Raw genomic sequence first — 72,089 nt, forward strand, 5'->3', positions numbered from 1 at the left:
ATTTATGATCAAGTTTTGTATTTCTGGGTTTTTGTAACTGATTGATGTTCATTTATTTTTGGGTTGGCAATATTTACCCTTTCTTTCCGCCAGTTTTGAATCTAGTCAATCCAAAATTTCTCTAATTAATTTTCAACCTATCACAAGCTTTTTTTTCAATTCTGAGTGTTACTTTTGTAATCTAACAATAAAATTGAGAGGGTGTGGCTAGTTTAGTCTTGAATGATCTCGAACCTTCCCTGAGGGTTTATAAACTGCGGCTTTTCACGTTTCTTGGCCAATTGATCTTCTATCTGAGTGTGTGTGTTACGGAGGAGGCGAGAGGCCTCTTTCGTCGGCAACTAGAACATCTACAAGGTAATGGCCACGTAACCTTATTCTGTCTTGCTAACACCGCAGTTTAACCCGAGGGAAAGGTCCGACTCTTTAGTATGTAACAACTTTTCTAAAATGTAACTTTTTCCAGGCTAATGTAAAATCTTCATTAAATCTTTAACTGTAAATCGGGGATAGAGAGTGAATTACCCTCTCGAGCTCCCCTTCATCTTGGTTTGAGGTGACTACTTTTTATAACTGTTTTTCATTCTGTAATGTGGTAAAGTAATTTCTGTACGAGTCACCTCAGTAGTTTGGGAATTGCCCCTGTTCCATCGGCCTAGAGCCCTTTAGAATTTTTCGTGTTCATATCTAGGAGTGCAAGTATACTCCTCCATTCATTTTGTGTTCGGGCCATTAATTTTACCTGTTATTCTTATTCCACGAAGGCCCATAGGGGTTGGGTATTTAATACCCCTGTAAAAATAAATTCCTTTTGTAAATGGTAGTTTGAGAGACCCGAGAGTGATGTAATGTTGCCTTGAGTAGGCAGTATGGAACATTGAGCCTGTTAGCTTTTTATAAAAAATTTTATTGTAAAGAGTGCCTCTAGAAGGCTAGAAATTGTATTTCTGGAGCAAGTGCTCCGTGAATTAGGGGATTTCTGCCCTTAAATAAATTTGTGCTTTTGGTAAATTCGAGCTGGGAGCTCAGAAATTGTGAAGCGAGAGGCTTGATGCCCGGGATTTGTAAAAATCACTAATATTTGGATCTTTCTTGTCTTGTTTATAGTTTATCATGTTACCTGATATATTCTTGTGTTCACTCAGTGAAAAATTGTTAAGTTCGAAGTTCTAAAAGAAAAATATAACCTTTTACAATTTTAATTCAATTCTTGATACTGTAGATAGACCCATTCACCCCAACAGCTTCTTTAAGCTCTTTCTGCTCCACGGGTATCCCCGGAACAATTATTATTATTATTATTATTATTATTATTATTATTATTATTATTATTATTATTATTATTATTATCATTATTATCAGCCTCGGGAGTTTGATTAATTACAGGGGGTTCGATTCCCACCTTAGCCATCCACGAAGTGTGGTTTCTCACTTATCCTCCAGGCAAATGCTGGGATGGTACCTAACTTAAGGCCACGCCGCTTCCTTCCCTCTTCAATGTCTATCCCTTCCAATCCTTCCATCCCCAAACAAGGCCCCTGTTCAGCATTGCAGGTGAGTCAGTCTGGGCGAGGTACTGGTCCTCCTTTCCAGTTGTATCTCCTACCCCAAATCTCACGCTCCAGGACACTGCCCTTGAGGTGGTATAGGTGGGATCTCTCGCTGAGTCCGAGGAGAAAAACCAAGACTGGAGTGTAAACGGATTAAGGAACAAATATTAACATCTTTATTTCTGTTATTAATATTACGACTATATTTAAAGTATTGCTATGCTAATGTAAGTATAGATATTTTAATAGTGTTGCAAATAACAAAGACTGCAAACGTATATAAATATGTAACAACTTCAGCGGCAGAAGGGCTTTGCGCGTGCAAATAATTGCGAAGGTAATGTATAACATCTTACTAAACATTTGCAAATGTAGTAGTAGTAGTAGTAGTAGTAGTAGTAGTAGTAGTAGTAGTAGTAGCAGTCTATTTTTAGCAGCAATGGTGGTGTTGGTGATGTGATAGTGTTACGTCATTTGGGTACGAGATGTCATTGAACATTGTTGCCGATAATGCCCCTGAAACATTTCTTTCGAAAGCAGCTGAGAGACTGCCTTTTGCTTTATCAGGATGGGCATTCTGGACCCTACTCTATGAAGGCGAGCACCTCTCGTCTGATGTCCACTGGTGCCTTCCAGAGTCTTCCCGATGTGGGTGCGTGTTCCATTCCGTTCCCAGTGACACCAGCACAACCGCACAAGTGGCGGTCAGAGCGTTCTCATTATCAACCTTTCATCATTAATACAACAATGCGGCCTTTTACAATCTCTCCTATTTTTTGGAAATGTTGAAGAATGCATTTTTGTTGTATGGTGAGTGGTTACACACTTTTATCTGTGTGGTTTCAATCAATCAATCAATCAATCAATCAATCAATCAATCAATCAATCAATCAATCAATCAATCAATCAATCAATCAATCAATCAATCAATCAATCAATCAATCAATCAATCAATCAATCAATCAATCAATCAATCAATCAATCAATCAATCAATCAATCAATCAATCAATCAATCAATCAATCAATCAATCAATCAATCAATCCTGATTTGCATTTAGGAGAGTCGCCGAGGTGGCAGATACCCTATCTGTTGTTTTCCTAGCATTTTCTTAAATGATTTCAAAGAAATTGGTAATTTTTTGAACATCTCCCTTGGTAAGTTATTCCAATCCCTAACTCCCCTTCCTATAAACGAATATTTGCCCCAATTTGCCCTCTTGAATTCCCTATTTATCTTCATGATTTGATCTTTCCTACTTTTAAAGACACCACTCAAACTTATTCGTCTACTAATGTCATTCCACGCCATCTCTCCGTTGACAGCTCGGAACATACGACTTAGTCGAGCAGCTCGTCTTCTTTCTCCCAAGTCTTCCCAGCCCAAACTTTGCAAGATTTTTGTTACGCTACTCTTTTGTGGGAAATCACCCAGAACAAATCGAGCTGACTGATGGGCTTGAAGTTTCTCATGTTCCTCACGGTCATTTACGTGAATCATGCTGGCCGAACACGAACGCCTCTGGCGGTACATCCAAATAACCAGTCGTCATCAAAATAGAATTTACGACACAACAACCTATCATGATACTGTATGATCACTTTTGATGTCCTTACATTTTTCATTCTGGATGCTTCAATTTTCTTTGCAATTGAATGTTTACATCTGTTTATTTATATGCATGTATGCACGTGTGTATGTATGTATGCGTGTATGTATTACACCCTTCTGCACGAGGACTCTGTTTCTTCGGGATTCGTATCGCCTTATCCCTACAAGGACCAAGGTTTGGTTGTTATGAAACACCACTTCATGAATAATTTTAAGAAACCAAACCAAACCAAACCCCATGGCACTACAGCCCTTGAAGGGCCTTGGCCTACCAAGCGACCGCTGCTCAGCCCGAAGGCCTGCAGATTACGAGGTGTCGTGTGGTCAGCACGACGAATCCTCTCGGCCGTTATTCTTGGCTGTCTAGACCGGGGCCGCTATCTCACCGTCAGATAGCTCCTCAATTCTAATCACGTAGGCTGAGTGGACCTCGAACCAGCCCTCAGGTCCAGGTAAAAATCCCTGTCCTGGCCGGGAATCGAACCCGGGGCCTCCGGGTAAGAGGCAGGCACGCTACCCCTACACCACGGGGCCGGCAAAATTTTATGAAACACTTCAGTATAAAAAATTAAATTGAATTTAATTTCACCCAAATATTGATTACAAACACAAGTCAAACACAAAAGTCTTTCTAGTCAGTGTCATTTCCAGGCTCACATTGTAAACTGATTACAATTTTCTTGCTATGTTTGGCATAAACATGTTTCAAACACTTTACACAACCAGCCTTGGACTTCTCTAATTTATCACTTTTCACTTTCTTTGCCACAACATGGACACAGCGGCATCTTCCTCGCTTGATATCACTTGCCGGAGCTGCCGTAACGTTTGGTGAACTTTCCAGCTTCCTGCACAATACATCCTCCATAGCACTAATAACTGTTTCATTGATAACTGTAAGGTTCTTTGCTCTTTCTTCAATCTGAGGTTTCATTTTATCGAGTGACAGCTGTCGCAAAAACTGAAGCCGGCTATTAGGATGTTTCTTTGTCCATTGTGGGAAGTTCAAAATGAACAGTGTGAAGATACTTATGCAAACAATGTCAATGATTGTGAAGAAAATAGACAGCGGCCATCTTCTTCTTCTTCTTTTCACGGAATAGTTCCTGATCTACTGTGTCAACCCCTCCCTTGGCGCTGTTGTAAAATAAGACCATATCAGGCTTGTGTTTGTCATTGTCACTTATATCTTCTCCTGTGTATTGGGTTGAAAGCATAATGAGATTACGTTTAGGTTTTTCCATCACAATGTAGGATACAATTGTCACTGGCGGACTGTTAGAATCACTCTCAGTGAAAGCAAACATAGATGAATGAAGCGGTCCATTTTCCGCATTCTTTCCTCGGGTATATGCTTCCGACTTGCCTGCCAAGTGCCTAGGGGTACTAAAGTAAGGTGAAATTCATTCAGTAATGTCTCAGCAAGTTCAACAGATGTGTAGTACCCGTCTGTTGTCACATTTCTACCAGACTTTGTTATAGACTCTACAAGCCTAGTGACCAGTGCCATAGGACCCCTTGCAGTTCTAGCTACGTTCTTCCCTCGTTGATTCATCATCAGATCTAAGTAATTTGGTGATTTCTTCGAATCTACTACGGCTCATGGTACTAGAGTAAACAGGGCGGCCGTAGAGTGTAGACCACATATAATGGCAATAAATATTTTTGTCTTTGATAGCCCCCATCATAATTAGAAGCCCTACATAAGTTAACAATTCCTTCTGGTAATAAATTTCTGATGACAGCCTCTTCATTGGTATACTGTAAAATAATGCGTAGTATTTCTGGAGGTAAATGTTTATCAAGGGAGGGCCTCACAGGACCATTGCGGTTTTGATTACCTTTCTAAGGTAAGAGAATTCTTTAAAATAATTTAGTTTTTTATGATAGTTAACTTACGACTCAAATAAAATAATTATTTACTATCAACAATTTAAAACAATATATCCCATTACAAAAATAGTTTTTTCCTGACTGTGGGCCTCCGAGCCCCCCCCCCCCCATTCGTCCTTGTAGGGTTATATTAAAGATTGTTGAGCTAGTGGGGGCATTTTTGTTGGATCAGTACAGAAATAACGAAAAAAGTGGCAGGCCCATTCTTACGTAGAATATGACTATGATCTACTATTCATTTCCAAATACTGAGTACTTAAAAATTATAAGCAGAAATTTCCTACTTAATTTAGGATGAAAAATGAAACACTCGTTTTTACGTTACATGAAAAGTGAAAATATTCAATCCATCCCAAAATCGGAAGCTAATAGTGTGTCACTAGAAACGTTATATAATGTTCCCTTTCTTTTATGTTCCTAATTTACATCATATCGTTTCTTCAAAATATCGTTAATCAACATTTAGGTTTTAAACAACATAGATGTGGTTTGTATTCATTCTATGGGAAAATAAATCTTAAAAATATGAATTAAATTGGCCCATGGTAAAAACCATCTAAGCAAATTTATGAAATTATTTCGTTAAACCGTGTTTCTCCTTTATTTTATTTGATCCTTTCCCAAAAAGTATATCTTGTTGGAGTTTGTTTACATTATTCTCATACCCTGTCTACCTTGAAATTAAACGTAACATGACTGGCTAACAACCAGTCGCCAAAATCACAACATAAAACGCACTGTGTCATCAAATAAAGATAAGAAATAAAATACAGACTATATCTGGAAGGGACGTGGTCACAAAAAATATCAATTACCGGCTACAAATACTACCTCTAAAAAATCAACCAATATCGGGATATTCTCCAAGCAACATTACGGCATTTACCCCTTATCAGTCTCCAGAAAAATTCCTTTATACGATTAAACATTTACATAATCATTAAATCGTGAATTTCCGACTTAATGTGGTACAAATTGAAGCCGTCAATCCATACAGGATGACATTATACACATCATATCCAGGATGAGCTATAGCGATGCTCGTTCTTCCATTAGACATCAACACATAATTTTCACTATCGGTTTCCTCTTACCACTTCCTTATAAAACAATTTGCATGAAACTTACAAACATAATCTACCGATTCCCACTTCGCCTAACCTTTCAATTGAATGAAATTAACTAGTAATCATAATATAGTTTCCGAACTCAATGTTGATATGCCAACGTAAAACTTCACCTCTTTGCTTACACCAAAACCAATAATTTATCATCAAATCAAGTACACGCATTTTTAAAAACAATTTTGGTCATGAAGGAGCTCATGTAACTAATTCATTAGTTATTCCGAAAAACAATGTCATTCTTCTTCGATATTCATTAGATATTTCGAACTGTCAGTATCACATAATGCGATATTAATAAAATTTAGGACTCGATTAATATTCTATTTTGTAATTATTTTAGGTTATCGATCCATTCGTCACTACGAGCTACGTCATAGTATTCGATGCTGTCTTCGTGTCGTTGGTGATCCACGTATGTGGTCAGTATCGAATCTTACAGAACTCCTTAGTCCAGTTAAGAGAAATCGCTGAAAGGCGATTATCGGATGGTCGAACTGAACAGAGTGCTTACAATAATGATGAACTTGTTCCAAATCCGAACGTGATGAGAGAGATGGAACGCTGTCTGGTGGAGTGTATCATTCATCACCAGAGGATATTGCGGTAAGAACTTCGTCTACTTCTTATCTACTCCCCAGGTCTAGAATTACTGTGTATCCTTTTCTTCTGTAACTTGATGGCCTTTGTAGTCTATAATGTCTGTTATTCATTCCTGCAGACCTTAGTTGATAAAGAACTTGTATGCAACATTCAAGAGATAAATCACAAGGTAGTTACTTCTTACCATTTTATTCCCTTTCTTATGTACGCAGCGTATTATGGCAAAATTCCAGTCCTATAGCATAGACTCACTGGCTTTTATTTTACTCTTGATATGAAGTGGTCTGCTTCAAAGTATGCACATCTTTAGCTCCTTACATCGATGCTATCTGAAGCATGTCTTTCTCTAATTATTACATGATGTATTTGATTTTTCTGTCACCACCTAGAGATGTTCGTGTTGGGGGAAGTATATCCTTAAGTGGAAACTTGGTGCTACTTACAAGTTCCCTGGAAAAAGCAAAGTTGCAGTTTATCGCCATTATACTGTAATATTATTAGATATCTCCTGCAGGCCTGGTTGGGACTGATTTGTATTTACTACTTCTGTATTAATGATCTCCATTACAGTTACAATGTTATGATTTGGAGGTGCATGCTATACCATGTTTTAAATTATCATAGAAAGAGTCCTTAATTTCTTACATACGGCTGCGGATATTCTTGCGAACCATAAAGCCTGCTCCAAATGTATTCATGTCAATGCTAACATTGCAACAAATTGGGTAACATCCACTGTCAAGCATTTCAAAACCCCGCCTTCTTATATCTTGTATTGCTTATGCAAAGGGTCATCATTGAACACTGAGATAGAATCCCCTTTTGTCAATGAATACTATTTTGCAGCAATCTTCCTTCTAGGTGCTACTTTTCCGACGTCGCTGGGGGAAGAATGCACGACTGGAAGTCTTGCCGACAATTTGATCGCAGTCCACATTCAAGCAAATATATGTGGATAGCTCAAATTAATATTCCCGTGTGTTGTTAACACAATTTCCTTCTGCGATTCTCTGTGGCCATTAAAGGAAGTGTAGTGGTCTTGGTATGTATCTGTATGTCAGAACTGTCCGAAGCCAGATGAAAAATCAGCACGACCAAGCTCTGACTTCTCTAGTCCAAAACATTGTGCAATTCTCGGCTTGTCATTCTGGCCCCGAAGAAACCTTTTAAACGGCATCTTTCGAACTTAAGCAACTGCACGAATGACGTGCTTCTATGCGATTCTGGTATGGCAGTAACATTCAACGCAACTTTGGAGTAGAAGACGGTGTTGCAGTCAAAAGACTACTTCTTTGGCATACGCCTAAATCATTTGAAGTACAAATCTGAAGTTATGATTCCTTACACAGCACTGAGTTCTACATGATTCTGCGTGTTTTCGTTTAGTGGTGGCAAGTCCCAACTTGTATTTTCATTCACTTTCTTGAAGGCGTTCATCTATTCGTCTACATCAAATGGGACAGATATAGTTGAGTTACATATCAATTTTTTTCGCTACTTACCCTAAATCTTTATCTGTTTCTGTATTATACAAATGTGAAAGGTATTCCACGAAAAACTTACTGTCTTTTACTTCAAAAGTGTAGCATTACAATACCAATAAGAGTGTTTACAGAACACTAAGAATGTTATTATGGGTATCTCTGAGGTACAGTAAATTTCGCAGGCGAAGTCCTCATCCAGGATTTCTTCTTCTATTCAGTGTACCGTGCTGTTATTGGACGTAAACTGCGCATCTTCAGCCAGTGTTCATCTCCGTCTTAAATGAAGTGACAGTAACTATCAGATGCCAGTGCCCTGCCCTACCCTATGTATACTTTACTGTGCTGATCTGAAGTGAATGCAATAACTCTATTTAACTTTCAGATTCGCCATGGAGCTTGAAAATGTTTTCAACCCGTCAATGCTGGCTCAGCTGTTGATCAGCGTAATGCTCTTCTGTTTGTCTTTCGTGCAAGTCATTGTGGTAAGTTTCACTATTTTTTCCCTTCCTTTATTTTCTGAACATGCAAACGATATATATATATATATAGTCAAAGTTTTCAATAGGCTGGATTATCAAATTTGGTCGTCCGTTAGTAGGGAAGTAGTTGCCTCTTGGAGAATTAGTTTAGGGATATCATGGTCATGCGAATTTCTACATGAGAAAAATTATTTAATAATATGTGAGGTTGTATTTACCCGTAGTACTGTATTAATGTCCGGCTCCATGGCTAAATGGTTAGCATGCTGGCCTTTGGTCACAGGGGTCCCGGGTTCGATTCCCGGCAGGGTCGGGAATTTTAACCTTAATTGGTTAATTTCGCTGGCACGGGGGCTGGGTGTATGTGTCGTCTTCATCATTATTTCATCCTCATCACGACGCGCAGGTCGCCAACGGGAGTCAAATCAAAAGACCTGTATCTGGCGAGCCGAACTTGTCCTCGGACACTCCCAGCACTAAAAGCCATACGCCATTTCATTTCATTACTGTATTAATTAGCCTAGGTTTGGGAAGGGGATGGACATGGCCTATATGTTAGATATACAGAGGGCGAAGTGGGAAATCACTGAGATTTATCATACATTCATTATCATTTATGTTTCCGAATCTGTATTTACTATTTTTCAGACATTTTATCTTCTCAGAATCGTAGCAGAGATAATAATTGAACCAATGTAAAACAAATGGGATATTTATGCAAAGTGATGGTAGAGTATACCAACAAGACGCGCCCTCATGATAGATCAGTGGTCAGAACATTTCCGGGCAAGAAAGAGAACCCCAGTTCAGTATCTAGGTCTGTCATGTCATCTTACACCTCAACTAAATATTTGTGCAGAAATGTCTCTTTTATTAACACAGAAACCCTGAATACGATTTCTGTTCCATCCCAACATTTCACTCTTAGTTTGACTGTTGGAAAGGAGTTTACTCAACCTCCTATGATCAACTGCAGCATTGTCTGAAGATCACTAGGAATGTGGGCATGGAAGGGTATAGCCATGAGTCTGGCTGGTCCATCTGTCGGTGCAGTAATAAGTACTCCGAGAGACCCTCCATGAGGAATGATGGTAGCAATGTGGTACCATCATTGACTTCTCAGGAAGGTGGCCACGGTTTGAATCCCGGTCAATACATGTAGGACTTCGGAAATTAAAAGTCATGTCCCTAAGGTTCGGATTTCACGTAAAACTGGATAATCTATGGCTATGGATATAATATCAACAGTCACGTAAAAGTAAAGTTTTCTTTCAAAAATGCACTATTGCGGAGGGTTCCAATGTATAATTCCCAAATATTTGAGTTCATATATGTTATCTCATTTTCATCGTTTAAATAGTGGTGGTGGCTTGCAATTTGAATGCTACGGCTGTAAGAAAAGTGTTAAATGTACCATGCAGGAGTCGAATTAATTGGAAAATATTTCATCGTCTAATGCTTTTGGGTATCTACAATCTGTGTTGAAAGGAAAACTGTTCCCGTTGCTGTTGTTTTTATGAGGTACAAATGTTTTGGTCTGGCACTAGTGATATTTAAGGAAATCAATTTCTTATCGGAATGCAACGCATGGAGTTGGTGGAAAAACGTGATGAAATAGCAACTTGTTCTGACAAATATAAGCTACTACTCGAGGCCAAAATAACGACCTCGATTTTAGGCTAGTGTTATGCACATTTTCACCACAGCAACCGCAATTCCACTTGGTACGTTTGTTATTGTTTCGAATGGAAAATGATATTATCTAGAACATAACTATGATTACTGCCTGGTGAACAGCTGATCTGCGGACATGTGTCGTTAGAGCCACGTTTCACTTATGAGTATTTATTGTTACAGAGAAAATTTAAAATCATCTGAGGCGGTGCAGTTCTTTTCAGACACACCCCCAATGGAGGTGTGCTGCATGTGGGGCCTTCCATATTTGACAGATACCAGACCTTCTGTCATTCTAAAATCCCTGGCTATACCAGGAATAGAACCCGGGCCACCGAATACGGTAGCTATTGGTGCTAACCGTTACGCTACGAAGGCAAATTCAGATACAAATGAAAGGAATTTAAACATTACATCACCATACTTTGGAGAACACATACTCAACACTTTTTGCGTCACCTAGGTCCTGAACAGTCCCAGATATTTAACATGATGGACGAGAGGCATCTAGTTGCAACGTATAAAAAAAACCAAAAAATTATATAATATTTTTATGTTCAAGAACAGAGTATTTTTTTTCATTTTACGTAATGCATGACTATCACAGTACTTAAAATACCTAGTAAGACATCTCATCACAGTGACAAACCGTTCGCCAATTTTATGTCCATTGGTGCACAAAGCTGCGCAACTTTTAAGTGAAAAATCTGTGTAGGTGTTGCGGATTTCATGGTGTGACAGGACTTTTAAAAGTAACTTTCTCCCATATTGAACGCAAACATATTCAATAGTGTTGAAGTCTGGTAGGCAAGTAGGTCTCTCAAGTAGGGCAATATCGACATTGGGAAGTAAAATATTAACGATGCCTGAACTCTGGACTGCGAGATTTCGTCCAAGGAGACGAATTCTTCTCCGAATTTCTGGTAACTGGTCTCTAGAATGGGTTCGAGGATTCCCGTTTGAGGAGCATTTAGGCCGTCTTTAGGTCATCTTTTTATCAACAGAAATGTGTGATGGCTAAATTTAATGCAACCTCGAAACATCATGAAACCGCCACCTTACTGCACTTGCTGAACGCTGCGTCGGTGATGTGCAGCATTTCCGAATTATTTCCGAACATGTAACTGATGATCGTCAGGAACCATACATATGTGGAATTCAGCGGTATAATGTAACCAGCGTCATGATGTCGAGGTGTACCTTCCGACTTTTCTTCTTTTTTCAACTGCGAGAACACAGCAGGGAATAATAATAATAATAATAATAATAATAATAATAATAATAATAATAATAATAATAATAATAATTAATAACAATAATAATAATAATACTGTAATAGTAATCCAACGGGAAGACAGTTTGGTATCATATAACCTATTCTACTGGGTAGACACGTGGCCTCCGGGGACTTTCAGTAAATCACTACACAGTATAATCACTTAATTGCCCACGTTTTACTTTCCAAGCTGGGGCCGATGACCCTCGATGTTAGGCCCCTTTAAACAACAATCATCATCATCATCATCATCACTTGCCAAGCAGTCTCTTGCAACCAAGTCAATGCATTAAATAATGCATTTCAGTCTTAAGTCCCAGATGTTCATCCATAATACTATGGGTGCAGTTCTTGCTATTGTTACATACTCAACTACTGTCTTTTTTACCATTTGTTTTACGTCGCACCGACACAGATAGGTCTTACGGCGACGATGGGATATGAAAGGGCTAGGAGTGGGAAGGAATCGGACGTGGCCTTAATTAAGGTACAGACCCAGCATTTGCTTGGTGTGAAAGTGGGATACACGGAAAACCATCTTCAGGGCCACCGACAGTGGGATTCGAACCCACGATCTGCCGGATGCAAGCGCACAGCTGCGCACCACAAACAGCATGGCCAACTCGCCCGGTAACTACGGTCTTAAAGCTTCCATCACTCTGAAGATGCTCAAACGTTTTTCCGGTATCTAAGGAACCTGATCCTGAAGTAGTTTCTGATTATCGCCTCAAATCTATTCTCCTGGCGCTTTGTAAAGCTTTGGAGTGATTTAATAATAATTTTTTCTTTATTTAAACAACCCTCTTCCCCTCGAAACCTTAAAGTCATGCTTTAAGAAGGGGTACAATACTGCAACTGCTCTCTTTAAAGTGACGGAAGACATCAGACCTGCTATTGAACAATGATAAGTGACATGCCTAATGCTGTTGGATTTCGGTGGTGCTTTTGACACAACAGACTTTCAACAATTAGTTACGAAAATGGAATCGTACTTGCGCGGGTTTTTAAGGCTCAATTTTTTTACGTCTTATTTGAATGATCGTTTCAGCGGGTAACAACTAATGGAAACGGTTCAGAATGTTGACCTAAGAAAGTAAACACCCCACAGGGAAATGGAAACGGTTCAGAATGTTGACCTAAGAAAGTAAGCACCCCACAGGGAAATGGAAACTGTTCAGAATGTTGACCTAAGAAAGTAAGCACCCCACAGGGAAATGGAAACGGTTCAGAAAGTTGACCTAAAAAAGTAAGCACCCCACAGGGAAATGGAAACGGTTCAGAATGTTGACCTAAGAAAGTAAGCACCCCACAGGGAAATGGAAACGGTTCAGAATGTTGACCTAAAAAAGTAAGCACCCCACAGGGAAATGGAAACGGTTCAGAATGTTGACCTAAGAAAGTAAGCACCCAACAGGGAAATGGAAACGGTTCAGAATGTTGACCTAAGAAAGTAAGCACCCCACAGGGAAATGGAAACGGTTCAGAATGTTGACCCAAGAAAGTAAGCACCCCACAGGGAATGGAAACGGTTCAGAATGTTGGACCTAAGAAAGTAAGCACCCCACAGTGAAATGGAGACGGTTCAGAATGTTGACCTAAGAAAGTAAGCACCCCACAGGGAAATATTTTGGAGCCACTACGTTTTCGCTGTACGTCAGTGACATCTTCAAAACCAAACCCTATGCCATGAAAGACCTGAAAGGCCATAACCTACCATGCGACCCGTGCTCAGCCCGAAGGCCTGAAGATGACGATGTGTCGTGTTGTCGGCACGGCAAATCCTCTCGGCTGTTATTCTTGGCTTCTTAGACCTGTTCAAAGTCTTCGATCTACACTAAAATCATGTAGGCCTAGTTACTACTCTGATGACCTTCAAATATACCTTCTTCTTCTTCTTCCTTATCTGTTTACCCTCCAGGGTCGGTTTTTCCCTCGGACTCAGCGAGGGATCCCACCTCTACCGCCTCAAGGGCACTACCCTGGAGCTTCAGACTCTGGGTCGGGGATGAAACTGGGGGATGACCAGTACCTCTCACAGGCGGCCTCACCTGCTATGCTGAACAGGGGCCTTGCGGGGGATGGGAAGATTGGAAGGGACAGGCAAGGAAGAGGGAAAGAAGTGGCTCTGGCCTTACGTTAGGTACCACCCCGGCATTTGCCCGGAGGAGAAGTGGGAAACCACGGAAAACCACGTCGAGGATGGCTGAGGTGGTAATTGAACCCACCTATACTCAGTTGACTCCCGAGGCTGAGTGGACTCCGTTCCAGCACTCGTACCAATTTCAAATTTCGTGGCAGAGCCGGGAATCAAACCCGGGCCTCCAGGAGTTGCAGCTAATCACACTAACCACTACACCACAGCGGCGGACTTCTAGCGTACTGTTCCACAGAATTTTCACCGAACACGCTCAGAACATTTTAAGCAAGCCTCGGACATATGGGAGTAACGGAGTCCTACAGCCATTTGAGAGGCGAAGGACTCCTTGGTAACAAGTTGGCGAAGGAAATGTAATACGATGTGCAGATTAGGATGAAGTTGACAATTTTTATGAAGCATTGAGTGACATGGTAGGCAGGGTCAACAGCAAGGATAAATAGGCGATTTCAATTCGGGAGTTGGAAATCGAATTGAAGGGTACAGAAAGGCGATAGGTAAACGTGGGGAAGGTACGGAAGCTAATAGGAATGGCAAGCGTTTGCTGGACTTATGTAGTAGTATGTTACAGTATTAGCAGTTACGGATACAGTCTTCAAGCATAGGGCTACACTTGGGAGGACAGTTGTACCACATGCGCAATAGACTACACCACAACCGACTTTGAATTCAGGAAATCTGTTAGGAATGTGTGGGTATTCCGGCGACGTTTTCATGCTACAGACCACTATATAATCTGTAGTGAACTAAGTACATTTATGCCAGGGATGGAGAAAGCAAAACCAGTCTGGAAATGAATAAGGATAAAAAATGTTCACGGCGTGGAAATTAGACGGAAGTATGTGAATATGATTAGTGAAAAGTTCCAAACAATAAACAATAAGCAGGTTCAGGATATATAAAGAGAATTGCTTATATACAAGGATACTGCATTAGAAACAGCAAGAGAATCCCTAGGAACAACTACCGTACGTGTAAAGATGGAAAAAGCGAACATTTCGTTGTAATGATAGAGTGAGAGCAGCTTGTAAACGTAAAAAGAAGGCATATAAGAAATGGCTCAAAACAAGGACTGATTCAGAGAGGTAATTTTATATAGAGGAAGGAGACAGAGTGAAGCAAATAGTAGTTGAATCCAAGAAGAAGTCGTGGGAGTATTACGGTCATAACCTGTAAAGGGTAGGTCAGACCGCATGGAAACCTTTCTGGACAGTAAAAAGGAATCTTAGGAAGGGACGGTAAAAAGAAATTAATAGGGTTTTGGGTAAATCAGGTGAACTCATAATAGATCCCAGGGAATAACTGGAGAGGTAGAAGGTATATTTTGAAAACCCTTTGAACATAAAAGGAAACGTTCCTGGTGACGTAGCAAACAACCGAGATCATGTGAGGGACGACAATGATGTTCGTGATATTACGCTCGAGGAAGTGGAAAGGATGTCAAAAAGACTCCATTGTCATATGGCAGGAAGAGCTGAAATTAGACCCGAAATGGAGAAATAGAGTGGGAAGGCAGGGTTGAAATTACTTCATGGAGTCATAAGATTAGCATGGAGTGTTAGTAAGGTATCTTCGAATTGAACAAAAGCAGTAATTGCACCTGTCTCTAAGCAAGAAAACAGGAAGGATTTGCAAGAACTATCGAGGTATCTTATTTATCCGTATGTGCCAGTTCATAGAAAAATGCTACGAGAAGAATAGAGAGTTATGTTTATGTTTCTTTGATCTAGGGAAGGCATATGACAGAGTACCGAGGAAAAAAGCGTCCGCAGTACTGGCAGACTATGGGATAAAGGGCAGATTATTAAAAACAGTCAAAGACATTTATGTTGACAATTGGGCTGCAGTGAGAATTGATGGTAGAATAAGTTCATGGTTCAACGTACTTACAGGAGGTTAGACAAGATCTTTCACCCTTCTAGATATTAGTATGCATGGATCATCTGCTGAAAGGCATTACGTGGCAGGAAGGGATTCAGTTAGGTGAAAATGTAGTAAGCAGTCTGGCCTATTCTGACGACTTGGACTCAATGGTAGATTGTGCCGAAAGCCTGGTGGGTTTTGAAGATAGGTGCATTGAGTATGGTATGACTATTAATCTTTCTAAAAAGACTAAACTGATGTCAGTAGGTAAGAAATCAAAGAGAACTGAATGCCAGATTGGGGATAAGAAGCTGGAACAGGTAGATAATTTCAAGTATTTAGGATGTGTGTTCTTCCAGGATGGTAGTATATTAAGTGAGAATGAATCAGTGTGCAGTAAAAGTAATGTAGTGAGCTCGCAGTTGCTATCATCAGTATTCTGTAAGAAGGAAGTCAGCTCCCGGACTTTTATATCGGGATGTTTTCAGACAAACATTCCTTTAAGGGAGTGAAATCCGGGTGGACACAGGATAACTCATTCATAAGCTAGAAGTAACAGACATGAAATTAGCGAGGATGATTGCTGGTACAAACTGGTGGGAACAGGTGGGAACAATGGTATGAGGGTACTCGGAATGGGGATATAACGGCTAAGTTAGGATTGAACTCGATGGGCGAAGTTGTCCGCATAAATCGGCTTCGATCGTGGGGTCATATGAGGCGAATGGACGAGGAAAAGTTACCTAGGAGAATAATGGACTCTGTTATGGAGGGTAAGACAAGTAGAGGGAGACCAAGATGCCGATGGTTAGACTCAATTTGTGGCCTCGTTTAGGCCACAGAAGTAGTTAAAAGTAGAGGATTGTGGCGGCGATTAGTAAATTCAGAGAGGCTTGTAGCCTGAAGACTGAAAGTCATAACAGTACATAATGATGATGTATGTCTGTATGTATGATGTTTCTAACTTGAGCTACAGTATGATGAGCATATTACTCTTTCCTATCACAAACTTCACTGATTAAAACCTGATAAAGGACGTAAATATAACATAAATACGCCAACTTGTGCATAGCAACTCTACTCAGTACATATCCTCGAATATTCATTTTCTCTCCTTGTTTCTGAATTGTGCCTGCCTATGCTATTCCTCTGCACCACTCGTCTACGTATAACAATTCTTTTACTGTGATAGGTCGAAAACAATGGAATTCTTTACCAGTGAAGTGTCAGGGAAAGTGACTGACTGGCTAAATTCAAAAGATCTTGTCGAGATGACCTGTTGACATCTACCGACTGATAAGTGCGCTGTGATGACGAAGCACTGTGAGATTTTCCCTTGTGTATGCAGACTTCTTTGATAGTTTTGTAATATGTATGATTTCTGTATGTGTTTTGAGCAATATTACTTCATGTTCACACTGTTTAATGTACAGTATACGTTCCATTTACATCTATATATATAAAATAGCTTGTCCTGACTGACTGACTGACTGACTGACTGACTGATTCATCATCGCCGAGCCAAAACTACTGGACATAAAGAAATGAAATTTTGGGGATATATTCATATTATGATGTAGGTGCTCGCTAAGAGAGGATTTTTGGATATTCCTTCGGTAAGGGGGTGAAAATGGGGGTGAAATTTTAAAATGAGTGTATCTATATCTCAAAACTTTAAAAGTTTACAGATGTAAAAATTGGTATTTAGAATCTTCTTTAAAAATAAGGAAACACGTATTTTTTTGTTTTCAGAAAATCCCAATATGAGGGATGAAAAAATGTGAAAATGGGGGAAAATTGGTTGAATGCCTTTAATCAGGATACCGGTACTTATATCTCAAAAACTGAAGATATTACAGACCTGAAAATTGGTACTTTTGATCTCTTTTAAAAATAAAGAAACACGTATTTTTTTGTTTTTGGAAAATCCAATTAATGCGAGGGTGAAAAGGGGGGTGAATTTTCAAAAACAGTGCATCTATATCTCAAAACTTTTAAAGTTTACAGATGTAAAAATAGGTACTTAGAATCTTCATTAAAAATAAAGAAACACGTATTTTTTTGTTTTCGGAAAATCCCAATAGGAGGGGTGAAAAGGGGTGAAAATGGATTGAATGCCTTTAATGAGGATACTTATATCTCAGAAACTGCAGATATTACAGACCTGAAAATTGGTACCTTTGATCTCTTTTAAAAATAAAGAAACACGTATTTTTTTGTTTTTGGAAAATCCAAATAATGGGGGTGTAAAGGGGGGTGAATTTTTTAAATGAGTGTATCTATATCTCAAAACTTTTAAAGTTTATAGACGTAAAATATGGTATTTAGAATCTCCTTTAAAAATAAAGAAACACTTTTTTTTTGTTTTCGGAAAATCCCGATAGGAAGGGTGGAAAAGGGTGAAAAAGAGGTTGAATGCCTTTAACGAGGCTACTTATATTTCAGAACCTGAAGATATTACAGACCTGAAAATTGGTATTGGGGATCCACTTTAAAAATAAGGAAATACGTATATTTTCGTTTTTAAAAATCCGGATAATGGGGGGTGAAAAGGGGGGTGATTTTTTAAAATGATTGTGTCTATATCTTAAAACTTTAAAAGTTTACAGATGTAAAAATTGGAATTTAGAATCTCCTTTAAAAGTAAAGGAATACGTATTTTTTCGTTTTCTGTAAATCCCAATAGGAGGGGTGTAAAAGGGTGAATAGTGGGTTGAATGCCTTTAATGGGGATACATATATCTCAGAAACTGAATATATTACAGAACTAAAAATTTGTATATGGGATCTCCTTTAAAGATAAAGAAACGCGTATTCTCGGAAAATACAATGAAAGGGGGGGGGAAGAATTCTAAAATTAATTGACTTAATTGTATGAGAATACATACATCTAATAAAAACTAAAGTTGTTACGGACGTGTAAATTGGTATTTTGATCTCCTTTAAAAACAAAGAAATACGCGTTTTGTGGGGGAAACCATCTTGGGGGGCGGGAGTGGAAAGGAGTTGAATTCTTTCATGAGGACACATAAATCAAAAACTGAAGAAGTTAGAGTCGTGATAATTGCTATTTATTAATTAATAGAGAAATGTACACTCAAGTTTGAGCATTAAATAAATTTCACATTTTAGTCTTTGCTATAGTCTGTAATTGTCCTGGTTCTTTTCGTGCATGTTATGATGTGATATCTTCTACACTTCTGTCCACACAAAATGCACTTACAATCTTCGTCTGGCTCATGGAACTTCTGGTTTACGCATACCTTGTGGTGAAACCCATAATTGCTATTTAGAAGATCCTTTACTATTAAAGGAACAAGTATTTTTTGCCGGAAAATTCACTTAAGGGGGGGGGGGGAGAAGTGTGAAAGGAAGTAAAAAAAGCGAATTATTTTTATGGGGATACTTATATCTCAAAACTCAAGGTAATAGACGTGAACATTGGGGTTTGGAATATCCTTTAAACATAAAGAAACACTCCTTCTTTTAATTTTTTGGGGGGAGGGGGTAAATAAACTTAACGGCGGTGGGGTGTAAAAGGAGGTGAGACCAATTGATTTTGCTGTTCATAATGTACATATAAGGAGCCTCCGTTGCTCAGGCGGCAGCGCGCCGGCCTCTCACAGCTGGGTTCCGTGGTTCGAATCCCGGTCACTCCATGTGACATTCGTGCTGGACAAAACGGAGGCGGGACAGGTTTTTCTCCGGATACTTCGCTTTTCCCTGTCGTCATTCATTCCAGCAACACTGTCCAATATTTCATTTCATTTGTCATTCATCGATCATTGCCCAAGAGGAGTGCTTCGGCAGCCGGCACAATTCCTACTGTCGCCGCTAGATGGGGCTTTATTCATTCCATTCCTGACCCTGTCGAATGACTGGAAACAGGCTGTATATTTTCGATGTACTTATTCTGATCATAAACCGATCTTTTTAATCTTTCCTGGGTTCGTTTTCAACAGCCAACTTTTCCTTCGGAAAACGTTCTTATATTAGAGCAGATTCTCCAGGCATATGAATAAAAATTTAAACACATTTGAAATAAACGTTAGGAATGAGATTGACCGTCCAATTGTTCACCTCTATAATAAGGTCAATAATGACCGGAAGTATGTCATTCGTATCGCCAGAAATCCCGCACACTTGCCTACGCGCGACATTGGTGCTGGTCACATTCTCAACAATAACAATGGCAGCAGATGTAATTTACCGCCAAGTAGCGGTCTTGCATCTTGCTGTGGGATCCAGAACATCTATAATAATAATAATAATAATAATAATAATAATAATAATAATAATAATAATAATAATAATAATAATAATAATAATAATAATAATAATAATAATAATAATAATAATAATAATGTTCTGGACCGTTGTCAAATGTGCGGACCGCGGTGGAAACGGGTCCTGGACGGGTAATGACTAAGAATGCAGTCTGGCCGCGGGTTCATTACCGCCAAGGCACAAAAGCGATACCACGCCGGATCTCCTGAAGGATTTGTTCCATATTAAAAATGCTTATAAGAAAAGATGGCAAAGATTTAGGGACCCAACTGACAGGGTGGAATACCTGGACCTAGCCTGGGAAGTACGAAATCGATTGCTGGAAATAAAGATTGAAAAATGGGAGGAAACTTGCCATAATCTATTAGAAAACGAGTCAGATCGCGAATTTTGGCGGATTCTCGCAGAAAACGATTCAGATCGCGAATTTCGGCTGATTATATATCTAAAACAACATTCAATTTTAAATTTCAGTATAATACCGTAGCGAAGCACGGGTATCTTGCTAGTTATGTTATACATATGATAATGTGAGTGTTGTGATACTGTAACTCTGTTAAAGTATACGTTGATGAATCTATACATAACAGTTATAGAATGTAGTTAAGTGTAAAATGTGAAAGTAAAATGTAGTTAAGTGCTAGTCACCCTAACATTTCCGCTTGAATTAAGCCATAATAATACAAAACAAAATATAAAAAGGAACATCTTTCGTTATGCTCCTCCGTAACGAAAGTCGTATATGACGGTCATTGGTTGTTGCTGTCGAGGGCAAGGTTGGCTTTAAACACTACCAGTTCGTGCCTTAAAATGCAATTTCAACTTCCCGTCATTTGATTCAGTTGGACTTAAGAGACTGGACGTACCGGATGTGCAGTCTAAGGAACCAGATATAACATACTCACTAAGCACTGTAGACTGAAGACCTAATGCGCTATTGACAAATGTACATGATTTTTACAATAGTATCATTGTAAAGTATCAAATAATTTAATACTAACAAGTTACTTTATATTGTTTTAACGTTCACAAATGAAACTTTCCTTTAAATCTTATTTGTATCTCCATGATCATGAAGAACGCTTAATCACGGCCATATCGAACAGATTCCATTAATGCACTTGTTATGTAGGCACCTTACAGAAAGGCACCCGTGTTCGCTATCCGATGAAGTATCGTAATAATAATTCCACGAGGCTATTGCTGGCCAGATTCAGCTTTTGTAGGGTAAAGTGAGGAGAAGAGCCTTACATTTCAAAATTATATCCTAAATAAAAAATATGATTATATGAGCAAGTGAATATATATTTTAATATCTACATAATACATATTTTGTACCCAAAATGTAGATTATATCGAATAATTTAACAATTGATTTTTTTTTTAAGTTTAAAAATTGCGACGTTTTGCTTTCTCTCCTCCACTGGTATGTAAAAGGGCGCACTTGGGGAAGGAGAGATGTCTCATGAATATATTTTTACGTTAAGATAATGTAAGATATTGAATTACAAAAGTGCATGTTGTGATTCTAAACCATTGTAAAAATTTATGGAATGAAAACAATAATTGATAAGTTTAATTAAGTTGCATAACTGGACACAAATGTGCATGATCATTTGATGTTATTTAAATATGTATAAAACTATAAAGTAATCGTATTGAAGAAAGTACTAGTACACGCTTGGTTACATTAAAATTCTCTATGTCTTTTAATTTCATTCTTCCACAAAAAGCACTCGTATGGTCATAAATGGAACAGGTTTCGTCCAACCGTATTTTACTAACTTATTGAATCCTGTCAGATTTAGACTGTGATTTAGACTGAATTTATGAGCAGAGTTTTAAACATTCTATGCATTCATCCCCTATAAATTACTCTGACTAATCGGAAACGCTTCATCGGTGTTCCACTATTTTGTAAGCGATTTTTCTTACGTCCCTCCTGGACGAAGCAACTGCGACAGCTTGAAGATCGAGGATATATTTTCCTAGTTTATTTCGGCATCATTTATTAATTTATTAACTAACTTTATTGAAATACGTTTTGCTTTTTCTCATTCTAAAAGTTTTTTGTGTACTGCTTGCAAGGACGAAATTTTGTTGAGAACTAAACTGGCTGCGTTTTAAAAATCAATTTCGTTCCAGGAAGCTTGATTTGTTAATCGGATATATGTATTTAGCATAGTTACTGAAACTGCAAAAGACAATATAGAGTAGGTACTTGTAACATGACATACAATATTATAAAATGTTTATTACAGCACATTACATTATTAAAAAATAAATCAATGGGTCTTCTTTCTTCCTCTCTGTACTAATCCTTCAGTGCGCCTCTGTGGTGTAGTGGTTAGTGTGATTAGCTGCCACTCCCGGAGGCCCGGGTTCGATTTCCGCCTCTGTCACGAAATTTGAAAAGTAGTACGAGGGCTGAAACGGGGTCCACTCAGCCTCGGGAAGTCAAATGAGTAGAGATGCGTTCGATTCCCACCTCAGCCATCCTGGAAGTGGTTTAATGTGGTTTCCAAATTCCCACTTCTCTTCCAGGCAAATGCCGGGATGGTACCTAACTTAAGGCCACGGCCGCTTCCTTCCCTCTTCCTTGTGTATCCCTTCCAATCTTCCCATTCCCGCACAAGGCTCCTGTTCAGCATAGCAGGTGAGGCCGCCTGGACGAGGTACTGGTCATTCTCCCCAGTTGTATCCCCAACCCTATGTCTCACGCTCCAGGACACTGCCCTTGAGGCGGTAGAGTTGGTATCCCTCGCAGAGTCCGAAGGAAAATCCTACCTTGGAGGGTAAACAGATTAAGAAAGAAAAAATAATCCTTCAACTCTCTAAAACTGGTACGAGAGAGGACGCGCCGAGCATACCTGTGTAAACATGACTGACTAGTATTGAACGCAGCATACTCCATGACCCTTAATCTATCTGTCAATTAGCATCGACTGGTTTTCCACAAATTATTTAACAACCACGCTAAATAAATATAATACACTGCGTTTATTAAAGTTTAGACATTTATCTTCATTAGCTCGTCAAGAAATTCCTCCATAGCGAGCGAGTTGGCCGTGCGGTTAGAGTCGCATAGATGCGAGCTTGAAGTCGGAAGTTGGTGGATACGAATTCCACAGTTGGCAGCCCTGAAGGTGGTTTTCCGTGGTTTTCAATGTTCACACCAGGCAAGTGCTGGGGGGTGTACATCAATTAAGGCCAAGTTCGATACCTTCCCAATCCTAGCCCGTTCCCCTCCTTGTGTCACCGAAAAGCCTTTGATGTGTTGATAAGACATTATACCACCAGCGAAAACAATCCTCACCGGGTGAGTTGGCCGTGCGCGTAGAGGCGCGCGACTGTGAGCTTGCATCCGGGAGATAGTAGGTTCGAATCCCACTATCGGCAGCCCTGAAGATGGTTTTCCGTGGTTTCCCATTTTCACACCAGGCAAATGCTGGGGCTGTACCTTAATTAAGGCCACGGCCGCTTCCTTCCAACTCCTAGGCCTTTCCTATCCCATCGTCGCCATAAGACCTATCTGTGTCGGTGCGACGTAAAGCCCCTAGCAACTAAAAAAAAATCATCCATAAAAACCACGCATGTATCCAAAATGCTTAATAAATTTGTCGACAGGCTTGTCTGCCTACGGTCACTGACAACTAAGAGTTCTGATGGAGGCACAAATACCCAGGGTCCGAACCTTGGCAATTCACCGTTTTTAATATTTAAGTCCCTCGACCCGTCCGCGAATCAAACCTGTGGTTCAGAGGTCGAAGGTGTAGACACTGATGACTGAGTCGTGGTGCCCGACAGCCAGTTGGATAATAACGCAGCAACTGAAGAATGTAATCACAATAAAGTTAAGAATGCGGTTTGGGGCGCTCTTGAGGTACACGTGGAGTCTCTGGATACTGGGTGTCAGAGAAATAGTTTAATATCCCATCATTGTTTGTTCTGTTGATATACTGAGTATACATTTTTTTCCAGTCGCCGTTGATGAGCTTACGCATGGTCACAGTGCTGGGTATTCTGACGTATGCTTCAGTGGAGCTGTTTATGTTCTGCTGGTTCTGCGAACAGCTCTCCTCGGAGGTATGTATTTACATCTTCAACACATTATATGTCCAATAGTCGATAAGGCACGGAATTGTCATCTAATAATAATATTTATTGTAAGGTTTTCATACAACAGGCTTCTAAACTCTCTATGGATTCAAAAAGTTCTGAGCTTTGAGTCCACAAAGGTAGTTACCGCAGTTTTTGTTGACTTGAATATAGCGCCTCTGTTACACATAATATCACGAGGAAGAGCCAAATGAAAAATATACTTTTCATGTTATTGTATTGAGGAAGAGTGGTACATCACTGTATTACTTTCTCTACGTCATCTCCATTACGTTCAATGCAAGTCCTCCAGCGCTTACAACGTGCATGGATTCCTCTAGAAAAATCCTTTGATTGCCTGCGGAGTCACAGCAGCACCGCCATCATCCTTCATTTTCAACAGAACGTAACGTCCTTTCTTTCCTCGAGTGGCCGGAACATAAGGCAATTAATAGGGACGAAGTGTAGTAAAATTGATGTGAAAGATACTGAAAATACAGGTGTTTGATGGTCGCAACTCTTGCACGGGCAGTATGGGGCTGAGCATTTTCATGTTGCTGCTGTGACAAACATGCATCACCGTACCGAATCGTCATTCATAGATGAACTTCATAAACTACTACACCTTTTTGTTACGTGCATATCTGAAGAGAGGCGACCTTTGGTACACTGCTACCCTGATACCTTGATGGTATTTGCTTGTCCACACGATGCTGTCGACTGTAGGATATTAGTCAAAGCCTGTCATCGGACAAAGTCATGGTGCAACATTTCGATTTCTTATTGCATTTGTAAGGTTTTCATTTTGTCGACACACCCTAGCAGTATTTCAGTTTCCTACAGAAAGCTACCGAGAGTAAAGGATGTTGTTTTTGTAACCATATTCTGTAGTAATGAATACCAAAAATAAGTTCGCAGATGCTAATATGAGTGAGAGTGATCATTCAAGCACAATAAATACAACTCCTCCATGGTTAAGGGTCTCAGACTGAGTGACACAGTCAGCTCGTTGTTGAATTTCTGTTCCCAAGATGTCAAGTTCAACCCCAGCTGAGATCGGTGAGATTTCAGAATGTTTCAATCATATAACGCCTTCTTAGAGGACATCCGACATCACGACGTCTCTCAGAATCTATGGCAATTGAAGGGATATTAAACAAGTAACAGTTTTCATTGTCAGATTTAAAAAGCAGAGTTAAAAAGAATGGTCAACTGAAGGTAGGAAATTAAAGGACACATGCATCCAACTAAGCCATTCAATGTGAGAAAAGGAAGGAAACATGCTCACAAATGTCGGATAAGACCAAATAAAAAGACGAGGTAGATAAAACATAAGAAAACACATAATAATAAAAGGTAGATGTAATGTTTACTGGTTCTGGCCCTACAGTACGTTTCTCAATGAAATATGTTACTACGTACTGTTCCACCCAAAACTCATTACCTATCCACAGACATTTACATGTACCATTTAGTTCATAACAACTTTAGATAAGTAAACAGGATATTCTAGAACAAAGATAGGATATTTGTTCAAATATGTTGTTATCTACCCGATCATTAGCTGTTAAAATTACGGGAATTCTCACACAGCTCCACCATCAGGCTTTGATACTGAACTGCCACACTTATAACGTCCCTGAACAAGGTGTCATGGTCTGAAATGAGACCATATTCAGTTATTGTAGGTTGAAGTAGTTGGAACTGTTTGGTATTAATCTTATTGATAGCTCGAAAATTCAAATTCACTCATCTTCTTAATAACACGATATTTTAATTACTGCAGTTACTCTTGTTTTTAAAATACATTTATTGAAGATATGTTCATTACTTTTCTGTTAAAATTATGAAACGTAATATATACTTAAATCATCCTTTTCTTTCTATCTGTCCACCTATTTCCGACGCAGATTCTAGTTCTAATGGAATGACATATTTCCTGAAGTTATTGAAGAAGCTCATGCGCTTTCCTTTCAAAATCACCAAGAACGAACCTTTTCAACATTCTTTAAGGCATTTCAGATGACTTCTGAGACAGAATCTGAATGAGGAAGAGTTACATGTGAACCTAAAAATAACACAGTTCATATAATAATATGCCGTGACTATTGAAAATTAAAACAAAATTTAATTGATAATATTTGCAAACCATATGGTCTTACGAACTCAAATAATATACAGGGTGAATACAAAATGCGGTCTTCGAAGATCAGGACGTAGGAGACCAAGCCAAACCACACAGAAATATGATAGAATCTCATACTCCCTCTTGGAATTTTCCCACATGGAAAATGGGGCAATTATTCTTTTCGTGGGCTACGGCTGTATTATGCACTGGTTTATGTAGCGACTCTAACACCCTCATGTCCTTGTCGAACATTCAGCATTCATTAATTGTTCTTTTTATTCTGAGTTGTTAATGTTATGTTTTCATCTTTGAGGCTTGTAGTCGTGAAGTTCATCGACCACACAAAAATACTGGACGGTGGTTTTGGAGGAATTTGCTAAATTGTTCAAAATAGCAGGATAAGAGTCAACCAGGTAGACATTTTTAAAGCAATTTGGTTTCCAGTGATGAACAGTTGATAAGATAACTCGCAGTCCTGTACGATGGAATTTGAAGTAAGAAGAAGTACGTCTAGGTAATAAATCACATGTGTAGCGAAGATATGTAAGAATAAATAATTGGCTCCTTGGTAGTAAATGTGATGTTGAAGTAGGTGATCTATTTAAGGTACTTAGGTTTTGTGTTCTATGTGAGAAATCAATCAAAAATAACACTGATAGGTTACATTGACTACCTACGGTACTTTGAAAGGAGAGAAATATTCTAGGAAAAATATTGATTAGATCAGTGTTATCGGACCTCTATGTTTTCTTATATATATAAATGATATGAGTAAAGGAGTGGAATCGGAGGTAAGGCTTTTTGCGGATGATGTTATTCTCTATAGAGTGATAAATAAGTTACAAGATTGTGAGCAACTGCAACGTGACCTCGAAAATGTTGTGAGATGGACAGCAGGCAATGGTATGTTGATAAACGGGGCTAAAAGTCAGGTTGTGAGTTTCACAGATAGGAAAAGTCCTCTCAGTTTTAATTACTGCGTTGATGGGGTGAAAGTTCCTTTTGGGGATCATTGTAAGTATCTAGGTGTTAATATAATGAAAGATCTTCACTGGGGTAATCACATAAATGGGATTGTAAATAAAGGGTACCGATCTCTACACATGGTTATGAGGGTCTTTAGGGGTTGTAGTAAGGATGTAAAGGAGAGTGCATATAAGTCTCTGGTAAGACCCCAACTAGAGTATGGTTCCAGTGTATGGGACCCTCACCAGGATTACCTGATTCAAGAACTGGAAAAAATCCAAAGAAAAGCAGCTCGATTTGTTCTGGGTGATTTCCGACAAAAGAGCAGCGTTACAAAAATGTTGCAATGTTTGGGTTGGGAAGAATTGAGAGAAAGAAGAAGAGCTGCTCGACTAAGTGGTATGTTCCGAGCTGTCAGCGGAGAGATGGCGTGGAATGACATTAGTAGACGAATAGGTTTGAATGGCGTTTATAAAAGTAGGAAAGATCACAATATGAAGATAAAGTTGGAATTCAAGAGGACAAACTGGGGCAAATATTCATTTATAGGAAGGGGAGTTAGGGATTGGAATAACTTACCAAGGGAGATGTTCAATAAATTTCCAATTTCTTTGAAATCATTTCGGAAAAGGCTAGGAAAGCAACAGATAGGGAATCTGCCACCTGGGCGACTGCCCTAAATGCAGATCAGTATTGATTGATATTGATTGATTGATTGATTGATTGATTGATTGACTCGGCTATTAGGCCAACCCTTTTGCTCGTGCGTTGTAGCTGGATTGATACTGTATATACAGCAGCCTACCATTCAAATATTTCTGGTATCAGATATGAAGTTCAGAATAATAATTGATAGTACAAGCTGTCAGCAAAAATCTGGGAGAACATTAGTAACGAATTAGAAAAGGCTATATCAGGAATCAACACGTATGATGAAGCCGTGAAAGAAACTTAGAAGGAGGTGCAGGTTGGAAAGGAATAGAGTTACAAATGATTGTGGAAGTATGGAGAAACTGAAGGAACTTGCTAGGAAATTGAATCTAGCGAAGAAGTCAGCCAAGGACAATATGATAGCAATCATAATTTGAAGTCATACAAATTTTAGCGAAAGATTGAAGGGTATATATAGGTACTTTAAGGCAGAAACAATTTCCAAGAAGGACATTCCAGAAAACTTTAATGAAGAAGGGAAATGTGTATGTGAGGATCTGCAGAAGGCAGCATGTAAAGATTATTAGTTACAAGGGTAACGTCTAGATGGAGGCAGTGACTATTATTAACACAGTATTGAAATTTGCCTGCGATAACGAAGACATTTACAATAATATACAATAGTTGAAAACTAGAAAAGCAGCTGGAATTGATCAGATTTCTGGGATTATACTAAAGACAATGTGTTGAGATATACTACCATATCAGAAGTACTTATCTAATTACTTTTTTCATATAGGAGCTTTACCAAATTAATGGAGCCCTTGCATATAGAGGGAAGGGTGATAAACAAAGTGCCGATAATTATGGTCCAGTTTGACATGTGTTGCATGTAAGCTTTGGGAATGCATTATTTCAGATTATATTAGACATGTTTGCAAAATTAATAACTGGTTCGGTAGAAGGCAGTTCGGGTTTAGGAAAGATTATTCCACTGAAGCTCAACATGTTGGTTTCCAGCAAGAGAGAACAGATATCTTAGATTTAGGAGGTCAAATGGACTGTATCGCGATTGACCTACCTAAGGCATTAGATTAGGGCAGATCTTGGGACACTACTAGCAAAATGAGTTAAACTGGACTAGACAGAGAGTGACTGAATGGTTGGCTGTATTTCCAGAAAATAGAATTGAGAGGCAGTAAAGGCGTGCTCGGTTCACCCGGAAGGACCTGGGATCGATTCCTCGTCAGCAAGTGGAAAATTTAAGAAACGAGGTTTCCACTTCCGGAGGTGCACATGGTCCCGAAGCTCACTCAGCCTACACCAAAACTGAGTACTAGGTTAATTCCCTGGGGCAAAGGCAGTCGGGCATAGAGCTAACCACTTCACCTCATCAAGTGCAGAGGTTAAGGATAGTGGAAGCGTTTTCCTTCCACCCCTCCTATGGCCTTCATGGCCTCTATGGAGATGACTTTGCCGCTTTAATTTGAAGCTTTATCTGATCCTGTAATCATTAAGAGTGGAATTCTTCAAGGCAGTATTACTAATACTTTATATTTTCTTATAAGTATATATATATAAGAAAATATTCTCTATATATAGTACATGATGTGTGTAAAGGACTGGAATAAGAGAGAAGGCTGTTTGGATATGATGTTATACTGTACAAAGTAATAAAACAAAACCCCATGGCACTACAGCCCTTGAAGGGCCTTGGCCTACCAAGCGACAGCTGCTCAGCCCGAAGGCCTGCAGATTACGAGGTGTCGTGTGGTCAGCACGATGAATCCTCTCGGCCGTTATTCTTGGCTTTCGGGACCGGGTACAAAGTAATAGAGTAATAAATAAGTTACAAGATTTTGAGCAACTACGAAAAGACCTCGACAATGTTGTGAGATGGGGAGATGATGATAAACCAGGTTAAAAGTCAGGTAGTGAGTTTCATTAATAGGAAAAGTCCTCTCAGTTTCAACTACTGAGTTGATCGGGTGAAAGTTCCTTATGGGGATCACTGTAAGTATTTACGTTTTAATAAAAGGAAAGATCTTCATTGGGGTAATCACATAAACGGGATTGTAAATAGAGGGTACAGATCTCTGTACATTGTTTTGAGGGTATTTAGGGTTTTCACGAAGAATGTAAAGGAGATGACATGTAACTTAAGTCTCTGGTAAGACACCAACTAGAGTATGTTTCTAGTGTATGGGAGCTTCACCTGGATTACTTGATTCATAACTGGACAAAATCCAAAGAAAAGCAGCTCGTTTTGTTCCGGGTGTTTTCCAACAAAAAAAGTAGTATCATGAAAATGTTGCAAAATTTGGGCTGAGAGGACTTGGAAAAATGAGACGAGCTGTTTGACTAGGTGGCATGTTCCGAGTTGTCAGTGGAAAGATGTCGAGGAATGACATTACTAGACGATTAAGTCTGAGTGTTGTTTCTAAAAGTGGGAAAGATCCCAATATGAAAATAAAGTTTTCAAGAGGACTAACTGGGGCGAATATTCGTTTATAGGAAGGGGAGTTGGGGATTAGAATAATTTACCATGGGGGATGTACAATAAATTTCGAAATTATTTGCAATTATGTAAGAAAATACAAAGTAAACGGTAGATAGGGAATCTACGACCTGGGAGACTGCCCTAAATGCAGATCAGTGGTGATTGATTGATTGATTGATTGATTGATTGATTGATTGGTTGATTGATTGATTGATTGATTGATTGATTGATTGATTGATTGATTGATTGATTGATTGATTGATTGATTGATTGATTGATTGATTGATTGATTGATTGATTGATTGATATCAGTACAATTCTCACAATTTCCTCATTTTAGACCGGCACTCCTGTGAAGTCTACTTCTGGGATCCACGTGTAGTTTGTCACTTAAAAGGCAAGCGCGGTATTTGTCAAGAACCATCTGCTATTGGTCGATAGTCGAGTGGACCCAGGCAGCCGTATCCGGTTATTGCCGGCGGTGATACTGCTTAACTTTTGAGTCGCCGGTCGTTAACGAGGAGTTTGTGAGGACTATAGAGAAAAATATTTATACCAGGAGAGTAATGTACACGGTTGCAGACGGATTGAAAGGGTGTAGGAGAATCAGGAGACCATGATTTATTTCTTCGTTTAATAATTTAAATGTAACGATGTAAGATGATTATTTTATTTATGGATATATATTGTATGTGCGAGGAATGGACTCACTTTTTAACAATTTTAAGATAAGAAATGTAGAACTAAAAGAGGCCTCAGTGCCAGGTGCAAATATGGGAGAGTAATCGCTCTTATTTTATTCACAGAAGCTTGTAGATTGAAAGCTGATAACCGTAAAAATGTATAATGAAGATATACGTGTGTATGTGTATAGTGAGTATTCAGAAGCCTGGTGACCAAATCTAACTTGGTTTTTGCCTACTGTGCAGGGCGTGGCGGTGCAGCAAGCAGCCTACGACTCGGAGTGGTACAACGCCTCTTTGCGGTACAGGCACTTAGTAAGGTTCCTCATCCAACGAGCCCAGCGCCCTCCAGAAATAACGGCTGGAAAATTCTTTGCCCTTTCACTAGAAAGATTCAAACAGGTAAGCAGTCCAGTTTCTGAGCATTTGTCACGGAAATAAATGCTAGAGTCAGTGTAATCAAGTGAATGCCATATTACAGTAATGGGCATGACATTGCTCCACCCATTTGCAACAGGAATATATTTCAGAATTAAATGCATCAAAAGTCCGATAAGTATGCCACGAGTCGAATATCAAGATTTAGTACACCAATTTGAATAGGTTCATGTGGTAAATATTATTAAGTTGAACGACCGACTCGTCGTAAAATCAATTGCACTGGCAGTAAAGTTCCCACTGTGACATACTGTGTAGAGATGTAAGTACCCACAGGTCGAATATCACCACTTAGACCAATTTAAACGAATATGTATTATCGGAATACATCAAACCATATGGCCAACTTGTATAGCCAGTCGTACTGGCCATGCAATCACCACTGTGTCGCACTGCATATCCCCCCATAACTTGAAACAATTTCAACAGTCGACTTTGCCTTGGTCGTAGATTGCATATTCCCTCTTCCTCGACGTCACTGGATGTGCTCTCTTCCTCTTGACCGGATCGTGCCGTGTCAGAAGTTGGTGTCGCCTCGCTGCCAGCCTCCTTCTCGGTGGTTGTCGATGCGTCCTCCTCCTCACGCCCAGATTGTGCCGTGTCATCAGTAGCCTCTCCTCCAGGTGGATCCGTGACAGTACCAGGCTTACCCTGTATGCGCAGCAGTTGGGTGACTCGTCACAATTCTGATACGTGGACTTTGACATTTACTATTTAGTAAGTAGACACCACGGCTCAGCTGCTTATTGACCTCGATGGGACGAATACACTTAGGTGCGAGACCTGCGTGATACGCTCCAATCTTATTACTGACTGGGTGGTTACGTCGCAGCACTTGTTGGCCTGGTAGGAAGATCTGTGTATCTTCGACATCTTGAGCCTTGGCCTGTAAAAGGGATCTCTTCTCGGCAAAAGATTGCTTTTCCTTGATATCCTGCTGCTACTTATGCTGCCACTCTGCTAGGGAAACAGCTGCATCATCTTGACCAGCAGTGGGTGGTGGACGAATCTCCCAATCCTCGGTGCCGTATAGCTGTCGACCAAGGAACAACTCCGCTGGGGAATAGCCAGTGACAGGCTTGATGCGTCTTCGCAGGACAAAGAGTGACTGCGGTATCTGACGATCCCACAGTCGATGTTCCTTGTCTATTAGGTGAACTGGTAGCATCCTGTTTAGCTCCTGATTCCGTTGTTCAGTTGGATTGGCCCTTGGGTTGTAGGTAGGGATGGTCTAGTCCTCTACACCCCATTGAGTCATAATTTGCTGCCACTTCCTTGATGTGAACTGACTCCCGTTGTCTGATAGAATACACCGTGGATAACCGTAGCGGCTGAATACCTCATCCTGTAGAAGACTGGTGATGCATCATATCGTGGCTTCTGGTATCGGAAAGCCCTCAATCCATCTTGTGAAGAGGTCGGTGATTACTAGGATTCCTGTTTTACCCCTTGGTGTTCTAGGGTAAGGACCCATCAAGTCCAGGGCTATGACTTCCCAAGGGCGTTGCGGCCGTCATCCTCGCTGACTGGAATCTGCCTTCCTCTTGCTCGCCTTGGTGCAGGCGCAGATGTAACACCCTTTTACATAGTCCAGGATTTCTTTCCGCATGTTGACCTAGAAGAATCTTCGTCAGATAGACTGATATGTCTCTTCACCTCCTGGATGTCCAGCTTCAGTGTTGTCGTGGAACTTCTCGAGGATGTCCGTCGTGTGCTGTCTAGGGATCACCACTACTGCAGGTGTGTCGGAGAGGTGTGATCTGTACATTGAGAGTCCTCCTCAACCCGGAATTTCTTATACCACATCTTGAAAACCCTCGGGACGAGTCGACTATCGATGTTCTGTCTCCCAATCCACTGCGTCCTGGTCCTACAGAGCTTGTATTTTTCTTGCCATTGCTTGATTACTCCCAGATTAAGTTTCCTTTTGATGGTCTTAAGAACAGTTTCATTGGCTTTGCTCTGGCGTTTTTGTAGAATCTCCCTCTCCACAATGGTCTCCTAGCTTCAGGTTCCATCGCCGGATGCCTAGAAGTCCGTACATATCTACGTAAATAACAATAATAATAATAGACGTAAAATACTTCATATCCACACCTCACACGTAATAATAATAATCGAGCTCGATATTTTCATCATTTACCCATGGGTTAGAGAATCGTTTCCTAGTTATATCAGTCCACTGCAACTAGCATCAAGGAGGATATGCACAAGTAGGATGGGTACTAGACCACCAGACGTGCTACAGATAGAGACTATCGTCATATCCATCAACTTGCAGCAGTAGAAGACAAGGGCACTTCCACCACAGAGATTGTTCAAATTGACTGGCTTGCACTAATTTTTTCCTATCTTAATGAGAATCATGCGTCGCCTGTTTGAATGAGTTTGAACTACAGATACGGTATCCATCAGGATGTACCCATTTTACTACTGCGTATCGTGTACTATAAAAACGTCGCAACGAACGTCGTGATTTGGCCTAGCAATAGTGACGCATTGCATTCACTAAAGAGTCCCGGTTTAGTCTTAATTCAGCTGAAGTTTGTTTTCAGATTTGGTACCTAGGCGGACAGCCTAACTATCCAGCACTGATTCGTCATAGCCACGTGTTCTGGATACTAGAATATTGGGGTTTGGAATGCAGTCATTTATAACCAATGATCATCTCTGTGGTTTTGAAGGAATTGAGATAGCATAGCGATATGCCATCGAGACTCCGCTGATCATTCCTTCCATTTTCACGCAATAGACCAAATTCCGATAAGCAGTAAGATAATTCTCTTGCCCATACTGCTCGCAACACTCAATTAGATTAGGACATCATCTCTTGGCCTCCAAGGTCACCAGATTTGTCACCAATATGTGGTCGGTTGATGTCTGTGCCACAGTCAACCCCTGCACAAACTCTGGATGATTTTAGCGCACAGTTGCAGTGGGAATGTATAATATGCCTCACAAAGTTATGCTGTAAGTATAGACACGAAAAAAGGGATTTCTACTCATTGAATGGTGTTTTGTGGATGCAAAACATAGCGTACTCAATCACTCCGTATATGAATATGATCTATCAGCCTGTGATAGTTTCTAAATGTTTAAAAGTATGGGAAATGGGTGTAAGATTTGCCATTTCCATCAGCCTTTAATATCACTGTATTGTTTAGAGAGGTTATTTTAGGAGACGACAGTTGCTGATTTAAGAGCCACTGCTTCGACCACGTAAAAGTTAAATTTTAATACAAGATGCAATTTCTTATTCCGTTATAAAGGGTATCGTACATTAATTAGAATATGTTAATAATTTGGTAGTTTTCCGCACATGGACATAAAATAGTGTACATTAAAAGAAAAATATTAAGCCCTAGGTGGACTTAAATGAACACCTTGATAGAATAACCAAAGTAAATAGTTTAACATTGCTGCAAACACCTCAACCTCCCCTGACTGGTTGTTATTGCAATGTTACCAACACGTTTTTATACAGCTTAGGGGATCCTTAAGGCCGGTTACTTTTCTTTAGAAGTTGCTTTACGTTGCACCGACGCAGATAGGTCTTATGACGAAGATGGGACAGCAAAGGGCTAGGAGTGGGAAGGAAGCGGCCGTGGCCTTAATTGAGGTACAACCCCAGCATTCGCCTGGCGTGAAGGTAGGAAACCTTAGTAAACCATCTTCAGGGCTGCCAACATTAGGGTTCGAACCCACTATCTCCCGAATACTGGAAACTGGCCGCACTTAAGTGACTGTAGCTATCGAGCTCGGTTGATACCCTTTTCTGTCACCAAGTGTTCGTTACAGTGAAAATCCCACAGGAAGTCGTCGGGATTTGAACACGAGACTCTCTTTGGGATAGACGTGGCTAGACGATTATGCGAGTGCATAGTCCATCTCAGTAACTTCGATCATATTCAGCGGACATTCCACGACACTTTGAATATGGCATTATTTAATTTGTCGATACTAGCACACAAGTGCTATGTCCACATTTTTGGGATATCGACATATTTATACCAACAGATTCGTCTTGAGAAACGGCACTTAATGCACGGTTGTCCTTTGTCCATATGAAGTGAGAAATACCAAAAACAAACTAGAAACCTAAAATTACCATGTATTAGCCTGTCTTCTTTATAAGCGCACACAAGTAACAAGTCCAGATATCTTCCTCTGTTGTCAGATCTCACGTGCTCTATAGTATTATGTCCGGACATTAGTATCCGTGTGTACTAACTTTACGAAACAAGAATGAATGTAGACCATCTACTTGGTTCATTATTGAACCCGAACTTGAAAATCTTACACTTGCAATTTATGAAGAGTAGCGAGGCTGACTCTTTGAAGCCTCATTAGAGACGTCAGAAGCATAAACATATTTATACTCCACACGAGTATAAATTTGCCATCCAAATGGCCAGAAAGAAGTCTCAGCCTTATACTGTAATTCGATGGAGCTGCAACAGTTTGTAGGATTTAGACCGCCGGGCTGAGTAACTCAGACGGAAGAGCGCAAGCCTTCTGAGCCCGACTTGGCAGATTCGAACCTGGCTCAATCCGGTGGCATCTGAAGGTACTCAAATAAGTCGGCCTTGTGTCAGTAGATTTACTGGCACGTAAAATAATTCCTGCGGAACAAAATTCTGCCACAAAAGAGTCTCCGAAAATCGAAAAAGTAGGTATTGGGTCGTAAAAAACAATAACATTATTATGATTTAGGCCAGCTGTCGAAACAATTAATGAAGAATCGAACAAAAGATTCTACGAATGAGAAAGTTCACGTAAAGTGGTTTAGTTTCCAAGCAAATTGGTGGACAATTCTGTTCAAGTATGGTGTGAAGGACGAAAATAAAATACGTTCATCGATACAAAAAAAAAGAAAAGAAAGAAAGATTTGTGGAATCTGATGAAAAATGGTGTAACCCCATCCAATTACAAGGCTTTCATTAACAATTTGTCACCTCCAAATGACGTCTGTGATGAAGCTCTGTGGACACCGACAGTGGGCAAGGAAGGTTATTAGAATGATCCAGTACTAAGTAAATGGCTACGTGGTTTAGCTTCAATTCGAGCCCCACTGTCGGCAGCCCTGAAGATGGTTTTCCGTGGTTTCCCATTTTCACACCAGGCAAATGTACTTTTATTAAGGCCATGACCACTTCTTCCCACTCCTAGCCCTTTCCTATTCCAACGCCGCCGTATTGTATTGAAAACGCTGTGATATATGTCTTCCTTACGGGTTTAAATATATATTTGTTGTACAAAATGCCCTGTTTACTTCTTTGTGACATAATAATACCATTAGCATTAAGTTAAAAACGTTTAATATAAGAAAGTTTTGAGAATTCTCACTCAAATTCATTAGAATTACGTTTCAAATGTATTATGTTTAAAACAACAGTGTAATATCACAAAGGAACTTGAATTGTAACAAATATCAATTTGAAGTCTTCTTTTGCGGTTTCCCACAAATTGTTAGAAGTGGGCGTAGAACTAGTGTGTTTTAAGGTGTCGTAGTTCAGTTTGAAGGCATGACAAAATTATAAAATATTTTCTATTAGTCATTAATGTCGTGACAATAAATTCTCGGGGGTGCCGGCTGAAGGTGACAGTTCAGGTGCAGTGGTGAAAATGCGAATGGTGCCTGCGGAGTGTAAAACAACAGCCTTGAGATATGGAAGCTACTTGGAAGGAGCTAGAATTTGGTTATTTATGTACTGAAATATTGTAATATATTTTGCTCATAAGGTGGTTGTGTTCAGAAGTCTAGAATTTCAGTAAGAAGGTTTTTTGGAAATATCACTAAAGAGCGACTTTTGTCATTGTCACGAAATCGGACAGTCCCTAAAATGTCGTGAGATAAAGGAAATTCCTCCAGGCAACACCCTCCGTTCTAATAAATTATACTGATGCAGTGCACAAAATCAAAATTTATCCTAATGAAACAATGTGTAGGTGATACACATTCCTTTCATATTGGACGATTTTTCATTGCTGGACTTGACATAAGGCAGAGAGGGATATGAAAACATACTTACTTACTTATTTACTCCTTGACGCTACGGTCCTTGCAGAACCTTGGTCTCCGCAACAATCTTCTTCCAAAGCTCTCTGTCGATTGCCTTGGTCCTCCATCTCCGGACTCCAATGGTACGTAGATCAGCCTCCACCTCTTCTATCCATCGCTTTCTTGGTCTCCCTCTACATCGTCTTCCACCTGGATGCCCCTCCAGCACTTTCTTAGGTTCTCTTGTAGTCTCCATTCGATGGACATGTCCTAGCTAATGCACTCTAGCAGTCTTCATCAAAGATACTATATCCTGCTCTTGGTACAGGTCTCTAAACTCCTGATTAGATCTAATACACCATCCCAGTTCAGTTTTAACTGGCCCAAAAATCTTCCTCAATACCTTTCTTTCTCATGTCATTAATCTATATTCTTCTGTTTTATTTAATACCCAGGTCTCAGCTCCATATGTAACCACTGGTCTAATGACAGTCTTATAAATGGTCAACTTAGCTTTCCTGGATATTTGTTTATTTCTTAATGTTGGAATTAAGGCAGCATAGCTTCGATTTCCTGCAGCCAGTCTAGAGTTTATTTCCTTTTATGTTTCATTTTGTGAAGTAATCAGAGAGCCTAGATGTCTAAATTCCTGTGAAAACATGAAAACATATAAAAACAGAAAAAGGTGCAGTGAACTGCACTTGTGATTTACGTGCATCCTGGCAGACTGTAATAGTGTCGGAGTCTCTAGTCATCGTAGATTCTATGCCACAGGGTCGAGTCTCGATTCCGTCGAGCACCGTGGAACTGATGTTGTGGACCAACATATCCATGATAAAATATGTTACGAACAGACGGCTACCGAGAGACAATAACAGTAGACCCTGCGTTACGATAAAGTCCTACGATGAATGCAGATTTACAACTGGAGCAGGATTGTGTAGTATGGGAGCTTTTCGTGAAGAACTGGCGCACAAACGGCGAGTGGGTGATCTTCAGTTTGCTCGAGAACAGGTTGTAGAGTATCTCTTAAATGACCAGTCCACTTTATTACCCACTTCGCTCATCCAGAGCCCGGGTTAGTACTGTCGATAATCTGTACTGAGGTCAGGAACCACTGACAAAAGAGACGTTTAATGGAATCTTCTTTATCACTTAATATACTTTCTTAGTACAATCTCAACACTGAATTTCTTCAAAAGAACAATTTTGAAAGGTGAAGAAGCACTGGTATCTAGTTCGTTATGCAAGAGTGAGAACCCGACATCAGCGCGATATGCGAATTACAAGAGCCACGACTTATACGGATGTTTGCTGGACCGACTACCAATTAATAACTCTCTGTAAAATTCTTTATGTTTCTTAATAATAAGGGAGGTAATTTTTTTAAAATTTCGTGTGGCTATGCCTAGCCGAGTGCAGCCGTTGTAAGTCAGACTCTCCGATGAGGGTGGGTGGCATCTGCCATGTGTAGCTAACTGCGTGTTATTGTGGTGGAGGATAGTGTTATGTGTGGTGTGTGAGTTGCAGAGATGTTGGGGACAGCACAAACACCCAGCCCCCGGGCCATTGTATTTAACCAATATAGGTTAAAATCCCCGACCCGGCCGGGAATCGAACCCGGGACCCTTTGAACTGAAGGCCAGTACGCTGACCATTCAGCCAACGAGTCGGACAATAATAATAATGGAGGTAACCTCCTCCATAGGAGGAGGCTGAATGAAACTTCAATCTAACTTTATATACACTGACTGACAGAGCAAATGCAACACCAAGAAGGAGTGGTCAGAACTTTATGCCAATTGCAGGGTAGACTGACGTCACTGAGGTATGCTCATGATGTGAAATGCGCCGCTGTGCTGCGCACGTAGCGAACGATAAATGGGACACGGCGTTGGCGAATGGCCCACTTCGTACCGTGATTTCTCAGCCGACAGTCATTGTAGAACGTGTTGTCGTGTGCCACAGGACACGTGTATAGCTAAGAATGCCAGGCCGCCGTCAACGGAGGCATTTCCAGCAGACAGACGACTTTACGAGGGGTATGGTGATCGGGCTGAGAAGGGCAGGTTGGTCGCTTCGTCAAATCGCAGCCGATACCAATAGGGATGTGTCCATGGTGCAGCGCCTGTGGCGAAGATGGTTGGCGCAGGGACATGTGGCACGTGCGAGGGGTCCAGGCGCAGCCCGAGTGACGTCAGCACGCGAGGATCGGCGCATCCGCCGCCAAGCGGTGGCAGCCCCGCACGCCACGTCAACCGCCATTCTTCAGCATGTGCAAGACACCCTGGCTGTTCCAATATCGACCAGAACAATTTCCCGTCGATTGGTTGAAGGAGGCCTGCACTCCCGGCGTCCGCTCAGAAGACTAACATTGACTCCACAGCATAGACGTGCACGCCTGGCATGGTGCCGGGCTAGAGCGACTTGGATGAGGGAATGGCGGAACGTCGTGTTCTCCGATGAGTCACGCTTCTGTTCTGTCAGTGATAGTCACCGCAGACGAGTGTGGCGTCGGCGTGGAGAAAGGTCGAAAGGTCAAATCCGGCAGTAACTGTGGAGCGCCCTACCGCTAGACAACGCGGCATCATGGTTTGGGGCGCTATTGCGTATGATTCCACATCACCTCTAGTGCGTATTCAAGACAGGTTAAATGCCCACCGCTACGTGCAGCATGTGCTGCGGCCGGTGGCACTCCCGTACCTTCAGGGACTGCCCAATGCTCTGTTTCAGCAGGATAATGCCCGCCCACACACTGCTCGCATCTCCCAACAGGCTCTACGAGGTGTACAGATGCTTCCGTGGCCAGCGTACTCTCCGGATCTCTCACCAATCGAACACGTGTGGAATCTCATTGGACGCCGTTTGCAAACTCTGCCCCAGCCTAGTACGGACGACCAACTGTGGCAAATGGTTGACAGAGAATGGAGAACCATCCCTCAGGACACCATCCGCACTCTTATTGACTCTGTACCTCGACGTGTTTCTGCGTGCATCGCCGCTCGCGGTGGTCCTACATCCTACTGAGTCGATGCCATGCGCATTGTGTAACCTGCATATCGGTTTGAAATAAACATCAATTATTCGTCCGTGCCGTCTCTGTTTTTTCCCCAACTTTCATCCCTTTCGAACCACTCCTTCTTGGTGTTGCATTTGCTCTGTTAGTCAGTGTACATGATAGTCTCAGACGGTGAGAAATCTTTAAAATTTGCCAAGAGGAATCTTCAGGACGAAAGCGATGGAGAAATGCAATGTTTCATAGACCAAAAAGCATACAGCGTTTGATAAAATATGCGCAAATCGGCCAGAAAATGTCAAAATATTAAGCAGAGAAAACTGAAGTAAAGGGGAGAACTTGGACGCTGGAAAACCAATGGCGAATTCAAATCGCAATTCTTTCGAAATCTAGAATCTATCCGAAAGAATAAATATTATTGCTTTCTTGGAAATCACCATAGGTTTCATAGCCCGTCAAATCAAGGCTTAAGCCCTGAACGATTTAATATGGTTTGAATCCCAACTCAGGCACAGGCGGAATGGTTCTCACCGCCAGATAAATACAAGAATAATCTAAAGTAAAAAATCAGCCTCTGGTCAGCACGTCCCAAGAGGGCGCGTCAGCCACGTTAGCCGCGGAGGCGACGAGCAGCCACGATATGTAAACCTCCATCTCAGCTGCTTTATTAATCAACATTGTGTATATAGCAGTAATTTGAAGGGCTTATTACCAAAGTGGCACATCTCCAAGAAATGACATTTTTCAGAAAAGGCAATTTTTTAACAAATTGATTCCTAATAACATAAGAGACTTCATTTATTCTATGCACCTACATCACTTTAAACAAAAAATGCTTGGCATGGCGGCTAAAATCCTAGGGCAAGGAATACCATCAAAATGTGCGAGGGAGTAATAACGGAGGGCTGGAAATGCAAATTATGCGTACCGGCGTAGGTTAGGTTACATTATAGGAGCAAAAACTTTCAAATATAATGCATCAATTTGCAAATAAGCCCTTCAATTTTGTCCTTATATTTCTGCCATTCTGCAGTGTTCGTTTCCTTTCCCGCACGTAGCGTAATGATTTGCCTGCCTATCAATTTCTTGCTCAAACGTCACCATTTGCACTAATATTCGATACTATTGCAGAAATCCGCAGAGAAATTACGAAACCACGAGCGAAAGAGCAGAGTCCCGCCACATTCACTAATCGGTCACGTGATATGCTCTCGCTGGGCTATATTTTTTTTTTTTTTTTTTGGTGGAGTTGCGGCACTTTGGAAATCAAAAGAGCGGGGAGTTTTGTCACTTCGGAAATAAATACAACTTACAACTTTTAGATGCAATTTTAACCAAGATATACTCCACCTTAGAAATAAATACGTTTCCACATGATAAATAACTATTGTGGGAATACATTCCCACGTTCAGCTTGAAATCCGAATAAAGTGGTTGCGTCACTTTGGAAATAAGCCCTTCATGTATGGATGATGATGTTGGCCTGCATCGCGGCCGGTACTCAGCTTGTACCGATCTACGGAGCTGTCCGTGAAAACAATCAAATATGAAAAGTCAAAATGAGGGAGATCATCCATAGCTCATGGAGCCGCTACCAGCGCCGCCACCTTCTCCCCAACGTTGATCCACCTCGACTCCTGGAAGGCCTGTGCCCAGGCCTGTTTGGTTGCTGGCGCCACACCACGCTTGCCATCGACTGAGGGGTGGCTTCATTGAAGACCTGGAAGTTGAGTGTTCCGAGATGAAACCTGGCGTCCTGACGAAGTTGTGGATGAGGATTCGTCGAACCCAGAAGAATTCGCCTGGAAGGATATAAGTCCAGCGTGGTTTACATCCAACTAAAGGAAGGACTCATCAATGGGCTTCTTTGCCGTGTCATGTTGTCACAGTAAGTGACAACATGACTGTTATTGTGACAATTACTCATGACCCATCCTAGCCGTGAGAACTATCTCGCTGCCTGCTGAAATTCGTATGGCGTCAGTTTGGGCAGAACGCGTGCAATGTGGAGGGCGCGTTCCTGTGTTTCGTATAGGATGATGACCTCCCTGGCCTGAATGTCTACAGTGACGCCGAGATATGTAATGATGTGTGTCGGGTACAGGACCGACTTAGGGTAATTAATGGTAATGCCCAGGATGACAGGTGACAGCGTGGTTTACATCCAACTAAAGGAAAGACTCATCAAAGGGCTTCTTTGCCGTGTCATGTTGTTACAGTAAGTTACTGGTCCGGGCTGTTATTGCGACTGCCCATAGCTCCGCAGCCACCGACTGATGTTCCTCTCGGGGCGAGGTTACCTTTTATAGGGATTGGAGACTCGGGTGTACTGTGGTGTTGTCATGAGTCATTATGGAGTACTTGGACACCCCTACGGCGCTGCCCGGATAATTTGTGATCTCAGCGCCTGGAAGGAACACACCGTTCAGCCCCCTACTTCCCGCTCCATGGCCCAGAGCAGGCACTCATTTCTATCCCCCACCCCCGACCTCGTCCCTCATCAGAAGGCTTGTAAACTCTACCTCAAGTTAGGATTCTTTCAAATCACTATTCGTCCACGGACTCTGCACCCGTATGGTATACTCTACGACGAGCGCCGACACCGTTGGACACGCCTGCCGATGAGACATAGCCTGGCCCCATCCGTCATGCCACTCTGGGCCGCCGCCGTACAGGAGCTTCTTTCCCAGGAGTTCGACGTCCAGATTATTCCTTATCTGGACTATTGGCTCATCCACGCCCCACACCTTACTGAGGACCTCATGGTAGGCATCGGTCTCTACCTCACTGTCTTCCCGGGCATCACCATTAATTACCCTAAGACGGTCCTGAATCCGACACCCATCATTACATATCTCGACGTCACTATTGACACCCGTGCCCAGAAGGTAAGCATCCATCACGAAACACAGAAACGCGCCCTGCAGATTGCGTGCATCCTGCCTCAACTGACGCAAACCAGCTTCAGCAGGCAGCGGGGTACTTTTCATGGTTAGGCTGGGTCATGGCTTGGCTTCTATTCCTAAATACTCATATCCCTGCGAGCGAATTCTTCTAGGTTCGCCCACTCCTCACCCCAACTTCGTCGCGACGCCACGTCGGATGCACCCCGGGGACGGTCGAATTCCAGATCATCACTGACGCTACCACTCAGTCGGTGGAAGCCGTGCGCCAGCAGCCAATCAGGCAGGGGTGCAGGCCTTCTAGAAGCCGACGTTGATCCACGTTGCGGAGACGGCGGTCGCCCTGCTAGTGGCCCAATGGGCCATGGATGATCTCCCTCATTTTGACTTTTCACATTTGATTGTTTTCATGGACAGCTCCATGGCCCGCTACACGCTGAGTACCGGCCGCGGTGTTGTCCTTCATCATCATCCATACATGATTGCTATGAATACAAGGTTAAATAATAAAGCAGCTGAGATGGAGATCTCTATTTCATGGCTGCCCATCGCCTCCGCGGCTAACCCGTGGGACGAGCCCTCTCTGGACGTGCTGACCACAGTACACGCGAGCCTCCTCCTAATCCTATTAAAGGGAGGCTTGCCCCGAGAGGGACGTCATTTGGCGGCAGCAGAGCCGTGAGCAGTCACAACAAGCACTGGCCATCCGTGGTGGCCGAAGGAGGTGCGTCCCGAGAGGGGAGCCGTTCAGACATGGAGAGGATAGCCATTATCCCCATGCCCAAATGAGCCCGCTCCAGTCGGGGCGGATTCCTGAGTACTTTATTAAGGAATATACATGAACAGCAACTTCAATATCAAAACAATACCAACAAAATATATTGTACAAGAAAGCATCTCAATAGCGATAGTAAAGCTTAGCAATAAATAAAATAACAGCAGAAAATGCGCACAGGAATAACACAATGCACCACACAATAGTCCAATCGCCATGGTGTGTCGTTGATACAGGTGCAGATGTAGGCACTGGAAGTCCTCCGGAGTGTGACCGGGTAGAGACAGTCTGGGAAGGAGCTTTGTGTTGCTGCAGTGGCGGCCACCGCCCGATCGCAGCGACAGCCGTGGTCTCTACCACGCTTAGAGGTGCCACGAATGACCGCGGGTTCCGGGGTGGGCTGTTAAAATTGGAACTCAGGCGTCAAGGAAAGGACGTCTTCCCCTACCGCCGAGTCCAATTTCAGGGCGTAAGTCCAGTCCCTGGTTAGAGCGCAGTAGAGCATAGAGGCCCTGGTCACAAAGTAGGAGCGTTGTCCAAGGTCCATGTGCAGCCAGTTTGACAAGCTCCACAATATCGTCAAGGAATCAAGCTGATCTCGACTTATGGGCGTCGCCTCTCCGACAATCATGTAAAAGTGTTGGACACGTTCACCCTTCTCGATCATGTGCTGGAGCAGGTCCTGTATTGATGTATCTATGAGCGGTGAAGGTCTAGTTTCTCGGAAGATGGTAGGAGCTCCGGGCGGTCGGGCGAGGTCCATGCTGTAAACGACAGTATTTCAAAATACATTAATTGCTACATATAAGGGGTAAAAATAGCTACTTGTCACCCCTACCTAGAGAAAAATATTTCCTCCCCTTATTTCGACATGAATGTTCCACCAAATAACTTACATATTATGTACGTGGCTGAATAATAACAACAATAACAATAAATGCACGCATATTGTGCTCACCAAACTCAAATCATGCAAAAAGTGGTTTACGACGGGCTTTCTTTGTTGCAAATTCGTCGATCACATCTTCATAGTCTAGTTGCTGTGTTATGTGAGAATTCATGAAGAGGACAGTAAGTTTGACTCGATCTTTTAACACACGCGATCGTAAATAATTCATGAGTCATTTGAGGAGTGATAAAGAGCTCTCGGCTGTACAGTGGATTGTAACGGTTGGCAAAAATATTCGTAATACAATCTCTAAATTACGAAACAGTTCTTGAAAGTGGTTTCCAAGCAACACTCTATACAACGTAGGCTACATAAGGAGGAAGTTTTTATTTAGGTGTTCTTAATGTATGCTTTAAAATGAATAACTTCAAAACTCAAAAGTTCTTTCAATCCGTTTTGTTAACGCTTTTGCAGTTTACTACACATATTAGTAGTTCAATGTTGTCTCGTCCGGGTAAAATTACTTAGGAATTCAAATTTGCTACACAACTCTTCAAACGATTGTTCTTCTTTTCTCCTATTTAGATATCTATCTGTCTGCAATAACCAGAAAGTATTCAGCCGAAAATCTTCCTTTCCTTCAAAAATAGTATCAAACTGAGCTGTTCCACCCACTTTATTTCTTCTTGATGATTTGGCTGTTTCATACATATTTACATATTTTTCTTTTCGATATCAGCGTGTTCAAATGTGATATGGAATGATTCTCTCGAACATATCCAAATAAAGATTCGTACAAGTGTATTACAGTCACAATATTTACACTGACTGACAGCGCAAATGCAACACCAAGAAGGAGTGGTCAGAACTTTATGCCAATTGCAGGGTAGACTGACGTCACTGAGGTATGCTCATGATGTGAAATGCGCCGCTGTGCTGCGCACGTAGCGAACGATAAATGGGACACGGCGTTGGCGAATGGCCCACTTCGTACCGTGATTTCTCAGCCGACAGTCATTGTAGAACGTGTTGTCGTGTGCCACAGGACACGTGTATAGCTAAGAATGCCAGGCCGCCGTCAACGGAGGCATTTCCAGCAGACAGACGACTTTACGAGGGGTATGGTGATCGGGCTGAGAAGGGCAGGTTGGTCGCTTCGTCAAATCGCAGCCGATACCCATAGGGATGTGTCCACGGTGCAGCGCCTGTGGCGAAGATGGTTGGCGCAGGGACATGTGGCACGTGCGAGGGGTCCAGGCGCAGCCCGAGTGACGTCAGCACGCGAGGATCGGCGCATCCGCCGCCAAGCGGTGGCAGCCCCGCACGCCACGTCAACCGCCATTCTTCAGCATGTGCAAGACACCCTGGCTGTTCCAATATCGACCAGAACAATTTCCCGTCGATTGGTTGAAGGAGGCCTGCACTCCCGGCGTCCGCTCAGAAGACTACCATTGACTCCACAGCATAGACGTGCACGCCTGGCATTGTGCCGGGCTAGAGCGACTTGGATGAGGGAATGGCGGAACGTCGTGTTCTCCGATGAGTCACGCTTCTGTTCTGTCAGTGATAGTCACCGCAGACGAGTGTGGCGTCGGCGTGGAGAAAGGTCGAAAGGTCAAATCCGGCAGTAACTGTGGAGCGCCCTACCGCTAGACAACGCGGCATCATGGTTTGGGGCGCTATTGCGTATGATTCCACGTCACCTCTAGTGCGTATTCAAGGCACGTTAAATGCCCACCGCTACGTGCAGCATGTGCTGCGGCCGGTGGCACTCCCGTACCGGTACCTTCAGGGGCTGCCCAATGCTCTGTTTCAGCAGGATAATGCCCGCCCACACATTGCTCGCATCTCCCAACAGGCTCTACGAGGTGTACAGATGCTTCCGTGGCCAGCGTACTCTCCGGATCTCTCACCAATCGAACACGTGTGGGATCTCATTGGACGCCGTTTGCAAACTCTGCCCCAGCCTCGTACGGACGACCAACTGTGGCAAATGGTTGACAGAGAATGGAGAACCATCCCTCAGGACACCATCCGCTCTCTTATTGACTCTGTACCTCGACGTGTTTCTGCGTGCATCGCCGCTCGCGGTGGTCCTACATCCTACTGAGTCGATGCCGTGCGCATTGTGTAACCTGCATATCGGTTTGAAATAAACATCAATTATTCGTCCGTGCCGTCTCTGTTTTTTCCCCAACTTTCATCCCTTTCGAACCACTCCTCCTTGGTGTTGCATTTGCTCTGTCAGTCAGTGTATATCAACTCTTTGCAACAATTTAATTGTAGCAATAATTTTTTTCAATATCGCGGAACAAAAAATATACACATCATTTTGATTTGTTTACTTCTAACTTGATGACCAGATTAAGTACCAGGCATATTACTTGCATTGTCATATGACTGACCCCTGCTTACTTGCGTTTCAAAATTATATTTAGCATTCTGGGCCTTATTCCAAGGAGTCCCTGGTGCGACTCCCGGACGGGTTGTTGATTTTAACCTTAGTTAGCTAATTGGATGTTTGTGATTTCTTCAACATTAGAAATCATCTTAGGTAGGGCCCCATCCTCACAGACATAACTTACAGGTCGCCTACTAGAAAAAGAGCTGTGCCGGGCGTTTCCGGAGGCCATATGCCATTTATTTTACGCGGCACCGACACAGATGGGTCTTATGGCGACGATGGGATAGGAAAGGGATAGGAATGGGAAGGAAGTGGCCGTGGCCTTAATTAAGATACAGCTCCAGCATTTGCCTGGTGTGAAAATGGGAAACCATGGAAACCATCTTCAGTGCTGCCGACAGTGGGGCCCGAACCCACTATATCCCGAATATTGGATACTGGCCACACTTAAGGGATTGCTGCTATCGAGCTCGGCCGTATGCCATTATTATTGTTATTATTATTTACTTAGTAAATTTATTAATGCATGATCTAATTTTTCTTCTTTGTACTCTGAATTTGAAGCAAAACAGATAAATATTTCCACAGGAAACCCATGTTTTGAAAAATACCCTCTAACACGACAGCCGATTTGCATATGTAATGTCGGAGGTGAAGTCTAATATGGTGGGAAAGTATTTAGTTTCCATCTCATCATCTACAATGTACTTCACACTTTCTGCCAGAAGTGATACAATGTGCTCCCTTTTCCTTTGTTTTCATAAACTTCTATATGTTTAGGTAGACAAAAACAAACAAACCCCGCGGCACTTCAGCGAAACAACAGCTGAATCGGTACTTTCCCTTGCGGCCTGTAGACTGCAAATCGTATGTGCGGTACTGTTCCAAAATAATTTAACAGTCGTGGTGAATAATACGTTTCAGATACTGAGACACATATTGAGACCAAATTGCTGCTTCTAAAGGTAAAGAAGGCAACCTATTACAACCTATAGAAATTTGTAGCCCTAACACTAATAAATATTTCGCATTTAGAATTATTTAACTGCAGAGTTTTGATAATTCCTCGCTTATTCATATGATAAGGTACGGTGTTTATTTTTTCGCTTCTATAACTGTGTATTTACCATGTGAAGTACTGTTTGAAATTATTTTATGCTATCTAGCTGTTTCAAATATAATGTTTTAAGATTTCTGCTCTTGCTCTTCTCAAGTTTATTTCGAAGACGTAATTCACTAACCAGCATGGACAGAGTGAATAATTAGATAATGTAATATTTTCGGCGAAATTTCATAATCATTGTTTTCATATTTCAGGTGGTCCAGGTGTCATACTCGTACTTCACGGTGCTGATGCGAAACGGAGAGTTTTGAGATAACTGGAGCCAAATTGCGACCACTTGCAACCCAACACATGTGCACTGCTGCTACTGCCAAGAATTTTGCCATACGTACTTATGAATACCAATTTGGATGTGGATTTCCTTCATCATTTTATTATAAAATGATCAACTAATAAGGAATTGTTGCAGTATGCCATCATTTCTATCGCTTCAGATATAAATAACTGCGTCACTGGTGACACAGCATTTAACACTTGCAAACGTAGAACTTAGGTACTTACCACATTTGGTTTCTGTCCAGTTGTCAAATTCTTATGAAATAATTTGATTCACCGCTTATAGAAATACAATACTTAAGCCCTATAGCAAGAACTTTAATCCCCTTATGTGTGTTTGAAATTTTGGTCGTAACGATTGTTAACAGAATTCCTCATCTGCCACTTATGTAAATATATTCTAGAACCAATTACTTGTAATGCATTATGAAAATTGAGTTAAGAGAACATTGTTTTACTTATGTATACCAACTTGGATTGTGGATTTCCTTCCTCATTTTATGATAAAATGATCACCTAATAAGGAATGAAGAGAATTTATGTAATACTTAATTCTGTTAATCACCGTGTTCGCTTATATCTTGACAGCCATATTTCTAAATAATATACAGAAGCCTTTACTCCCTGATGCTCGGCTCCCTGGCTAAGTTGTTAGCATTTTGGCCAATTGTCCAAGTGGTCCCGGGTACGATTTCTGGCCGGGTTGAGGATTTTAACATTATTTGGTTAATTCCGATGTGTCGAGGGCTGGGTGTGCATGCCATCTTCAAAATTAAAATTCATCATAGATAGGGCCCCATCTTCACAGACGTCCAGGTCGCCTAAAACGCTTCAATTCCAAAGCCTTTCACCAGGCCTCTTCCGAGGCCACACTCCACGATGATGATGATGATTATGATGGCGATGGTTATTGTTGTTATGATTATTATATTATCTGATCCTATGTACTGTATTATGTTATAACATACTGTAATGTGTGTTCATTCATGACAATCAGTCAATAAAATGAATCAATCAATCAAACACCACTGGTCTGCATTCTGGGCTGTCTACCCATGTGGGAGATTCTTTATCAGATTTTTACCCAGCACTTCCTTAAATAATTTTAAATATTTTGGAAATTTATCGAACATCCACCATTCTTTGGTAATTTATTCAAGTCCTCACTTCCTGTTCCTGTAAAGGAATATTTGTCATAATGTGCCCTTTTGAATTCCAACCTTATCTCCATATTATGACTTTTAAAAACGCCACTCAAACTTATTCGTCATTTCACGCCATCTATTTGCTGAGTGTTAGAAACATACCGCTTAGTAGAGCAGCTCATCTGTTGTTCCCAAATCTTACCTAACCCAACTTCGCAACATTTTCGTAATACTATTCTTTTGTCGGAAATCCCACCGAAAAAATCGTGCTGCTTTTCCAGTTCTCGAATCAAATTATCCTGGTGAGAGTCTCACAAACTAGAACCATCCTCTAATGGGGGTCTTGACAGTGAATTACAGGTCGCCTCTTTTACACCATTACTGCAACTACTAAATATCCTCAAAACTATATGGAGAGATCTGTAACCTGTATTCACAATCCCGTCAGTTTGATTACCCGAATCAACATACAACCTGTGACAATAAAGTTCGGTGAATAGTCCTGTACTATCAACATGTATGAACAATGCATGACAGTGACCTTACTGTCTTTCGAAATAGTCCCCTCCCATAACTATGCACTTCTGAGTTCGGCGATACACGTCCTGGAAACTTTGCAAGAAGGCTTCCTCTGGGATAGTATTGAAAAACCTCGTCACGTTTCGTTGTATGCCAGGAATATCGTCAATTTTCTTTCCTTTCAAAGCGAGTTTGAGTCGTGGGAATAGGCTCTGACATTTTCCGACGAGGGGATCCCAGAGACCGCCATTCCATGCTTTGCCGTTTCGTTTCAGAGTCGTCCTTGAGACACCAGGTTTCATCCTCAGTGACGGCACAGTTCAAGAAATTTGGTGTCGCGTCCGCCGTTTCGACAAAATCCTGTGAAGCCTCTAAACGTGCTTGCTTCTGATCGTCAGTCAAGTGATGTGGCACAAGACGAGAACACGTTTTCCTCTTCCCTAACTTCTGGGTAACGATTTGTCGCATGGATTCACGGTTAATCTGTAGTTCATCTGCTATCATGCGCACAGTTAATCGACGATTGTTCGTGATTAATGCCCTCACCTTTCCAATGTTTTCGTCACTGACGGCGATCGCCGGTCTTCCGCTACGCGGATCGTCAGAAACACTTTCCCGGCCTCCTCGAAAACGGGCGAACCATTCGTACATACCCTTCAAGGACAGTGCTTGACCTTCATAAACACGTACCAGCATCGCATGCGTTTCTTTCGGTGTCTTGCCGAGCTTAAAGCAAAACTGCACGTTGATCTTTTGCTCGTTCATGTTCCTGTTCGCAGTTCAGAACCAACGCACTAAACATGCACTGTGTCAAACAGGTCTTACACTGCACACACACACACGCGCGCGCGCGCGCGCGATGGTCTACTGAACAACGTTTGGAGCAGGTGGTCATAACCTGCCGCAACGCAGGTGCAGCGTTGCATGTCGCCAGTGTTGCCGGATCGACCGTTCTGACTTCATTCACCGAACTTTATTGTTACTGGTTGCATTTCCTTATACTAATACTAAGGTACTTACAGTGATGCCCATGCGGTACATTTAACTGATCAGCATAGCAATTAAAACTGAGTGGACTTTTCCTTTTCGTTCAAAACTGAGTCCAAACTGAATATAAATATATTAAAAATTTTCCTCAAGGTGAAACTAACAACCTGACTTTTCACCCCGTTTATCATAATACCATTGTCCGCTGTCCACGTCAGAACATTGTCTAGGTACTTTTTGCAGTCGCATAAAATTCTGTAAATTGAATAATATTCTATATGTGATTCCTGTGTTAATCATACTATTTATGTGCCGTGTATAAGAAAAAGGTCCAATAAAACGGCTTTACAAAACCAAACCCTTAATCATACCAGGATCGCATAATACTTCACGTGCTCTCATTCTCTGAGTTTTATTTTCTAGAAATGTAGTCACTAACTCAGTCAATCTTTTGTCTATTTCACTAGTTCTCGTTTTCTTCAGTATTCATCCATGATATAACCCATCAAAACGTGAATAGCGCTACAGTTCTTTTGACCTCCTGAATCTAAAATATCTGCTGCGTCTCGCTGGAAACCTACAAAATGAGTCTCAGTGGAATGTCCTTTCCTATATCCGAACTGACTTTTATCAAACCAAATTGTTGTATCTCTAACGTGTCTAATATAATCAGAAAGAATGCTTTCCCAGAGCATACGTGCAACACATGTCAAGCTGACCAGCCGGTAATGATACTCGTTACTCTTCAATTGGCTCTTAAAATTGCCACTGGGAATAAAATGAAATTTTTGCACCATTCTGGAGTTTGTCTACACGTTGCATGCCAGGCTTCCCAAAGTTCTCACGCAGTCAACATCATCCAGTACTAGTAAATTTCGATACAAAACTGCATAAAAAGCCAATGTGAAATTTTAACATAGCTAACTGGAACTCTCATGCTAAAGAGGTTGACGACCATCTACGGCGGATCCCAGAAAAGTTTTAAATTTATCATCGCTTTGTTGCCGTCTCCACAGGTGCATCAAAAGGTAATACGCTACGTGGGTTCGGAAAGGAATACATTGCATGGTGGCCCAAGGAGGCTGAAGAGATCTGTAAACTTTACGAGACCATAGTGACCCAATAGGTGGCAACCAAATACTTGAATTTCCCAATAACCAGCGAAAAAGGCTGACAACCATCGAAGATCTGAACTTTACTCAATTTAGTCGCAAAGCATGGTCTGTACTGAGAATGCTAATGAAGATCGGGCCGTTACTCTGTCAGAGATTTCACAGCAAAACGAGAAGGAAATGTTCCCTTGGATAACCACAACATTGCGAAGGTACAAGGAAAACTTCACTCCATTGACAACACCCTTGAATGAAATCCATTCTTCAGCTTTTCTCTTAAAAACTCGGAAATGTTTAATGCCATCAAGTCACTCAACCTAAGGAAAGCATACTGTTTAAGTGGATTTCTTTCAGAATATTAATTTCCACCTGGAAAGAAATGGAATAAAATGACAACAGGACTTCTAAACAGTTTTTATGAGTAAGTGTCATGAACTTGCAGACTTTCAAATAAGAAAATAATCTTTCAGCCTTTACACCAGGAAAGCCGAAATATGACTCGTCAGTTTACCGGCCAATTGTTTTTCATCGCATCTGTTATGAACCGCTTGAAAGGCTAATCTATAACCGAATCTATCGGATAATTTATGATAAATTGCCATTCTACCAAACAGGTTTCAGAGGAGACCGCATTTGCTCTGGCAGGATCTTGCATTTATGACGTTTCATGGTCTCAACCCTTGGGTATCCTCTTCATGACCTAATTCCTAATTTCCGGATTTTACTGTTATATTTTGGGTCAAGGAGCCTCCGTGGCTCAGACGACAGCGCGTCTGCCTCTCACCGCTGGATACCGTGGTTCAAATCCCGGTGACTCCATGTGAGATTTGTGCTGGACAGAGCGGAGTCGGAACAGGTTTTTCTCCGGGTACTCCGGTTTTCCCTGTCATCTTTCATTCCAGCAACACTCTCCATTCTCATGTCATAGCATCTATCAGTCACTAATAAATCACTTTGGGAGTGGCGACCCCATCGTACTAACAGCCTATATCTGATTCATTCATTACATCCCTGACCCGGTCAATGACTGGAAAACAGGTTGTAGGTTTTCATTTTGGGCCAAATTTTCGAAATATCCTACTATAAGGTCATGTCCTCCAGGCTGGTACTACCTGATATTTGTCACTCTGGTTCGGCTTGGGTTCTCGCTACTCTAGGGTCAGATAGGCGGGGACCCGACTGATGTTGCACAATATGTTACAATACACCTTGGACAAAAACATTGGCCTTAACGATTTCAATAATAACCTAACAAAAGTCGCGACAGATGAAAGACAATGCGTAAATTCAGAGAATTTACTGAAGATTCGAATATCTTAAACCACATTCCATATATTTCAGTCTGATGTTTACTACCGTGTGCGTTAATGCAAAGAGTGTAAATGTTGCCCAGATGTTGATTAAGTGGGGTGAATAGTGGGGATTTCTGAAATGTGTATGACCATTCAGGTTGGTTAGCATTATCTGAAATATAAATTTCGATTGCTTCTTTAATATTCAATGATTGCGTGGGTTAGATAGTATTTCTGGGGACATTCTAAAAGTAATGTGTTGGGATATAGTGCCATATCTGAAAAATGTATTTGTTTATAATTTACAAGAAGGAGCTCTACCAAATGAACGGATAGTTTTTCGGTTCCATGCCAAAAGGGCCTTTTGTCCAGAGGTCCGGGATTCGATTTAAGGCCGGGTCAGGGATTTTAAATTGGATTGCTTACTTCCAAAGGCTCATGGACTCTGTGTGTGTGTGTGTGTGTGTGTGTGTGTGTGCGTGTGTGTGTGTGTGTGTGTGTGTGTGTGTGTGTGTGTCATTACTAAATGGTTAGCATCCTGGCCTTTGGTCCAAGGGAACCCAGGTTGGATTCCAGGCAGGGTCAGGGATTTTAAACATAATTTGTTAATTCTGGGGCTAGGTGTGTGTGTGTGTGTGTGTGCTGTCTGAAGCATTAGAAATCATAGTAGATAGGGCCCCATCCCCAAAGATGGGAAGGTCGTCTGTACGGGGTCAAATCGAAAGATATGCACCAGGTCTCTTTCGGAGGCCACTCGCCATTATTATTATTATTATTATTATTATTATTATTATTATTATTATTATTATTATTATTATTATTATTATTATTATTATTATTATTATTATTATTAACAACGGAGAGTTGCTATAGTAGCCCCAGTGTACAAGGGAAAGTGTGATAAACATAAAGAGGATACTTGCAGGCCAGTCTATTTGATTTGTTGCATGTAAACTCTGGGAGAACATTGTATCTGATTATATTGGACACTTTTGAATAATTACTGACTGGTTTCACAGATTACAATTTGGGAACGTTATTCTAGTGAGGCTCAACTTCTATGATTCCGACGAGATGAAGCAGACATTTTGGATTCAGGAGGTCAAATGGGCTGTATTGCAATTCACCTATCGGAAGCTTTTAATAGGTTAGATCATTGGAGACTGCTTATGAAATAAGGGATTATTATTCTAGACAAGAGAGTGCTTGAATGGGTGGCTAAATTTCTAAAAAATAGAACTCAAAGAGTTCGAGTAGGTTAAACGTTATTTAATTATGTAACGATTAACGGCAGGGGGAGGGCGATTGTCAATGGAAAGTAATTTTGGACGTTTATGTTTAATTATACAAATGTTACAGGATTGTGAGCGAGTGCAGAAAAATGACCTCGAAAATACTGAGAGATGGACCGCAGATAATGGCATGATCGTAAAAGGAATGTAATGTCAGGTTGTAATTTTCACCAAGAGAGAAAGTACCCTCGTTTCCAATTGCTGTATTGATTAGGTGAATGTGTCTCACGGGGATCACTGAAAGTACATAGCGGTTAGTATAAGGAAAGCTCGTCATTGGGGAAATCACATAAACGAGATTGTAAGTAAAGGTCTCTTCATATGGGTATGAAAGCATTCAGGGGACACAGAAAGGATGTAAAAGAGGGCGTATAAGTCTCTGGTAAGGCCTCAGTTAGAGTATGGTTCCAGTGTATGGGACCCACGCCAGGATTACTCGATACGATAACAGGTATTTGTAATGAAATACAGTGTACTTAAATCATACAACACACTGTTCGATTTACCATCCCATGTATTTATCTACTGACCGTTGTTTACAAAATACCGAACAGTTAACATTGAACATCACGGTACTTAATAATAAATGTATAAACGTGAAAGGAAGGGTGGTAATATCGCCCACCAAAGGCTGTCTGGCCTTTCAAATAATGACTGAGATGTTAATAACCAAAATAAAGAAATTGAAGATTCAACAGTCATAGAGAAATTAATGTCCATCGTTGGTAACGATAGCAGCAAATAAATATGAAAAGTTGATTTTAGCAATTTATTGTACAGTATATTACTTTCAACTGGAAGGAGATTTATTTTATGAATAGGTATGTTGAACAGAGCTGAATTCGATATCACTGTTGCAACTCGCACCAAGCTGTCGTCACTAGGATGAACTGTTTCAACCATACCATATATACACTGAAGAGGCGGCAAGTTGTCTTCCACAATCAGTAGAATATCACCAGGACAAAATTTGCTTTTTGTTCTTGTCCACTTACCACGTTGCAGCAAATTGTCCATATATTTCCTGAACAACCTTCTCCAGAAATGCTGGTTCAGTTGCTGGGATGTTGCCATCGAGTAAGTTTGTTGATCAGTAGAGATGGGAATTATAGGCACGAATAGGTTAGAATGAAAATGTATTTGAACAAGGCGCAAGTGTATGTTACCCGCATGGCGGTTCTGCGGTGAGATTTGCATAAATATTTTCGATCTGAATTTTCAGAACCCTTAAAATTTATGCAACTCCCCAACAAATCTGTAGAGCGGCTAGATTTCACTTGCGCCTTGTTCAAATACGTTTGCATTCTAACCTATTCGTGCCTATAATTCCCGTCTCTATTGATCAGAGAGGGTGTGACGTAATATTCAGGTAAGGATGTGAGGATTTCAGCAATCAGGGAATGTGCAGACATGAGGTAAGAATAATGGGAGGAGTCATCATCGGTTTTTATTAAGGGTCGAGTATTCAAGTATTGTTCAATTCTCTTGCAAATTTAAGGCAAGTGAGGAAGTGGCGTTCATCAGCTCTTCCATTTGAGGGCAGTCTTGAAGAAGACTTTAAATCTACTTATTGACTCCAACGAAGTCACTGTCCTACTAGAGCAGAGTTTCTCAGCTGGGCGTCCGTTGAGGCTAGCCCAGTGTGGCCGGGCTTGCCTGACATAGATGCGGGCAGCTTACATAACAAGCATAGCCCAAGTCACGGTGAATTCAGAGAGCGAACACACTTCACAAGAAAGTGGTTCAGTGACGTAGGTTGTTATTACGAAACACTCCTCCACCACTAAGCGAAATGTTGACTAGGGTACAGACTTTTTAAAACACTATAATCCCAAGAAAAAGCCGACCTTTTCGAGATAATGTAGTTTGATTTATACTGCGCCCGATATAAACAGTCATTTTTATTTTCATATATTTATACATTAAAAGCCTGACACATATTTTTTGCGTTACGATTTACAAAGACGAGGGGTTTAAGCGTACAAGCTACGATTTACAATTCATTGGATGGGAATGACAATATTTCCATTATGAAACGTAAAATTCCTGTGTTTCATTCAGCAAAACCCAATATGTTTACATAATTCAATATGTTTACTGTCCGAGTTGTTGGTTGAATGGTCAGCGTACTGGCCTTCGGTTCAGAGGGTCCCGGGTTCGATTCCCGGCCGAGTCGGGGATTTTAACCTTCATTGGTTAATTATAATGGCCCGGGGCTGGCTGTTTGTGCTGTCCCCAACATCCCTGCAACTCGCACACCACACATGACACTATCCTCCACCACAATAACACGCAGTTACCTACACATGGCAGATGCCGCTCACCCTCATCGAAGGGTCTGCCTTACAAGAGCTGCTCTCGGCTAGAAATAGCCACACGAAATTATTATTATTAATAAGTTTACTGCTTTATTTTACACAGTGTTGAAGTGTTATGTAGCTTTCCCCGTTCACTGAATTTCTGAAAATAGTATTTAAAATTATTAGGCGCCCGATAATAATAGCTACCATCTAAATGGCGGGGAAGTTTCATCACGAGTGAGGACAGAGACATTGGCTATCCAAGATTAAAGTTCAACAGTGTAAATGCATTTTCCAAATAAATATCGTGTATGTCTTCAAATAATTAACCTAACATACTATTCCCGGTAAGCATGATTGAATTGATGGTGAGTTTATCAGAAAATTGCCGACCCCGTGGTTTAAGGGTAGCGTGTCTGCCTCTTAGACGGAGGCCGTGGGTTCGATTCTCAGCCAGGTCAGGGATTTTTACCTGGACCTGAAGTTTGGTTCGAGGTCCACTCAGCCTACGTGATTAGAATTGAGGAGCTATCTGACGGTGAGATAACGGCCCCGCTCTAGAAAGCCAAGATTAACGGCAGAGAGGATTTGTCGTGCTGACCACACGACACTCGCAATCTGCAGGCCTTCCGGCTGAGGAGCGGTCGCTTGGTAGGCCAAGGCCCTTCAAGGCTGTAGTGCCATGGGGTCTGGTTTGGTTTTGTTTGGTTTGGTTTTATCAAAAAAATTTAACCCAAGCAACCATAAGCCACAGCTTATCCACTTAAGTCCGTATTATATTAGAAATGTTTCTAAAGTATCTCTTAAAATATATGAGTGAAAACTGTATTTCATTACGTACTGTACAAAAATATTTGAGATTGTATTCGGTCAAAATACATAAAATGCAATGAAGAGAAATAACTTATTCCTTACAACGTAAATCGAAAATATCGTGGATTCTGCTCTGTTCCTTTCATTATTTTTTGTCTCCATTTCAAACTCGGGTATCGCCGCAGTGATCGGCAGTGACTGGGAGAACTTAGCCCAACCTTCGCAGGCTGTGAGGTAACCATAACATCACTATGGCTGAATAGCAAATGCTCAACGCCTGCCTGCCCGCGCGCTTATAGTGCTGTGGCTCCAGAAACGAAGGAGCCAGCGTAAGCACCTCTGTAATAGAAGGAAATCTTCTTCGAGCAACGAAACGACGCAGGGCAGCAAGAAAGGCTCTCTCTGTAAGATATGACACCACTTCTACATGAAGATTATGTTTCGTTTTGCTAAGCAGATTACTAATTGCAACATATGACTTAACTCGGAGTTAATACGTTTGTTGCCTAACGTCGTTAAGAAATGGGAAGCATAGTCCAAACACACATTGGTAACAGGGCGAGACTGGGTGACTCGTTCTTTAGGAAAACTATTCATGAGTTGCTGCGCAGAGCAGCTTGAAGTTTCTGACAAACGAGGCACGTATGACGGCACTTCGTTACTACCTGTCGTATTGATGGTATCCAATATTTTTGAAGTGGCGATGCTATCCGAAGATGAGGAGGACCAGCATGTAGCAGCCATTCATGTTCAGCCTCGTTATTATTAGTTTTGTGAGATGAAGATAATCAGCTTGTACAATATGATGTTTTTGCCCATACGGAAGTAACGAGTTAGAAATTCTTCCAACCACACGCATGAAAACCAAGTCATCGAGAATAGGGAGTAGGTTCCTTATGATACTTGCAGAGCTTACATAGTTGCTTATTCCGATAATTCCTTAGCATAATTTGAATACAAGATTAATTTTATGCATCTGGTCAAGGTTGCGTTTAGTTCCTCGGAGATATATTATCAGAGTTACAGTGATATGGGTCCTTCCAAAAATTTGATATAAATCGAAGGCAGTACCAAGTCTTCCACATAAGTTTGTAACGAATATAATTTCTCGATTAATCCATCTTCATTGACCAAGTTCGATAGCTGCAGTCGCTTAAGTGCGGCCAGTATCCAGTATTCTGGAGATAGTAGGTTCGAATCCCACTATCGGCAGCCCTGAAGATAGTTTTTCGTGGTTTCCTATTTTCACACCAGGCGAATGCTGGGGCTGTACCTTAATTAAGGCCACGGCCGCTTCCTTCCCACTCCTAGCCCTTTCCTGTCCCATCGTCGCCATAAGACCTATCTGTGTCGGTGCGACGTAAAGCAACTAGCAAAACAAATCCATCTTCATTAGTCATTGCGACAAGTGTTATGATGTTCCGTTGTTCGAGAATATTCTTATACGGTGTAGCAACTTTCTTACCGGAACATACAGCTGGTTCTCTTGCTAATCAATGAGTTCCATGCCATCAGAGGTCAATGCAGATGAGTGATCTCGGCTCTTGCCCACGTGAAACGGGATCTCCCGAATTGGACTCAGAGGCTACATGATGCCATAATCTTGAGGGCGTAATTTCTTGAATTTCTGCCACCCGATTTGCGACGATTCTTCTGATGCATTTTTGGGGTACGTTAATGCACCAACTTCGCTGCTGGCACATGGATGCTCGCCCTAGCACCTCGCTGCTGACTATAGCCGGATTCCTCGCCACGATTACCTGATTCAAGAACTGGAAAAAATCCAAAGAAAAGCAGCTCGATTTGTTCTTGGTGATTTCCGACAAAAGAGTAGCGTTACAAACATGTTGCAAAGTTTGGGTTGGGAAGAATTGAGAGAAAGAAGAAGAGCTGCTCGACTAAGTGGTATGTTCCGAGCTGTCAGCGGAGAGATGGCGTGGAATGACAGTAGACGAATAAGTTTGAATGGCGTTTATAAAAGTAGGAAAGATCACAATATGAAGATAAAGTTGGAATTCAAGAGGACAAACTGGGGCAAATATTAATTTATAGGAAGGGGAGTTAAGGATTGGAATAACTTACCAAGGGAGACGTTCAATAAATTTCCAATTTCTTTGAAATCATTTAGGAAAAGGCCAGGAAAGCAACAGATAGGGAAACTGCCACCTGGGCGACTGCCCTAAATGCAGATCAGTATTGATTGATTGATTGATTGATTGATTGATTGATTGATTGATTGATTGATTGATTGATTGATTGATTGATTGATTGAAGCTTTTACCCTGGAGCATTCCCTCGCTCACGCTGCTGGCAACTCTCAATTGTAGCAGAAAATTCATTTTGTGAAAATGTTCTCGTCTTCTCAGAGTGATAGTTACGATTCATCAGTGGCAGTTCTGTAGTACGTGACAAGAAGGAAGAGAATCTTTTAATTAGTTCACCATTTGAGCCCTTTAAAATCATATATTTAATTAAAATTAAAAATAATAAAAATACTCAAATATAGAAAAAACACAATCAATAGAATAAAAGTGTAGTTAACAAAAAATTAAAATTTAAACAAATAGAAACTTCACTTTAAAAGACGATAAACCGTAAAATATCTCTCATAAAACGTATGACGAATTCTGCTAACTTCTCGTCATCACATCATTCCATAGTTTATCCAGTTTGAACCTGTTATGATCATCCACGTGCCGCTGGTTCCAAATCACATTTCGTTCGAAGACAGCTGGTATCAGCATTTGCTTAAATTTGTTACCCATACTAGAAACGAAACAGCACAACACAACACTGGATGGGGTTCAGATAGCTAGTGATCACAGTGCATCTGTATGGATTTAGGAGAGAGGGGGTGGGAGAACGGGTGACCTTGGAATAACTAATCATAGTCCATGTTACAGGACAACTGGCGATATGAAACCAAACGTATTTTCAGTCCATCAATGTAGTGAGGATAGCAGCCAGCAACGTAGCGAGAGGCTTGCCTCCCTCGTAAAGGCAACGATGGAGATCAATTGGTTTGTTTCATCATCGCCTTACATCGAGCAACGAGGCCTGGCGATGTGCCAGCAGCGAAGCTGCAGTATAAGCATAACCTTAGAAAGTCGCATGAATGTTGCTGCTCTCATGAGTATATCTGTTATCTGCTGTATGTAGAACTGTGGATCTGCTAAGTGAAGGTCTTTGGGCAAATTACTATCTTCGTGATTAATGTATGATCCTGGTATGCTTCTTTTAATCTTGGGGGTAACAATGCAATCGATGGTAAAATTATAATTGTTGATAGTAGAATGCACATCAGGGGTCACCTCTGATGCCGAGCGCGAAGAAAGATCACCGAAAGAATGCAGTATAGAATGGTGCCTTAGTCTTTTTCTTTCGGTGGATTCGAAACTCTGTCTACAGTACATCTCAGAAACGTAAATTGTTACAATTGGTAATTGGAATATCCTGTAAAAGTAAAGAAACATAGATAATTTACTTTTGGAAAACCTACATAAGGGAAACTGAAAAAGGGGGTGAAATTTTAAAATGAGAATATCTACAGTACATCTCAACTTAACCCGTTACAGACGTGAAAATTGGTATTTTTAATCTTTTAAAACTAAAAAAAACATGTATTTTGTATCCGAAAAACTTGGGGGGGGGGGTCTGAAAAGGGGGTTGAAATTTTCTATTACGATAGTGATAACTGAAAAACTGAAGATGTTACACAGGTGGAAATTGATATTTGGAATCTCCTTTAAAAATAAAGAAATAAGTATTTCTTTGTTTTCGAAAAATCCACTTAAGGGATTCGTGTGAACGAATTGAAAAATTAGTTGAATTATTTGATGAGGATTCTTATATCTAAAAACACTAACGATGTTACACACGCGAATAGGAATCTCCTTTGCATATAATGAAACACGCACTTTGGAGGGAAAGTCAACTTGGGGATGGGAGTGAAAAATGGAGTTGAATTCATTTCATGAGGATACATATATCTCAAAAACTGAAGATATTATTCATGATAAATGACATTTGCAAAGTCGTGTATAAGTAAAGAAACGCGCATTTTTGGGGGGATCAACTTAACGGGAGTCGGGGGTTGAAAAAGGAGTTGAATTCTTTTTATGAGGATACTTATATCTCAAAAGATGAAGATGTTACAAACATGAACATTTGTATTTGGAATCTTCTTTCAAAGTAAAGAAACATGTATTATTTCTTTTTTGTAAAACCCCACTTAAGGGGGGTGAATGAATTGAAAAGTTAGTTGAATTATTTGTATAAGGATACTTATATCTAAAAAACTAAAGATGTTACAGACGTAAAAATTGGTATTTAGAATCTCCTTAAAAATAAAGGAACGCGTAATGTTTTGTTTTCGGAAAATCGACTTAAGGGGGTGAAAATAATTGAAAAAGCGAGTGAATTTTTAAAAGGAGTACCAGTGTATGTACAGTATAGGCCTGTGTCAAAAACTTAGCGCGTTACACACGTGAAACTTGGAGTTTGGAAAGTCCTTTCAAAATAAAGGAGCATGTTTTCTTTATGTTTCCGGAAAAGGCACATAACGGGAGTGAAAGACGTGAATACAGCGTTGAAGTTTTTTGTGAGGGTACTTATACCTCAAAAGCTACAGATGTGAAAATCGGTATTTGGGATCTCCATTAAAAATAGACACGTGTTTTTTTTATTTTTGTAAAGTCCACTTAGGTGTGAGTGGGGATTGGGGAAGGGCTGATAATAGGGTTGAATTATTTTTTTATGGGGATGCTTATATCTCAAAAACTGAAGATGTTCCAGACGTGGAAATAGGTATTTATAATCTCTTTTAAAAATAAAGGAACATGTTGGTTTCATTTTTTTATACATGATAGAAGAATATTTCTCACATGTACAGTTCTATGTCACATGGTCATCTTAGCCCCAAATGGCAATACCACAAACGTGGTTTACAAAGAGTGTATGGGGTGAATGTAATTCAATTTTTCGGTGAGTTTTTATACTTTAGGGATTTTCGGATAATGTTTTAGTACAGTACCGAGGAACAAATTTTAACGAATTACGGAATCCACGCGAGCAAAGCCGCGGATAACTGCTAGTCATCTATATACATAAAATATCATGTCCTGACTGACTGACTGACTGACTGACTGACTGACTGACTGACTGACTGACTGACTGACTGACTGACTGACTGACTGACTGATTCATCATTGCCTAGCCAAAACTACTCGAAATAAGAAATGAAATTTTTGGGATACCTACATGTTGTAGTGTAGGTGCTCACTAAGGAAGGATTTTTGGATTTTCCGTAGCGAAGGGAGTGAAAAGGGGGTTGGATTTTTAAAATGTGTAGGCTATATCTCAAAACTGAACAGTTTAAAGACATGAAAATTGGTATTTGGAATATCCTCGAAAAGTAAAGAAACATGTACTTTTTGTTTCCAGAAAATTCCACTTAATGGGGGTAAAATAATTGAAAGGAGGTTGAATCCTTTATATTAGGATGCTTATATCTCAAAAACTGAAGATGATACGGAAGTGGAAATTGGTACATGGGATCTCCTTTAAAAATGAAGAAACAATTTTGTTTTCGGAAAATCCGCTTAAGGGGATTAAAAGAAGTGAAAATCGGGTAAATAGTTAAAATGAGTATATCTCAAAAAGTTAACAACTTACAGACGTAAAAAGTGGTATTTGGAATTTCCTTTAAAAATAAAGAAACATGTACTTTTTGGTTTTCGTATAATTCACTTAAAGGGTGAAAGGACCGTAATTGGTTTTGAACACTTTTAAACGTGAAAATTCTTATTTGGATTCTCCTTTCAAAATAAAGAAACACGTACTTTTTGTCTTTGGAAAGTCCACTAAAGGGGTTGGAGAGGAGGAAAGAAGTGAAGAAATTGCTGAATTCTTTTTATGATACTTCCATCTCAAAACCTGACGATAATACTGACGTGATAATTGGTATTTGTATCTATTCTAAACATAAAGAAACACATTTTTTCTACTTCTCACACGTAGAGTTCCATGTTACATGCTCCAGGGTTAGCTCTGCCAGTAGCCTGGTCATGTTAGGCTCGAAAGGCAATACCACAAACGCGGTTTTCAAAGAGGTTTTGGGACAAATAAAACACAATTTTTGGGTGAGTTTTTATACGTACTTCAGGAATTTTCAGATAATTTCTTTGTGCAGTACCGAGGAACGATTAATTTTATCAAATTATGAAATCCTCGCGAGAGTAGCCGCGTGTATAAACATCGACGCCTTGCTCTCCCTCTTCTTCTCTTACCATGCATGGCCGAGTTCATTATTCTCCTAGGTAGCTTGACCTCCTCCATTCCCCTCACATGACACCACCACGCAAGCCGGACTGTACCTTGATTCAATTTCTCTTTGTGTACTGCCATCCTGGGAAAATACACATCCCAAGTACTCGAAATTATCCTCCAGTTGGAGTTTCGTATTACCCTGGTACTACATTTTCTTCGGTTTCTTCACTATGTAAAATGTCTGCATTGTTCGAAAGACGATATGATGGACCTGCTTACACAAATTTCAACACATCATCGAGGTGCGATGAAGAGTTCGTGTTTCCTTCTTTTTTTTTTGCTAGTTGTTTACTTCGCACCGACACAGATACCGTAGGTCTTAAGGCGACGATGGGACAGGAAAGGGCTAGGAGTGGGAAGGAAGCGGCCGTGGCCTTAATTAAGGTACAGCCCCAGCATTTGTCTGGTGTGAAAATGGGAAACCACGGAAAACCATTTTCAGGGCTGCCGACAGTGGGGATCGAACCTACTATCTCCCGAATACTGGATACTGGCCGTACTTAAGCGACTGCAGCTATCGAGCTTGGTAAGTTCGTATCTCACCGCATATAATGAAATAATAAACAGTAGGCCTAAATGAGTATAAACGTAAAACGTGTCACTACAAAACGCACAATTGGGAACTGGATCGTGTCTAACGGTCCGTCTCCTCCCCTAAAGCAGACGATTCATTTCAACTAGCTGGATAAGATAAGTGAGAAATTAAGAGCGCTCAGTAAGTTACCGGAAGACAGCAAACAGCACAATGGAAGACCTGTGTCTCAGAAAAGTCTCCACCTGACTTCTTAACACTAGATGTGGAATTGGATGATTGAAAGCGATTACAAAAGGTCTGTTAGTATCCATTTTCTTAATGTCTATCCAGTGACAGTTCAGTGAAGCAGTCAACTTCATTAAATCATGGTAAACAACCAAGCGAGTTAGCCGTGAGGTTACGGACGCTCAGCTGTGAGTTTGCATTCGGTAGACAGTGAGCTCGAGCCCCACTGTCGGCAGCCCATAATTTGGTTTTCTTTAATTAAAGCCACGGACGCTTCCTATCAACTCCAAGCCCTTTGCTATCCCATCGTCGTCATAAGACCTATCTGTGTCGGTGCGACGTAAAGCAACTTGTAAACAAACAAACAAAAAAAAAGACAAGATCCCATATATCCTTAATAGATAGTATTATGAGGTAGTAATATTCAAGCGCTAAAGGAGTGTATTAAATAATCTTTTCCTCAATTAACGCTCTTATTTATAATCCTCTTCTTCTGTATATGAGAGCTTTCAAATGACCAAGAACGGTTGTGTCATCACTGCTACACGTGATGAAAGTAAATCCCATTTTGTATAAGATGTGTGAGGACTACAAACCATTACTGAGGACTTTCTTATGATGCTTGTGATGTATGATTTCAGTTGAGGATACTTTGTGTAAAAATGTTCGCGCAAACTAAGAATTAAGATGTACACACACTGCCCGACAAAAAAGTAAGATCTCAGAAGAGGAGGAGGAAACGAAATGAAACTTCACGTGTTGAGAGGGTCTGTCATGTTCTTTCACTGTTTACTAAATCGAGTCAAATTTACAAAAAACGTGGCAGTAAGAGGTCACTTATCAGTATGACATTGCACCTCCTGTTACCAAGATGCATGCACTGATTCGTTGGGAAGGTTGTTATAAAGCCGTTGTATCTTCTCCTGAGGCAAGCTGGCCCACAACTGTTGTAACTGTCCCTTGATGTCCTAGATACTGGAACTGGGACGGAGTTGTCGTCCGCGCTTGTCCCACTCGTGTTCTATCGGGGACAAATCTGCGGTTCCTATTGGCCCCCTTGGCCAACATCAGGCACACAGTTCATAGAGATAAGTGCCGTGTGTGGACGAGCATCGTCCTGCTGAAAAATTCCAGCACGATACTGTCGCATGAGAGGTAACACATGAGAACGCATGATGTGCGTGACGTGTCACTGTGCGTCAGAGTTCCCTCAATCACTACCAGCCGTGACCTGAAGTCATACCTGATGGCTCCCCACACCATGACGCCAGGAATATAACACCGCTGTGTTTCTTCAGAAGATTGCAAGAATGGGGCGTCTACCAAGGTCACCGCCATACTCGCAGACCATGGCATCCGGGGTAGTGCAGAAGAGCGATTCATGGCTGAACACAATGTGACGCCATTCATCACAAGTCCATACTTCCCGGTGACGGCATCACTCCAAAATCAACCGTTTGTGTTGTCGTGTTAATGGCAGCCTACGCATGGGACGGTAATTCCCTGGTCTGGCTGCTGCTAGTATCCAAGCAATGGTGCGGGATGACACAGAATGTTGCAGGGAGTCCATTACTTGTTCTCGGATGGCAGACGCAGACGTGAAGAGGTTACGATGTGCTTTGTGCATAGTACGGCGATACTCGATTTTGGTGGTCAGACGTGGTCGACCGGAACCCTGACGACGAGTATGCCCGTCCTCACGTTCGCATGCAGTCCAGCTACAGGCCACTGCCACATCGGAATGTCCCACAAAGCTGGATATTGCAAGATTTGACCAGCCGGCCAAATGGAGACCCACAATGAGGTCCCTTTCAAACGCTGTCAGGTGCTGATAACGCTGCCTCTTCGTGTCCTTCACAGTGATCACTCAAAGTCTGACAATGTCCACGCCCCTTATATGCCGTACCAGGCCTGGTAACAACACTAAACACGAACAAAACTAATGCATTCTGGTGACCGTTCTACCTGTCACAGGGAATTGCAACTCTAATCATTTACATACCCGCCGATAGTGTGTACGTGTACGAAGTTACATTGACATCCGACCATTTCTTCTGGATGCTTCAAATTTGTCAGACAGTGTATTTTCCCCCTTCACTAAAACGAAGCAAGACAACTTAGGTTTTAGGTACCAGCTACCCACATCATGATACCATCAGTTAACGGAGTGATCAAACTCTTCTGGATACATCTTTTTTTTTTTTTTTTTTTTACTATATGCTTTACGTCGCACCGGCACAGATATGCCTTACGGCGACGATGGTATAGGAAAGGCCTATTAATTGGAAGGAAGCTGCCGTGGCCTTAATTAGGGTACAGCCCCGGCATTTGCCTGGTGTAAAAATGGGAAATCACGGAAAACCATCTTCAGGGCTGCCGACAGTGGGGCTCGAACCCACTATCTCCCGATTACTGGATACTGGCCGCACATAAGCGACTGCAGCTATCGAGCTTGGTAGATACAACATCTACTAGAGGTACTGGCAACGTTACCATTAGTTCTTCTCTAGACTAGAAGGAAACATTTGTGTTTGTTATTTAATGTTTGCTGGCCTCAGATGCTCAGGTGGTATAACGCTGGCCTTCTGACTTAAAGCAGATTGGATCTATTTCGGTTCAGTGTGGTGAAAACTGAGGGTGGTCAAATACGCAATTCTCATGTCGAAGATTTACTCCCACGTAAAATTACTCCTTAACAACGAAATTTTCGCACTTCGGCGTCTTCGAAAACCATGAAAGTGTTTAGTGAAACACAAAACTATTATTATTCATCATCATCATCATCATCATCTGTTTACCCTCCAGGTTCGGCTGTTCCCTCGGACTGGGCGAGGGATCCCACCTCTACCGCCTCAACGGCAGTGTCCTGGAGCTTCAGACTCTTGGTCGGGGGATACAACTGGGGAGCATGACCAGTACCTCTCCCAGGCGGCCTCACCTGCTATGCTGAACAGGGGCCTTGTGGAGGGATGGAAAGATTGGAAGGGATAGGTAAGGAAGAGGGAAGGAAGCGGCCGTGGCCTTAAGTTAGGTACCATCCCGGCATTCGCCTGGAGGAGAAGTGGGAAACCACGGAAAACCACTTCCAGGATGGCTGAGGTGGGAATCGAACCCACCTCTACTCAGTTGACCTCCCGAGGCTGAGTGGACCCCGTTCCAGCCCTCATACCACTTTCCAAATTTCGTGGCAGAGCCGGGAATCGAACCCGGGCCTCCGGGGGTGGCAGCTAATCACGCTAACCACTACACCACAGAGGCGGACATTATTATTATTATTATTATTATTATTATTATTATCATCATCATCTGTTTATCCTCCAGGTTCGGTTTTTCCCTCGGACTTAGCGAGGGATCCCACCTCTACCGCCAGGGCAGTGTCCTGGAGCTTCAGACTCTTGGTCGGGGGATACAACTGGGGCCTTGTGGAGGGATGGGAAGATTGGAAGGGATAGGCAAGGAAGAGGGAAGGAAGCGGCCGTGGCCTTAAGTTAGGTACCATCCCGGCATTCGCCTGGAGGAGAAGTGGGAAACCACGGAAAACCACTTCCAGGATGGCTGAGGTGGGAATCGAACCCACCTCTACTCAGTTGACCTCCCGAGGCTGAGTGGACCCCGTTCCAGCCCTCGTACCACTTTTCAAATTTCGTGGCAGAGCCGGGAATCGAACCCGGGCCTCCGGGGGTGGCAGCTAATCACGCTAACCACTACACCACAGAGGCGGACTATTATTATTATTATTATTATTATTATTATTATTATTATTATTATTATTATTATTATTATTTTAAGTGTTCCACAGAAATTATTTAGTGTACCTCAGTCTTGTTAGGTAGTATACTTCAGCATATGTCTTATTCATGGGCTGGTATTGGTTCTCTTCTCGTCTCGTTAAGTTATCCAAAACATTGCATGTGCTGTATGTATTAATTATAAGTTTTAACATAGTTTGCAACACGAGGAGAATAACACTACTCCTCGCATGATATGATGGGCTAAAATATCCACTTGTGCATGGGAGTTGGCTCAGTTTAAAGCTAATCACTGACATCATTTCTGTTCTTGCATACATTGGAGATTTGCCCTCATATAACTTTATATCCATCATCCTTATAAGTGCATTTTAGCACATGCTTTGAACAAAATAAAACTGACCTTAAGGCTGATATTACAATAGCAAAATATTTCATAGTAGAATTACAGTTTTTCATTTTTGTAAATCTTTTCTAGTGCGTAATTTCGTAAATCCATATTCACACTAATCTTGCAATAATTTGAGAGATCGTTGAATTCATATACATATTAACACCTACAATGGGAAATTATTTGTTGTAACTGAGCTACCGGTGAGAATTACGCACCTACATTGATTTAATAGAATGAATATAGTTATTGTAGCCTGAATTTCGTTACCTTATATTTAAAAATCTGGAACCAGGCATAGAATACGCATATTTTAGTTCTTTCGGTACACACCTTGCAGAAGCAAATTTCTTCTTTTAACATGTTCTTTCACGTTGAAAATATTCAATGTTTTAGCCGTGAGTCAGAAGAAAGTCGTCCTGTAACCTGCCACCGGTAGTCATTTAATACTTTGTTAGAGTATCAGAATGAAACAGGTCCACTTGACTTAAATCGGAATAGTAATAAATAATGTTAATGATTTTACGTCCCACTACCTATTTTTACTGTTTTATGAGACACCGGGATGCCAGAGTGTTGTCATCCAGAGGTTGTTTTACGCACCAGTAAATCTACCGTCACGGGGCTGAAGTATTTGAGCACCTAAAACACCACTGGACTGAGCCAGGGAACAAAATGTTAAGTTCCTAGTAAAATAGACATATTTTATTCGGGATGCGTATTCTATTGGGACCCACGGATACATTCATATACTCTTACCGCGCATCTTTTATTAAAACTCTCATTCCTCTTTAAGGCTCAACGTTGACTCGTAACTTGGGAGTTTAACTCTGTGACACCCCTGTCTCTGACTCACGTTTAAAGCATGGTGGAAAAGAACGGTTCATTTCTTATCAGCTCTCAGAAACCTGTCGCCATGGTTCAAATTATACACTCTATACTTTCATTCCAAATACATGAATGTTCCCGTGGGATTGTCGACGTTCCTCAAATCGCACCTCTTCAAGAATAGTGACACAACTCTAAAATGAGCTTTTTCGAGAAATATAATACAATTTTAAAACACCATATTAAATCAGGGATAATATTTTATCACACTATTTCTACATGGCCTGGTGGCCAAGATCATTAAGGCGTTCAAATCTAAACGGTATGACAATGTGGTTAGCCGAATCGCGTCCCGTTGTTCGAAGCAATGTTCACCATCAGAATGTTGGCCGCCAGGGCAGGGGGGATGATGGTATACAATTTCGAATCACTAGATTGCTTGCCAAACGCCAGGATTAAATTCCAAAGCTCACCGCTGCGTTCATATGGAGTGAGGGCATATGACGCTGTTGATGGCGATTCTTACTTAGGAAGGTGCCTTTAAGATTTGAGCCGACCCCTTGGTGCTAATCGACAGGAGTAGGCTATTTGCCGGTACCGGTTTTCACCCTCGCCACGCCTACTATCTGTATGTAAAAAATAACATGTCCTGCCTGACTGCCTGACTGACTGATTCATCATCGCCGAGCCAAAACTACTGGACATAAAGAAATGAAATTTTGGGGATACATTCATATTAATATGTAGGTCCTCGCCAAGGGAAGAGTTTTGGATATTCCGTCTCCAAGGGGGTGAAAAGAGGGATGAATTTTTAAAATTAGGAGATCTGTATCTCAAAAACTTGAAAGTGTACAGACGTAAAATTGGTATTTGGAATCTCCTTTAAAAATAAAGAAACAGGTATTTTTGTGTTTTTTGCTAATCCGATGAATAGGGGAAGAACACGATTCACAAACGGGGCGAATTTTTAAAAAGAATATATCTGCAAATTATCCCACACACATAACATATTACAGATTTAAAAACTGGTATTTGGAATTTCCTGTAAAAGTAAAGAAACATAAATATGTCAATTCGGAAAATCCAGTTAAGGGGAACTGAAAAAGGGGGTGAATTCTTTAAATTAGCGTATCTACAGTATATCTTAAAAACTTAACATGTTGCAGGCGTGAAAATTAGTATTTGGAATCTCCTTTAAAAATAAGGAAACACGTATTCTTTGGTTTTCGGGAAAAACCCTTAACGGAGGGGTGGGGGTGAGAGAATTGAAAAATTAGTTGAATTATTTGTATGAGAACGTATTTTGTATATACCATAAAATCTAAAGAGTTTACAAACGTGAAAACTGGTATTTGCAATCTCCTTTAAAAATCAAAGAAACACGCATTTGGTGGAGGAATCAACTTGGTTCAGGAGGGGGGGGGGGGGAGTTAGCGGAGATGAATTCCTTTTACGAGGTTACATATATCTCAAAAACTAAAGATGTTACAGTCGTGATAATAGGCATCTGGAAGCTCTTTTAAAGAAACGGGTACTCTTTGTTTTGGAAAATTCATTTGAGTGGGGAGTGTGAAAGGAAGTAAAAAATTGAATTCCTTTTCTTGGGAGACTTATATCTCAAAACTGTCCGACTCGTTGGCTGAACGGTCAGCGTCCTGGCCTTCGGTTCAGAGGGTCCCGGGTTCGATTCCCGGCCGGGTCGGGAATTTTAACCTTAATTGGTTA

General features: G+C 41.2%; 1 protein-coding gene across 1 annotated transcript; it reads left to right on the forward strand.

Annotated features, from left to right (window-relative positions):
• Positions 1–6,697: 6,697 nt before the first annotated feature.
• Positions 6,698–48,846, forward strand: LOC137498355 (odorant receptor 49b-like). The gene is made up of 5 exons (XM_068225796.1): positions 6,698–6,783; positions 8,647–8,746; positions 23,980–24,084; positions 31,271–31,426; positions 48,768–48,846. The coding sequence occupies exons 1-5, from the start codon at positions 6,725–6,727 to the stop codon at positions 48,822–48,824; spliced, it is 477 nt and encodes a 158-aa protein (XP_068081897.1). The 5' UTR covers positions 6,698–6,724; the 3' UTR covers positions 48,825–48,846.
• The last annotated feature ends 23,243 nt before the right edge of the window (positions 48,847–72,089 follow it).

The sequence above is a fragment of the Anabrus simplex genome, chromosome 2 (assembly GCF_040414725.1).
Source record: "Anabrus simplex isolate iqAnaSimp1 chromosome 2, ASM4041472v1, whole genome shotgun sequence".
NCBI lineage: Eukaryota > Metazoa > Arthropoda > Insecta > Orthoptera > Tettigoniidae > Anabrus > Anabrus simplex.

Coding starts and splice junctions, on each gene's coding strand:
- LOC137498355 (XM_068225796.1), top strand. CDS start 6,725: ATGAGAGAGATGGAACGCTGTCTGGTGGAGTGTATCATTCATCACCAG. Junction 24,085..31,270: donor GCGAACAGCTCTCCTCGGAG/GTATGTATTTAC, acceptor CCTACTGTGCAG/GGCGTGGCGGTGCAGCAAGC. Junction 31,427..48,767: donor CACTAGAAAGATTCAAACAG/GTAAGCAGTCCA, acceptor TTCATATTTCAG/GTGGTCCAGGTGTCATACTC.